Source organism: Lynx rufus, unplaced genomic scaffold (assembly GCF_022079265.1).
Source record: "Lynx rufus isolate CCGP_SWC_20201006 ecotype Redwood Valley unplaced genomic scaffold, mLynRuf1.p SCAF_4, whole genome shotgun sequence".
Classification (NCBI taxonomy): Eukaryota; Metazoa; Chordata; class Mammalia; order Carnivora; family Felidae; genus Lynx; species Lynx rufus.
In genome coordinates this window covers 9,356,798-9,408,583 of record NW_025814856.1, presented here as the reverse complement: position 1 = coordinate 9,408,583, position 51,786 = coordinate 9,356,798, and the positions used below count along the sequence as shown (strand labels likewise).

The 51,786-nt window shown below is 55.4% G+C and overlaps 2 protein-coding genes and 1 long non-coding RNA gene across 6 annotated transcripts; 2 read left to right on the top strand and 1 right to left on the bottom strand.

The window, feature by feature from the left end:
* Positions 1-5,688: 5,688 nt before the first annotated feature.
* On the top strand, positions 5,689-14,948 carry DDX39A (DExD-box helicase 39A). Its single transcript, XM_047095091.1, has 11 exons — positions 5,689-5,827; positions 10,233-10,444; positions 10,577-10,704; positions 12,026-12,118; positions 12,486-12,669; positions 13,355-13,473; positions 13,821-13,952; positions 14,051-14,160; positions 14,270-14,414; positions 14,562-14,709; positions 14,798-14,948. Exons 2-11 carry the CDS (start codon positions 10,237-10,239, stop codon positions 14,812-14,814), a joined length of 1,284 nt encoding a protein of 427 aa, XP_046951047.1. The 5' UTR covers positions 5,689-5,827; positions 10,233-10,236; the 3' UTR covers positions 14,815-14,948.
* An 80-nt stretch (positions 14,949-15,028) lies between these two features.
* On the bottom strand, positions 15,029-29,794 carry ADGRE5 (adhesion G protein-coupled receptor E5). Of its 4 annotated transcripts, XM_047095080.1 has the most exons (20): positions 29,664-29,792; positions 26,468-26,518; positions 26,138-26,257; positions 25,436-25,591; positions 22,199-22,330; positions 21,476-21,622; positions 20,867-21,013; positions 20,732-20,778; positions 20,513-20,590; positions 19,331-19,508; positions 19,153-19,260; positions 18,705-18,928; positions 17,955-18,134; positions 17,049-17,240; positions 16,592-16,818; positions 16,424-16,490; positions 16,209-16,300; positions 15,952-16,120; positions 15,765-15,851; positions 15,029-15,680 (listed from the first exon to the last, which is right to left on the bottom strand). In XM_047095080.1, the coding sequence occupies exons 1-20, from the start codon at positions 29,701-29,703 to the stop codon at positions 15,651-15,653; spliced, it is 2,472 nt and encodes an 823-aa protein (XP_046951036.1). In that variant the 5' UTR covers positions 29,704-29,792; the 3' UTR covers positions 15,029-15,650. The 4 variants fall into 4 exon arrangements, with proteins under 4 accessions (XP_046951036.1, XP_046951037.1, XP_046951038.1 ...); XM_047095081.1 differs by lacking the exon at positions 19,331-19,508 and having other exon boundaries at positions 19,153-19,330; positions 29,664-29,794; XM_047095082.1 differs by lacking the exon at positions 22,199-22,330 and having other exon boundaries at positions 29,664-29,791.
* LOC124523247 (uncharacterized) lies at positions 26,225-30,455 on the top strand. The gene is made up of 2 exons (XR_006964965.1): positions 26,225-26,285; positions 30,248-30,455. It is a non-coding gene; the product is annotated as an uncharacterized LOC124523247 (long non-coding RNA).
* Positions 30,456-51,786: the final 21,331 nt, after the last annotated feature.

The window sequence follows — 51,786 nt, the reverse complement described above, 5'->3', positions numbered from 1 at the left end:
CTCCCCTCATCCCCATCCAACAACGCTGGCTTTCCCTCTGTTCCTCAGATATTCTCACTTTACTTCCAACTGCAGGGCCTTTGCGCTAGCCAGTGTCTGGAGTGCCCTTTCATCATATCTCCCCAAGACGGGCCTCTTCTGATCATTTAGGTCTCTGTTGAAATGCCACCTCCTTGAGAGACCTTTCCAAGCCCTGTTGTATTTATTATAAAATACAGCCCTATTTTATTTAACTGTCACTCCTCTGAAATTGCCTAGCAGTTGGCCTACTCTCAATGAGTCTTTGCCGAATGAGTGAGTGGACAGGGTGTCGGGTGTCAGGAGAAAGGTATCCCAGGACTACTGTGGAAGAGGCAGAAGGGCTGACATTGAGGGACCAATTAGGAAACTGCAAAGTAGATAAAGAGGAAAAGGGTGTCTGATTGAAGGAACAGCAGGGACAAAGCCCTAGAGGTGGGCGAGGGAGAACCTGGCATGTCCTGACTTCTCCCCCCGATCTCCCACTCTGCTCCCCTTGCTCCTGCCCCTCTGGCCATGTGGCCTCCTCACCGCTCCTCAAAAAAAAAACCCCGCCTATTCCAACCTCAGGGCCTTTGTACTTGTTGTCTTCTCTGCCTGCAATGCTTTCCCTTCTCCACATTCTCTCTTCTTCATTTCCATTTTCACTCAAATGTTGCCTTTTTTTTTTTAATTTTTTTAACGTTTATTTATTTTTGAGACAGAGAGAGACAGAGCATGAACAGGGGAGGAGCAGAGAGAGAGGGAGACACAGAATCCGAAACAGGCTCCAGACTCTGAGCTGTCAGCACAAAGCCCGACGCGGGGCTCGAACTCACGGACCGTGAGATCATGACCTGAGCCGAAGTCGGATGCTCAACCGACCGAGCCACCCAGGCGCCCCTCAAATGTTGCCTTCTTAGAGAAATCCTCCCTGATTGCATCTCTGCCTAAAACAGGCCCCACCCCATCTCTACCAAATTCTTATCCTCAAACAGCTCAATTTTTCTTCCTTGCAAATTTTAGTAAATACAACTCTATTTTTTTTTACTTGTCTGCCTCAACCAGGATGTCAGCTCCCCAAGGATCATTGTCTGTCTTGTCCTCTGCTGAGTCCCTGGCTCCTACAACAGTGTCTACCATGTGGAAAGGGCTCAGTAAGTAGCTGCTGGGTGAACAGATGGTTGAACAAACAGAGCATGATGGGGTATGGCTGGAGTTTTTCGCGCTGACGAACCTGAAGTGGGGGGCAGTCTCCAGATGCTGCAGATGGCGGGGATGGAGGGGTTCCAGCACATCTCTGGAGTTCAAGCTTGACCTTGAGGATTGTGGGAGCCACTGACGGATTCTTAGCAGGGGAGGGACTAAGGATCGTTTCTCAAAAGATAAGGCTCTTTGCAAACCAAGTCTCCTCCAGCAGGGGCCAGAAAAAGAGAGGGGAGTAGATTCATCTGGCACCAGAAAGAATAAACGTATCAACAAGGCTAAACTCAAAAACCCATTGGGTTGGAGGGGGAATTAAAAAAAAAAAAAAAAAGCAAGCAGAAAAAAAATGATACAATTTGATAGTGCTTATATCCATTACTGAAGAACAGAAAGTGAAACTATGTATCAAGTTTATAACAAACATAGGGGCTAGTGTCCTGTGGTGTGCCAGGCATCCTGGCTCAGGTGAGTGAGGCTACCTGCGCTCAAATCCTGGCAGTGCCCCAGACCAACAGTAAAATTCTGAGCAAGTGACTTCACTGCCCTGTGCTTCAGTTTCTTCGTCTGTAAAAGGGGATGATAATAGCACGCAGCCTCATAGGGTTACTGGGAAGCTTAAATGAGTCCATTCTTTTGTTTTTTTAGTGTTCACTTATTTTCCAGAGACAGCGATTGGGGGAGGGGCAGAGAGAGAGGGGGACAGAGAATCCAAAGCAGGCTCTGCAGCTGTCAGCGCAGAGCCCAACATGGGGCTGAAACTCACAAACTGAACTGCGAGATCCGTGACCTGAGCGGAAGGAAGTCAGGCGCTTAACTGACGGAGCCACCCTGGTGCCCCAAGTTAATTCTTGTAAAGCACAGAGCAAGGGGTCGGTAATTGTTCAGTATCTTTTTTTTTTTTTTTTTTAATTTTTTTTTTCAACGTTTATTTATTTTTGGGACAGAGAGATACAGAGCATGAACGGGGGAGGGGCAGAGAGAGAGGGAGACACAGAATCGGAAACAGGCTCCAGGCTCCGAGCCATCAGCCCAGAGCCTGACGCGGGGCTCGAACTCACGGACCGCGAGATCGTGACCTGGCTGAAGTCGGACGCTTAACCGACTGCGCCACCCAGGCGCCCCCAGTATCTTTTTTTTTTAGGTTGTTGTTTCTGTAGTGGGGGAGGGGAGTGAACGTGGGAACGTGAACACACGTGACCTCCATTTTAACTATGAGGTATGTCTTTTTATTTAAAAAAATTTTTTAATTAAGTTTATTTATTTATTTTGAGAGAGAGCACGTGCGCAGGAGAGGCAGAGAGAGGGAGAGAGAGAATTCCAAGCAGGCTCCCCACGGTCAGCGTGAGGAACCCCATGTGGGGCTCGAACCCACAAACCCGTGGGATCATGACCTGAGCTGAAATCAAGAGTCAGATGCTTAACCGACTGAGCCACCCAGGTGCCCCTATGTCTTTTTATTTTTCATTGTTAATTATTTTGATGGAGGCACAACTTACATATGGTCAAGTACACAGATCCTTTGGTGTGCAGCTCTGTGAATTTTTTTTAATTTTTTTTCAACGTTTATTTATTTTTGGGACAGAGAGAGACAGAGCATGAACGGGGGAGGGGCAGAGAGAGAGGGAGACACAGAATTGGAAGCAGGCTCCAGGCTCTGAGCCATCAGCCCAGAGCCCGACGCGGGGCTCGAACTCACAGACCTCGAGATCGTGACCTGAGCCGAAGTCAGACGCTCAACCGACTGAGCCACCCAGGCGCCCCGCTCTGTGAATTTTTATATGTGTATACATTCCTGCCTCCGCCAGCCAGTCTGCTCCCCGGCTGCGTGGATTTTACCGTGCCCTTGGCCAGGCAACCTTATGGAAATTCTATCACCATAGATTAATTTTGCCTGTTCTTGAACTTCACAACTCATGGGATCATTTTATAATGTATTTTTTATATATCTGGATTTTTAATGTCTGGATTCTTTCACTCAACATGTTTTTTGTTTTCTATTGAAATAAAAGTCACATACCATACAATTTACCTTTTTTTTTTTTTTTTAACATTTATTTATTTTCAAGAGACAGAGAGAGACAGAGTGCGAGTGGGGAAGGGGCAGAGAGAGAGGGAGACCCAGAATCTGAAGCAGGCCCCAGGCTCTGAGCTGTCAGCACAGAGCCCCATGTGGGGCTCAAACCCACCAACAGTGAGATCATGACCTGAGCTGAGGTCAGATGCCCAACCGACTGAGCCACTCAAGTACCCCTAATTTTTTAAGTAATCTCTACACCCAATGTGCAGCTGGAACTCACAGCCCCAAGATCAAGAGCCCCGTGCTTCAGGGACTGAGCCAGCCGGGCGTCCCTCAAAGAGTGTGGTGGCTTTTCATTGGCTGAGTCGTTGGCTGGGCTGTTGCTGGCTCAGAAGAAAATCTTCCTCCTGCTGGGCAGTAAAGTACCAGCTTCTTCCAGTTGAGAACGGAAAGGGCTGACAAGGAGTCGTATTGTGTGAGAGCTCCCCCTTCTGGCCTCCCAACTCCGTTGTAGTGAGGTTTCCCTTTTCTTTTTTTTTTTTTTTTTTCCTTTTAAAGTTAATTTATTTTTGACAGAGACAGTGCAAGCATGAGCTGGGGAGGGGCAGAGAGAGTGGGAGACACAGAATCCGAAGCAGGCTCCAGGCTCCGAGCTGTCAGCACGGAGCCCGATGCGGGGCTCGAACTCACGAACTGTGAGATCACTACCCGGGCCAAAGTCGGACGCCCAACTGACTGAGCCACCCAGGCGCCCTGAGGCTTCCCTTTTCTCATTTTCACACTTGTCAACAGGACTCAACTGGCTTTGGCTGTCTCCTCCATAACTCACCTCAGATGATTTGATTATGCCAAGCTTGCCTCTAAACTGCTTTCCTGGGGCACCTCCAGGATTTCTCTGGGCTTCTACACCACCTGGCGTGGGCCTCTCCACCTTTGTAGGCGGTGGCCAGGTCTAAGGCAGGGAGATGGCCTGGGCTCGGATCCCTGCCAGCTGTGTGACTTTGGGACTGGGACTAACCCTCTCTGGACCTCAGGTCACCCACATTGTCATCCTGACAATGGATACGCTAATACACGCACTAATCTGCTCCAGGTGGGGGATTCAGTTAGTCGATACACTTAGATTTCTCAGAACAAGCGTGAGCACCAGGGTGGGAGCCAGGGTGAGGGTGCGGCATTGGCTTCAGGGACAACATTCAAGATACACAATGCTTTAATGCAATAATGTTTTTCTTTTTGAGAGAGAGAGAGAGCATGTGTGTGAGCAGGGGAGGGGCAGAGAGGGAGAGACAGAGACACAGAGAGAGAGAGGGAGAGAGGGAGAGACAGAGGGAGAGAATATAAGCATGATCCACACGCAGTGTGGAGCCTGACGTGGGGCTCTATCTCACAGCTGTGAGGTCATGACCTGGGCCGAAATTAAGAGTTGGTTTAACCAACTAAGCCACCCAGGTGCTCCAATTTTGATTTTATTTTATTTATTTATTTATTTATTTATTTATTTATTTATTTATTTATTTAAAAAAAATTTTTTTAAACATTTATTTATTTTTGAGACAGAGACAGAGCATGAACAGGGGAGGAGCAGAGAGAGAGGGAGACACAGAATCTGAAACAGGCTCCAGGCTCTGAGCTGTCAGCACAGAGCCCGATGTGGGGCTCGAAGCCACGGACTGTGAGATCGTGACCTGAGCTGATGACTGTTACAGATTACGGTCAAGAAGTGTTACATCTTCTTCTGGGGGTGACGGAAATGTTCTGTATCTTCACTGGGCAATCGTCAGTCGGCTGTCAATCTTGAAAAATCAGGGGACCTTTTCTTATGAATTTTTCCTCAGTAAAGTACAAGGCAGGGGGAGGGGGGTAAGGTTGGGAAAATGTAGTACAAGGATAAATTAAAATCCAAAACGTCTTATGAGTGAAACATCCTGGTTTGGGTTTTGTGGCCTGAGCCTGCATGGCCACTAGTACGGAGTCTGACCCAGGACAAGACTCTCAGCAAATGGGAAACGTTGATGACGCGCATTTCTCTCTGGGCCCCGAGCGGTCCCTTCCCCACTGCGGGTGCAGCCTGTCCTCTCCACATTGGAGACATTCCGACCTCCCAGTCCTTCTCAGGACCCTTTTACGGGCTCACCCCGGAGAACCAAGAAGTCGCGAGTTGATGCCCACTTCGAAAGCCTTGAATCCCATGCCCAGCGTAAAAACCACGTTAGCAGACAGATGATACACAGCCGACAGACAAATCAAGCCGGCTTCCGCTGCCAGTACTAAATATGTCGACGCCCACCGACGGAAAAACCCAATCACGTGACAGCGCACGGGCTCACGTCGGCCTTAGACCAGGGCGCCTACTTTTAGATTGGCCAATGAAGCCGAAGCGTGAGGCACGCCCCCTTTCCTCTCTCCACCAATAGCTTCCAGACGCCTCCTGCAGCATCTAATCACCGCTTCCGCCTTTCTTGAATGAAAAGCCAGCAGTCCAGTGAGCAGAGCCGCAATCCGACGCAGGAGGCAGGAAGCGTTGTGGCTCGTGTCGGGGCGCGAGACCGGTAGCCAGAGTCGGACGGCACTCCTCACAGCGCGCGGAGGCGAACGGGGAACCAGGTGAGCGAAGCACCCGGAGCGCGGGGCCGCGGTGCGGAGACGTCGGACCTGCGGGCGAGCGGGCGAGGGGAGACCCTGGGAGTTGAGGGGAGGATGAGGAGGAAGGGGCGCGAGACAAGGGGGGGCGGTTGGGGCGTCCGCCGCGCGCGGCAGCGGCCGTTGAACGCCATAGCGCATGCGCAAGGCGTGGGGGGGGGCGGTAGCTGTTGGCGCGCTGGGCTCGTTCCCGCTTCCGGGAGTGGGCTGTCATGGCGGCCCGCGGGTCGAGCCTGACTTGGGGAGAAGGTCTGTCTGTCAGAGGAGACCCCCTAGTCGTTTGGGGAGCGACTCTCGGGGCCGGGCGCCGGGGTCTGGAGTTGCGGTGGGAGAATCCCGACCTTGTAGACGCGTTAGGCTTCTCCGAGTCGAGGGACTTGCCCTCCTCCACCCTGCTGTGCTGTTGCTATGTGTTTAGGGGATTCGGGCTTCCAGAGATTTAGAATAAAACAGATGTCACCGAGGCGAACCCTGAGGTGGAAGTCTTCCCTGGGGCACTTGAATGAATGGGTACCGTGAGCTAGTCTGAATTGTCACTTTCCGGGTGTCCGCTTTCGAGTTGATCTGTTCCGGGGGCCGCAGCCGTCCCGGCCCCCCCGGGTGGGGCAAACGCCCCTCCCCCAGTTCTCTCCCCGTCTCATTTGTTTTGAGTTTTAGAGCCCCTGTAGCCACTTCCTAGAGAATTTTGTGCCTCCAACTCAGGCTGTCCCTGAATCTGTCCCCTGTAAGAACAAAAAGACTTCACTTGACGTTTGTGTTTGTTTTGACTGCACCGTCCCCTCTTGGCCACCCAGGTTTGGAGCTCAGGGTAGGCGGCTCCGAGCGGTTATCTGCCCAGGGATTGCCCGGGAGATGGTCCTGCCCTGTTGAGTGTGCCATTTTGTTGTTCCCTCATACCACCCCCACCCTCGTTAATCCTCTCTCCTGGTGACTGGTTTTCCCCGTGGCTGGTCTCATTCCCCGCTCGTCTTCTCCTTTAGAGCAAGTTGCTCTTGGGCCATTACTCCCCTCAGAAACCTCCTTAGTGATTCCCTGTTGCTTCGCAGATAAAGTATGAGTGCCCTCGATCAGACCGGCTTTCCAAGCTTCCTCCTCTGCCTCTGCTTCAGCCAGTCTTGCTCTCCATTCCCCAAAAGGGCGTGGTGCTTTGGAACCGACCTTTCCTGGCTCCTCCCCTTTTCTCGGCTGCCTGGGAAATAGCCCCTTCCTGTTCAGGTTGCCTTTTTCAGCAATCAGATGAGGGCATATTAGCCCCCAAGTTCTGCCTGAAGGCCTCGATTTTAATTTTATTCATTGGGCCTTTGCGTGTGAGTGCTTATCTGTTTTAGGCTCTGGGCTGGGCCAAAGGGCTGGCAGGCATGACCTGAACAAGGGTGCTTTTTTTAGCTGGGGCCTGCCAGAAATGTCCTTCTGGAGCAAGAGTCCTGAAGGAAGCAGGGGGGACTCACGGCCACTGCCGGCAGTGGGCATGGCAGGTGCGGCGAAGGGGCTGAGGCATGCGTGAGGGGCACAGCAGCAAGGCCGGTGAGTGGGGGTGACGGAGGAGATGAGGTTCGAACGTGGTGTGTGTGGGGGGGGGTCAGTTTGTGTAGGGCCCGGTAGGTCAGGCTGAGGGCCCCTGAGTTTTATTCTGAGCCCAGTAGGAGCCTGTGGGGGATTTTGAGCATTTTCCGACTTCGCTTTTAGTGGGCTCCCACTGGCTTTTGTGGGGAGAGACGATGGAGGGGGGTGGAAAACAGGGAGACTGTGGGCCTCATCCAGGCAAGAGATGATGGCGCCCCCAGAGCCACCAACTGACAACGGACAGAGTGGCGGCCCCGCACAGGGGAGTGTTCCGCCACGAGCAGGAGTGAGGTGCTGATGCCTCCCACAAAGTGGATGAACGTCGAAACGTGCTGAGTGAACGAAGCCGGACAGGACAGATGGTTGCATGTTGTATGTTGATTCCAGGGAGAAACGGCAGAAACAAGCAAACGGAAAGAAAGCAGGTTAACGGTTGCCCAGAGGACTGAGGGGGGAAGGATGAGAGGTAAAGGGTCTGGTCTTTTTCAAGACTGACTGAAATGGGTAACGAATCCAACTGTGGTGGTCGTTGAACTTATCCCGGACTGTATTAAAAATACTAAAAACTGGCTGTCTGACTCTGGATTTCGGCTCAGGTCATGATCTTGCAGTTTGTGAGATGGGGCCCCGAATGGGGCTCTGCTCTGGCAGCGTGGAGCCTGCTTGGGATTCTCTGTCTCCCTCTCTCTCTCTCTCTCTCTGCCCCTCCCCTGCTTGTGCACATGTGCTTTCTTGGTCTCAAAATTAAGAAGTTAAAAAAAATACTAAAAACCAATATATGGGACATTGAAAGTGGTGAACGATATACCATGTGAATATCTCAATAAAGCTGTTCTAATTTTATTTTATTAAAAATAAATTAATTATTAAAATATTTTAACTTATATTTTAATTATTATTACTTTATTATTAATTATTAATATTTTATTAATTATAAAAATATTTTAATTATTAAAGTATATTATGGGGCGCCTGGGTGGCGCAGTCGGTTAAGCGTCCGACTTCAGCCAGGTCACGATCTCACGGTCCGTGAGTTCGAGCCCCGCGTCGGGCTCTGGGCTGATGGCTCAGAGCCTGGAGCCTGTTTCCGATTCTGTGTCTCCCTCTCTCTCTGCCCCTCCCCCGTTCATGCTCTGTCTCTCTCTGTCCCAAAAATAAATAAACGTTGAAAAAAAAATTTTTAAAGTATATTAAAATAATAAATTAAAAATTTTTTAATGTTTTAATTTTATTTATTTTTGATACAGAGAGAGACAGAGCACGAGCAGGGGAGGGGCAGAGAGAGGGAGCCACAGAATCCGAAGCAGGCTCCGGGCTCTGAGCTGTCAGCACAGATCCTGACGCGGGGCTCGAACTCACAAACCGCGAGATCCTGACCTGAGCTCAAGTCGGACGCTTAACCGACTGAGCCACCCAGGCACCCCTAGCTGTTCTAATTCTAAAAAAGAAAGGTGGAGGTAGCTTGGGACGAGTGAGGTAGCAGGGGCAAGCAGTGGCCTAATTGTCCTGTTGGGATTTGTTGGCTGATTGGACAGGGGAGAGAGAGAAAGCCAGTGAGAGAATGAAATTGCCTCTTTTGAGAAGCAGGCCTGCAGGAAGGAACGGAGGGTTTTACTCTTGGGATTTTGAGTTCAGCTTCGAAGGGTCTATGTGGCAGAGGCAGTTGGGTAACGGAGTCTGTTGTTGGGGGAAGCTGTCACCCGATGGAGACACAAGTTTGGGAGGCCTCTGCACAGAGGTGGTCAAAGCCCTGGGGCTGGATGAAGTCACAGAGAGAATGAGTGACAGGAGGGCCAGAAAGTGGGCCCAGAACCCTCCACATCCGGCTCAGGGAGAAGAGGGACTACTTCAGCATCCTCTCCGTCTAGACTGGAGTTTGGATGGAGTTGGGAGGGCAGAAGACCATATTCTCACATTTGGGACCCTTGTAGCTTGCACCCCGTAGGTCCTGTGCCCACACTGGATACGGCAGGAAGGGAGCAAACTGTATTAATTCTCTTTACCATCTCCGCTTCGTTCTTAGCGGCCTGGGCGCGGTGGGAAGGCTGCTGATGACAGTACTTAATTATTCCCCTGTGCAGACCACAAGTAGCGGGAGGAGCTGGGGCAGGGCGCTACTCTGCTCCTACAGACTCAGGTCTCTCCAGCGTTCTGGCAGCCACATCTGGTCCCAGGGGTCCTATCCTGTGCAGGCCCGGTAGACTCTTTGCGGGGTGGTGGGGAGGGGGCCTCCTTTGGCTTAGGTGGCTTGAGGTTTATTAGAGTTTTCCTGGCGGCAGCCGCGTGCGGCAAACGCTTGGGGTAGGGGCTTGATGAGCGAGCGGGCAGACGAGGCCGCGGGTGGTTTGAGAGGGGTCTTGTGGAGCGAGGTGTGCCGGGGACAATGCACAGGGATGCGAGAGCCATGGGGAAGTATGGGGATCTCACTGTGAGAGCAGAGGGAGGCCCTGGAGCCGGGGGTGTGTGTGCATGTGTGAGTGTGACGGAGAGGGGCACGGGGAAAGCTGAGGGGGTGCAGGAGTGAAGGTGTGACCGGGACAAGCTGAGGCTGGGAGGTGCTGCCCGGGAGGAGCGGGTAGGACTTTGTGCAGGAGTCTGTGGGGAGTGTGAGGGAGAGGGGTCAGAGCGCTGGCCCCGTCTTGGCTTCGTCAGCTGTACCAGCTCGGAAGATGGCTCCGGTGCTTTGTCCCTCCTCGACCTGTGTCCGTAGACTGCAGCTGCTGGGAGGTCTTCTCCCTGGAGGGGGGAGTTTTCTTTCTCAAACTCACTTGCTTCCCTCAACCCTTCCTCCCTCCTCTGTTGTCAGCGCCATGGCGGAACAGGATGTGGAAAATGAGCTTCTGGATTACGAGGAAGATGAAGAGCCCCAGGCTCCTCCAGAGAGCACTCCTGCTCCCCCCAAGAAAGACGTCAAGGGTTCCTACGTTTCCATCCACAGCTCTGGCTTCCGGGACTTTTTGCTGAAGCCGGAGCTTCTTAGGGCCATCGTGGACTGTGGCTTTGAGCATCCATCTGAGGGTATGCCTCCTGGGTTCTCCCTTCCAGGAACCTCCTCACCACCCTCTCTGTGGCCTCCTCAGCCGCCTGGCCAGGAGCCTGCACAGAGGGAGCATCTGGTTTCTGGCCGCTCACACGTGCTCTCTCCCTCAGTCCAGCACGAGTGTATTCCTCAAGCCATCCTGGGCATGGACGTCCTGTGCCAGGCCAAGTCTGGGATGGGCAAGACGGCCGTCTTCGTGCTGGCCACCCTGCAGCAGATTGAGCCTGTCAACGGACAGGTAGGTGGTTGCCCTCCCTGCTGGGCCCGAGCTACGTGAGGATCGCTAGCCACGGGTTCCCTTGTTAAAACTTCCTGGTGCTGCGTTCTCTTTGTGGGCTTTTATTTTATTTTTTTTAATTTTCAAAAAAAAATTTTTTTTTTTTTCCAAAGTTTTTTTTATTTATTTTTGGGACAGAGAGAGACAGAGCATGAACAGGGGAGGGGCAGAGAGAGAGGGAGACACAGAATCGGAAACAGGCTCCAGGCTCCGAGCCATCAGCCCGGAGCCTGACGCGGGGCTCGAACTCACGGACCGCAAGATCGTGACCTGGCTGAAGTCGGACGCTTAACCGACTGCGCCACCCAGGCGCCCCTCAAAAAAATTTTTTAATGTTTATTTTTGAGAGAGGGAGAGAGACAGGCAGGGTGCAAGCAGGGGAGGGGCAGAGAGGTAGGGAGACGCAGAATCCAAAGCAGGCTCCAGGCTCTGAGCTGTCAGCACAGACCCCGACAACGGGGCTCGAACCCACAAACAGATCATGACCTGAGCTGAAGTTGGACACTTAACTGACTGAGCCACCCAGGTGCTCCTCTTTGTGGGCTTTTAAAATTAAGTACGGTACTTAGTTGTGACAAAATACTGCCCAAAAATGATAAGCCAAGAGGAGAAACTGAGAAGTGCCCACGATTTTATTCTCCAGATTTTCACAGCTGTTATTTGGTCATGTGCTTTTCTAGAGTGTGCGTATTTACACAGGTGAGATTGTACCTAACGAGGTTTGGTTGCTACTGTTGCCACTGATAGTCGTTTCCTCTTAAGTGAATTTTGTTGGAGGAGAATCAAGGTGCATTCCGGTGTTGTTTTGTCACACAGGGACACACGCCCTCGGGCTGCATATGGGTGCACAAGCCCTTGTCTCCTTAGGGTCGGTGGAGAGGGAGAGGGAGATTCAGTGGGAGGCTGTGGTGGTTGCAGCCCTTGGCGTCATGGGCCTGAAGGCAGGAGCCGCCTTCGGGTGGTCAGGAGCTGACCAGAGAGCAGACTCAGAAAGCTGTTGGTAGGGGCTGCCTCACCAGCTAGATCTCACTGTGGATCCTGGCAGCAGGAGACAAGCCTCACTCACTAGCTGGGGGGACATAGGGAGTGAATGACAGGCGAAGGGTGGGGAGAAGCTAGAGCATCTGGACCGGACCTTCCAGCAGCCGGAGGTTTGGGGAGCAGCGTGGTAGGCACCCTCAAGGGGCCAGAGCCCGGTGGAGCCCAAGGGAGGGCACTAGAGTGGGCTCTGGCTGGGGTAGGACTTGGGACACTGCCTAAAGTGTCTGTCTTCCGCCTGCAGGTGACAGTGCTGGTCATGTGTCATACTCGGGAGCTGGCATTCCAGATTAGCAAGGAATATGAACGCTTCTCCAAGTACATGCCCAGCGTCAAGGTAAGTCCCTCAGGCTGGACGTACTGCGTGGTCTTCTGCAGCGTTGCTGCCCCGGCTGTAGCCCGGCCAGTGTTTACTAAGCTTGGCCGCGGTGGCTGCCTTTGAGGTTTGCGGTGGTTTACATTCCTTAAAAGCCGGATGAATTATGCATGGCCTCCGGAGGCCTGTGCCGGTCCCAGCTGTGGGGCTGCTTTCCACCGGAGTCCTGGCCAGACTCTCAGGCCACTCTGGTCCCCAGGCACTAGGCCCGGGGGTGCTGCTGGAGCCTGAGCTGACGGGGCCACGGGCCGGGTGGCCATCAGTTTGGAGTGAGTGTGAGCCTTCAGCCCTTAGACAGGTGAAAGGAACTTTCTCTCCTCCCACATAGGTGTCTGTGTTCTTCGGGGGCCTTTCCATCAAGAAGGATGAAGAGGTATTGAAGAAGAACTGTCCGCACGTCGTGGTGGGGACACCAGGCCGGATCCTGGCACTCGTACGGAACAGGAGCCTCAACCTGAAGAACGTGAAGCACTTCGTGCTGGACGAGTGCGACAAGATGCTGGAGCAGCTGGGTGAGTGGCCTGCTTGGGTCTAGGAGCTGCTGGAGGCCCACCCCGCCACGCCCCCCACCCCGCCATCCTTACAGCTCCCCTCCCCCCACCCAGACCTCAGAGCCAGGTGGGCCCTGTCAGGGCAGGCCGAAGGTTGCCCCAGGGCAGGGTCACGTGGGTGGCTGGCACACAGGCCTCTGTAGACGACTCCAGGGAGAGTTGTAGCCTCGGCACAGTGACCTGCCTCCGAGCCCGAGCTGAGTGAGTCCGGGCGTGTGTCCGTGCCAGCCCTCGGCATGCTGTGGCCTCGCCGCCCGTTGGGTTAGTTCCGGGCCCCTGCCTGCCCTCCGTGAGCCCCGCAGGGCCAGTGGGAGATGGGGCTTGTGTCCCGGGAGGCAGCTGCAGCTCTCACCCCAGCGGCTGTCTCTGCCTCAGGCTCCCCTCCCTGAAGCGTGGCTCGAGGCGCGCTGGCACGGCTGCTCCGCTCTGGCGGCGTGTAAGTGGATGGCAGCTCCTCCCGCGCCCGCCCCGAGTCCAGCCCCTCAGGCACCTGGGACTCGCCCCTCCCTCCACTCGGCTCACGCCGCCCTCGTCGTGGCGCTAACGACTCCCTGGCACAGGTTGGGAGGAGCTGGGGCTGGTCTCGGGTGGGGGTCGCCGCGCGGCAGGCGCTCACGCCCACCTGTTTCTTGCTCTCCCCACCCAGACATGCGGCGGGACGTGCAGGAGATCTTCCGCCTGACGCCCCACGAGAAGCAGTGCATGATGTTCAGCGCCACCCTGAGCAAGGAGATCAGGCCCGTGTGCAGGAAGTTCATGCAAGACGTGAGTAGGGTGGGACGGCAGCCAGCCACGGCCTCGGCGCGGCACCTCTGGCCCTCCTCGGTTCCGTGTCCTGAGCCGCTGCTGCTCCGGGACGCCCACACTTGCCTCACCGCACAAGAATGCCGGGAGGCCCCGGAGCCTTCCTTCCCTCCTGTGTCTTGTCAGACTAGGAGCTGAGCTTGGTCTATACCTGAGTCAGAGCCGAGCTTAGATCAACGATTGGGAGAGAGGCATTTATCGGGGTACGCAGGCCCTCTGGGAAGCATCGCAACGTGGAGTCCTTCGCCGGAAGGTTCTGGGCAGGCAAGATGCCCAGAAGTAAGCCCCGCCTGCCCCTTCCTGCACAGCCCATGGAGGTGTTTGTAGACGATGAGACCAAGCTCACGCTACACGGACTTCAGCAGTACTACGTCAAGCTCAAGGACAGCGAGAAGAACCGCAAGCTGTTTGATCTCTTGGATGTGCTGGAGTTTAACCAGGTGACACCGTGTGGCTGTGCTGGGGTTCCGGGCCTTGGCGAGACTGGCGCACGGGGGCTCTGGCCCTGACCGCCGCTTCTTGCCTCCCTGCCTCGCAGGTGGTGATCTTCGTGAAGTCGGTGCAGCGCTGCATGGCCCTGGCCCAGCTCCTTGTGGAGCAGAACTTCCCGGCCATCGCTATCCACAGGGGCATGGCGCAGGAGGAGCGGTGAGTGGGTGCCGCCCTCGGGCCCGTAGCAGGCCCCTCAGCCCCTCACGGGGAGTGCCACTTGGGAACCCCATGTCTAATGGCTGCCTCTTGTTCTTCCTGTGCCCAGCCTGTCGCGCTATCAGCAGTTCAAAGACTTCCAGCGGCGGATCCTGGTGGCCACCAATCTATTTGGTCGAGGGATGGACATTGAGCGAGTCAACATCGTCTTCAACTATGACATGCCCGAGGACTCGGACACCTACCTCCACCGAGTGAGTGCCTCCACGGAGCTGTTACCTCCCTCACGGCCCTCTCCCAGGGTGGGGGTGAGTGGGGATGTGGCCCTGCTTGTCCTCAGATCCCCATGTTGTGTCCCTGTGACCTGACCCCCCTGACCCCCTGCTCCTGTCACCCTGCAGGTGGCCCGTGCGGGACGTTTTGGGACCAAAGGTCTGGCCATCACTTTTGTGTCCGATGAGAATGATGCCAAAATCCTCAATGATGTTCAGGACAGGTTTGAAGTGAACGTGGCAGAACTTCCTGAAGAAATTGACATCTCTACATACAGTAAGTGTTGGGGGTGGGGCTGGGGGGCTGGGCCCGGACAGGGACCTTCTTCCCCGTCTCACTGGCCTCCCCTCTGTGTGTCTTACAGTTGAGCAGAGCCGGTAACCACACGCCTGGTGGCCAGAGTCGCCCTGTTTCCTGAGTGCTGCTTCAAGTCCTCTTTCTAGGCACCAGCGGGGCTTCCCTTTTTACTGTTTAAAAGCTGTAGATTTGTGTAAGAGTAAAGTTTTATTACGGAAGTCTGTCTTCCACCCTGCGTGTTGCTCGGCTCTCAGCTTTTCGTGGGTGTGGCAGGCCTGGCCAGGGAGCTCCACAGCAATTTTCTGTATCAGTAGGACGTTTAATTTTATGTGTCGATGTTGAAAAGTTTATACAGATTAAAAACAACAACATACAACATTCACAACTTTCCAAACAAGTGAGAGCCTTCTGCCTCCAGGAGCAGATGGGCTTCTGTACCGTGAGCCTCAGGCAGTGGGGCTGGGAGGGGCCCTGCTTTTCCCCCACCCCTGGCCTCAGTCTTAGCTTAACGGGGAGCTAGAGCCCCAGCACCCTGGCCTCTTGTTCTGTAGCAAAAACAGACGAGGGGAAAGGGCCTGGCTGGGCACAGCGTCCTCAGTCTGACAGGCCTGGGGTAGCCGGGAAAGGCACTGCAGCCCTGGGCCGGACTCCTGCCCTCACCCTGGGTCCTGGCTGGGGTGGGGCAGGGAGGCAGCAGAAGCAGGCCTGGCGGGTCCAACTCTCCACCGGGCTGGGTGTTCTGGGCTTCCTGGGCTTTGGTGCCAGACTACAGCTGCTGCCCCCTGCTTTCTGTGGTGCGCATGTGGGCCGAGGCAGGCTGGCGGAGGGAGCAGAGGGGCGAGACAGGAGGGGACCGTCTTTCAACACGTGCAAAAGCTGCTGAGGCCACAGGACCTCCTGGTCTGGCGGGAGCCGCGCTGTCACATGCCGGACTCCGAAGGCCTGTGGGCCTGGTAAGAAAGGTACGCCGTGAGCACAGAGCCCGGGCTGGGTGCCCTCTGGCCCAGCACCCCTACCCCAGGCTCAGCCCTTACCTGAGTCTGGTTGGATGAGGAGGTGGTGAACTCCGAGTACCTGTTCCCGGTGACCCAGCCGGCCCACTTCCGGTACTCCTCCCTCACCTGTGGGGCCCAGGGAGCCAGGTTAGGGAAGGGGCAGGCCCCAGGCGGGGGGGGCCTGGTGCACCACCCCCCCCCTCCCCACAGCCCGGCCACAGCCCACCTTCTTGTTGAGCAGGCAGTGGAAGATGAAGAGGAAGAAGCCTTGCAGGCAGTTGAGGACGGTGAAGGTGTAGGACAGCACCCAGCTGTGTGGGTTAAAGAGGAACAGGCCGAAGACCCAGGTGCTGCCCAGCAGAAAGAGCTGAGCGACAGCCGTGATGGTCAGCACCCTGCAGAGAGGACAGCGTTGCAGTGGGGGAGGCCCCCCTCGCGCACCCTCTGCTCCCTGCCAGCCCCTTCCCTGCCCTCCACTCTCACCTGGCCTTCTTAAGTTTCTTCATGTCTGGGTTGATCTCAGAAAACTTCTGCGTGAGCTTCCAGACAGTAGTCACGAAGATGACAGCATTGAACTGGGTTGGGGGGAAGGTAGAACTGGCATTAGGGGGAATCCCTGGGACTGTGGGGGCGGGGGGGGGCGGGGAGAGCTGGCCCAGTGTGGCTGCGCTCCTCAGGTGTGGGGTGGGGGCGGCTACCAGAACGATGAAGATCACAGGTCCCAGGAAGCTCCAGAGGAAGCCATCTTCTGGGTCCAACCAGCAACTGGGTGGAAAGGGAGGGTCATGTCAGCTCCGCAGAGGGGTAGGACACTGGCCAGGACCGTGGTCCCCTGCCCTCCCATCGGACCGCTCCGCTGCACTCACTAGAGGGAGCGGCCATAGTGCTCGTGTCTGACGGCCGCCGAGATGGCCACGATGAGCAGGGGCACCCCATAGCCGATCAGGTAGAGCCAGCACTTGCTCAGGCCCTGGCCGTGGAACACGCGCACCACCAGGAAGTAGAGCTCCAGTCCCTCGAGGCTCATCCAGCAGAAAGCGGCCAGGAAGCAGTAGTGCAACAGTCCGGCCACCAGGCGGCAGCGCAGCCCCACCTGCGGGGCGGGGGCGGGGCGACGTCAGTGCGGGGCGGAGCCGCGCCCCGCCAGGGCCCTCGGGGCGGGCGGGGACGAGCGGCCACAGCTCTGTTGTGCCGAGGACCTCGCGCGGGCGGAGCGGGCGGTGGTCACCCGGCCCCGGGAGTGGACGGGGCGCTCCCCCTCCGGGGCCCCGCCGGCCTGGGGTTCTGGTGGAGGTGAGACGTTCCCACCGCCCCGGACCTCACCTGGCCGCCTTCGTTCTCGATGCCCGCCAGGAAGATGGCGGAGCCCACGAAGAGGCAGATGCAGAGATGCAGGTGCACGGTGGTGCGCGAGCCCTGGATGGGCCGCACCAGCAGGAAGGTGAGAATGCAGAGCAGCAGGCAGACTAGCGACAGCGCTAGCCCCACCTTGGTGATCAGGGCCAGCTTCGGGTCCTAGATGCAGGATGGGGTGCGTGGGGCTCGGTCAGCGCCCTGAGCCCTCCCTGCCCTCCTTGCGGGCCCCACCACCCGGACCCATCAGGGGCCTGCCCTCCAGGTCTCTGGAGATCATGCACTCGCCTCCCCCCACATCCCCTGCCTTCAACGCTTGAACAGGCTTGCTTTGTGTCTCTTCCTAAACACCCTCCACCCCGCGCAATGCACACACACAACCACGGATGCACCAGGGATCCCAGTTCCTCCTGATGGGCCTCCCTGCGCTAAGCCTCAAGGCCACATTCTTCTAACAGTAATGGTCCCACCTCTCTGACCGTCCTCGCTCATCTCAAGTTCTACCCCTCCTACACCTGGCCACCTCTATCAACTCGTTGAAACCCGCCTTTTTGTCCTTCCTGAGCTTTTGGCTTGGACCAGAGCCTTCCATACTCTCTGCCTGGCCCATTTCAATTAAACGCGTGGCCCAGCTTCTCTGTGTATCTCTGAAGCCACGTACAGAGCGTTGTACTCCCTTTGGAGCTTTTAGCGATTATTTAACCACCGGTTCCAGATGGACAGTCAGAGGGGCGCTAGCCAGAGCAGTTGCTGGGTCCCAGGGAAGGGGCTGGGGGGCATGGGGTGGGACCACTGGGGCTGTGTGACCATACAGAACCAGCTGTCTGTCTCACCTAAGCCAGGCTTGCCACCTGTGGGCTTTTGAGGGCTGCTCACCTCTATGTCATAGTGGGCCATGAGGACGGCAAAGCTGCTCAGGTGGCTGCACTGGCACGTGGTGCTGTCATTACTGGTGCCCCGGGTCCAGCAGCCCGTGGTGTTCCAGTGCCCTCCGCCCCTGTCGTCACTCTTCCAGAATGCACACACCAGCCCCTGCCGCGGTCCGGGCGTCTTCATCTGCAGGCAGGCCGGAATGGTTGGAGAGGTTAGCCTGGAGCCCACTCTTGGGTCCTGGGCTTGGTTGAGCCCGAGGAGGGCTGTTTTTCATTTGACAGGTATTTACTGAGCGCCTCCTTTGCTGTGTCCCCTGGTCTTGCACACAATGAACAGGGCTGACACAAGTCCCTGCCCTTTTGGGCTCGGCATGCCGGGGCGGGGGGGGGGGGGACCGATGTAAATAATGAACCTGATAAGGAAACTAGATGGTGTGTTAGAAGATAGTAAGAGCTTTTAAAAAGAGAAACAGCATAGGGGAAGGTGGGGCATGATTACAGACTGTAATTTTAAATGAGGAGGTCAAGGAAGACCTAAAAGAAGAGGTGACATTTGAACAAAGACTGGAACCAGGTAAAGGACTGAGTCACGTGGGAGACGGTGTCTCTCACACAGAGGGCACAGTAAATGCAAAGGCCCTGAGGTCCGTTTGAGGAAGAAGCAGAGTAGGGAAATGAAGGCTGCAGAGGAACCCCTGTGACCCTGGCTAAGGAGTGAGCAGTAGGACTGATTCCTCCCCACCAGAGGACTCACAGGGTGAGAGAAGGCAAAGGTGACCGGGGAGTCAAGGTGCTCGGTGTTTGTGTTGCTCAGAAAGACCAAGTTGACGGCTGAGAGGAGCTCGTACTGGGCGCCACGGACAGGACTTTGGTGGAGATCTTTCAGCTTAGCTTTCGTCTCGGGGTCCAACTCCAAGGAGGCCTTGGCCAGCAATTTCTGCATTTTCCAGCTGGAGAGGATGCCCATCACGGTGGGGTCTGGGGGGGTAGACAGGCCGGCTACTACCTTCTGCCCTTCCTCCTCCCACGCCTCATCCTCCCTCCCAGGATGTCTGTTCAGGCCCTCCAGGACGCCATGATGCCTGGGATCCCTGGCAGTAGGCCGGTTTCCAGTTGTTGCATATTTAGAACCTCAACCCTTGCCACATCCCAGCCCCTCCTCCCCTTTCCCACGGGAGTCCCCTCCAGATCCCCGCCGTTACCTGAGTCCCTGGCTGCGGCTGCCACAGCCCAGTCCAGCAGCATCCGTGCATGGCTCTGGCCTATGGTGGTGTATCCGTCCCCTTGCTCCTGGATCATCAGGGACAGCTCTGACAAGAGAGGGGCAGTGATCAGGGGCTCTGGGTGCCGGATGAGGCCCCGGGCAGGGCGAGGTCTCACCTGTGTTCAAAGGGGAACGGTAGGTGAAGGAGGCTCCAGGCATGGCCTTGGCCAAGGTCCTCAGGACTCTTTCAAGCTCAGAGAGGAGGTGGGTGGCCATCTTGTGCCTTTCAGGCAGGGCCAAGGCGTCCAGGTCACTGGGGACTTCCAGCAGCTCATCCACTGACGTGATGAGGTTCTGGGGGGGATGGGTGACAGCTGGTGGGTCACTGCCCTGCAAGGGCTGCCTGACTTCAACCCGCCTCTACCTAGGGGCACACTGCAGAACCACCTGGGGTTGCCTGGGGGACAGGCACGGGCTTCCTGCCAGGCTCTACACCTGCACTGACCAGCAGAATTGCCACAAGCCACACATGGCTATCCAGCACTCGAAATCTGGGTCCACGTTGAAATGGGAATAATTTTGAATCTGCTGGGTTAAATGCAATCTCCACATCAATTTCACTTGTTTACTTTTGTTTATTTTAATGTAGCTACTGGAAATTTTTATTTTTGTTTGCTTTTTTAATCAAAAAAATTTTTGATATATATATTTAATTTTATTTTTTAAATTTACATCCAATTTAGTTAGCATATATAATTTAAAAAATTTTTATAGCCATCTCTACACCCAGCGTGGGGCTTGAACTCACAACCCCAAGACCAAGAGTGGCACGCCCTTCCGACTGAACCAGTCAGGCGCCCCACTACTGGAAAATTTAAAATGACATGGGCTCACATATTTCTCCCCAGCTTAGCACATAGGCTAAACCTTAACACATCATGCTCACTGTGTGCCAGGCACCGTTCTTTCTTTGAGCTTTACTTCTTTTGGTTCACAGAGACCTTCAAACCCAACTGTGTAAAGCAGGCACTATTTTCAGACAAGGAGAATGAGGCCCAGAGAGGGCGACTCACTCGCCTGACGTCACACAGCAGAAAGTGGCAATCGGTGGGGCAGGGTGGGTGGGATGGGGGGAATTTGAGCCCTTGTGGCCTAACTAGGGAGGCGAAATTCTTGACTGCTGCATTCTGTTGGCATTCTGTGCCTCTCCAGTGTGCGTGTGTGCGTTTTAAGGGGTGTATGTATGTTTGTGTTTGTGCTCGTGTAACCCCTGCTTGGGCTGTCTCCACTCACACGGAAGCATCCCTCTGCCACCCCATGCTGTCCACGGGTCCCCCGCCCCCAGCGCTTGCTCTTACCTGGATGGTGTCCTGAGCCAAGGCCGGCTTGAAGTCTCTGCGCAGAACTTGGACTTTTTTAAAGAAGTGGGAGAGTCCCTGGGAAGAGAGGAGAAGGGGCGGGTCAGAGAGCCTCTCGTATGTGTGTTGGGGTGGGGGGGGGAGCTTGGGGAAATTGGGGGAATTAGGCGGGCGGCACAGAGGGATTCCTGCCTCCTGGTCCCTGCTGGGGCCACCCACCTGGCTCTTGATTCCAGGGGGTTCGGTCCAGGCAGGGAAGGACATCTCTGCAGGCGATAAAACAGCCATTTATTAGGTGTGAGAGTGTCTGTGTGTGTGTTGGGATGGCGGCTGGGGTCAGGTCAGACCAGGTACCTTGACAGGTGGTGTTCATTTGCTTATTCTGGAATCCGGGTTTGAGCTCCCAGCCACGGCGGCAGCGGCACCTGTATGAGCCCACGGTGTTGACGCAGACGGTGGAGTTGTGGCACACAGGCGGCCGGAAGCTGCACTCGTCCACATCTGGGGACACAAAGAGGGGACTCGGGCCCTTCTCCTTCTGTGTCCCGCCCCCTTTCCCCATATTAGTACCTCCCACCTTGGCTGGAGGTGACGTCCCCTGCCGACCCCACATCCTGGTGATGCAGGAGTTATGGGAAGTATGGGGAGGCCTGACACATAGCACGTGAGCCCTGTACAGATGTTCAGGTTGTGAACTATTGAAACACCTTTGTCCCAGTTGGTAATTAGCTGCCGCCTGGGGTCTCCAAGGAGCCTGCTCCTCAGTACCCCGGCTCCTTCCCCAGGATCCCTGCCCCCCCCACCCCCAGATCTTTTCCCATCTAGCCTCAAGAGAATTAAGGCTTGGCACAGCAGGGCACCGCCAGCATTCATTCTGCTTGGGTGGTGTGGGTGCCACTGAATACACATGCAATCAACTGTTCTGAGTGTGGGTCTCCAGGACGTGGCATCTGAGCTCTGGACCTTCACAGACGGTGTTGTTTGGGCCATTGGGGGACCCAGGAATGGGCTTCCAGCCAGGGCGGCAGCGGCACTCATAGCTCCCAATGTTGTTGAGGCAGTGGGTGGTGTTGTGGCACGGGTTTTGCCCCGAGGTACATTCATTCACATCTGAGGACAAAGCCAGAGGTCAGGGTCCCCTCCACTGGCTGCACCCACCTCTCGCTGCCTGGCATCAGGGACCCTGCTGTTATTGCACGTGCTGCCCCCTGGTGACCTTCAACCTCAATCTCAGTGCACCTTATGATGGCCTCCCTGCAAGATGAGCGTGGCGGGGACCATGGTCCCCGGTTTACAGGCTGTGAAACCAGGGGGAAAACTGAGTCATGGGGACCGGACTTTCTTTCCAAGGACTCTCAGCTACTCCCTCCCCAGCTCTGGCCCAGGCTCCCTTTCCAGGAACTGGAAGCGACACCCTCCCCCTGCTCCCAAGAGGCAGGTGAGGAAGGGGCGAGACCAGGGGATGCTCACAGAGGCGGGGGGCTCCACAAGGGAACCCCAGGCCCGGAAGGCCCTGCTACCTCCCCGCTCTGTGGTGGGCCTTCTGGGGAGGCAGATCCTTGGGCAGAGCAAAGCCCTAGTGTTTCAGGAACCCAAGGCTCTTCTCCCTGCTCCGTGGGCTGCGGGGTCTGCCTTGGCCCCGCCCCAGCTCCGGCGCAGCCTCACAGCGTCTTCCGGGGCCTCTACCTGAGCACACGTTTGGGTCGCTCAGGTTGAGCTCCAAGCCGGGTGGGCACCTGCAGGTGTAGTTGCCCTGGGTGTTGATGCAGATGCTGCGGCCTTTACAGAGTCTGGGTTTCCGCTGACATTTGTCCACGTCTGCAGGGGGAAGGAGAGGGTGTTGGAGGGCTGCCTGCAGCTGTTTCCTGGGATAGAAGCATCTGGAAGGCCCCGCCGTCTCCTCCTCAGCGAGCGGGGGTGCCTTTTCTAATTCACATGGAGGCGTCCTAGGGGCGAAGCATGGTGGCCCAGATGTTCGGTTGTCCAGATGTAGCAGGAAGCAGCCTGAGTCCTCCCGTCTGCCTCTCTGGGTGGTTCCCAGCTGGGGCAGGGACGCATGACCACCTGTGTCCCAGCCTGAGGACTTGGACAAGTCCAGGGTGGGCCTTCCTGGGAGCCGAGTGCCAGGGAAATGCTGCACACCAGACCAGGACCTGTCAGGGCTCCCAGCCATGGCCTTTACCCTGACTCTGCCAGGGTGGCCGCTTGCTGGCTGAATTCCCCTTGGAATCCCGGTCACCCTCAGGGGACAGACGTCACGCTCCCATCCACGCTAACTCTGAGACTCTAGCTCCACGGAGATGGACAGGTCCCACACCCAAGCCAGGCCTTTAAAAGACGAGGCTTTTGGGCAGGGGCAGGGAGAGTAAGGATGGACGGTGGGCGCCAGGCTGGGGTGGACGGTGTTGCTGATGTCCAGTCGGGCGGCCTTGGGGCAGTGAAGATGCCTTTTTCCCATGAGGGCATTTCCTAGACTGGCAGGAAGCGGTGACGATCCACGTCTGAGGGAGGCCAGCAGCAGGCGAGGACTGGAGAAGGGAGCAGGTGCTGATGGGCGAGGCATGGCAGATGATTGTGTCTTCTCGGCCCTTGGGCTCCCCCCAGGGGGGCAGACACTGGGCCCAGCCGAATGGGGCTCAGCCTCTATCTTCTGTCCCTCAGGAGAGGGCTGGGCCTGGGGCAATGGTCCTGGATGACAGTCTCCCTTGTCATCTGGTCCAGAGGGGGAGCCTCCTGGTTCACCTGACTCTCCAAGTGTGCAATGGTGGGGGGTGGGGGAGGGTTGCTGTCACCTGGCCCACCCCAGACACAACATCCTCCGGGTCCTGGTCAGCCGGGCTGCCCTCAGGCCCCTGAACCAAAGTTACTGGGGAGGGTGGGGACAGAGCCTTATGCGGGGAAATAGAGGAAGGCCCAGTGGTTGAGAAGGGGTGGGGGTGGTCAGGGCATCAGGAGGGGCCTTCTCCGGGCAGGATGCTGGCTAGGGCAGGGCTGGCCAGGGGCTGTGGGCCTGCTCTCAAATCTCCATCCTCCCGCCTTTTCGGATGGAGTCCCTGGGTCCATCATGGCCAAGGGTCTGAGAGGGCTGCTGATATGGCCAAGCCCGTGAGGGCTCTGGTGGGGGCGGGTCTTGGCCGGGCAGTTCCTGATGGTGGCAAAGAGGACGGATCTTGCCCTGGAACGCACCTCCTGTGAAGTATCTCGAATGCCACCTGCCTCTTGTTTTATGCAAATAAGGTGCCAGGGAGGCAGGGAGTACGTTCCAAACATCCAGAGGTGACCCTCTGTGGAGGGGTCTGAGCCGGGGGGTTCAGAGAGGTGCGGGTCGCCAGGTAGGTGACAAGGACATCCTTTGATGCCTGGGGAGGGCGGGGCAAGGGGCCCGCAGAGCAGCCTGGGTCTCCCCTGCCTGTGGCCAGACGCACTGCCACGACATGGGTGATGCGTCCTCGGCTGCGACAGAGGCTGAGCCCTTCACAGAGCTGGGTCTTCAGGTGGCAGGTCCTGGGCCAAACCAGCGGAGACTATCCCTTCCCTGTCACCCAGCTTGAGGTCCGTGGCGGTCCCTCTCCCGTCTCTTGTTATGTGTCTACCCAGCCGCCTGACAGAGTCCCCGTCTCTCAGCCCTGGCCTGTTGTAACACAGCAATGCAGCCCCTCGATAACCACAAGCACCACAACAGTGGGTGGGTGGCATTGCCTGTCCAGGCACACTGGGTGGCATCCATGATCACCATGTGCAGTTGTGCAGGTTGCTCGGTGCACACGGGCATCCGGCCCGGGAGGCAAGTGGGAGTTGAAACCCGGCCCGCTCTCCATTCCCCAAACGTGCTATATTCACCTGGAAATGAGGGACCTTTTTCCATTTCCATTTCCATTTCACGCTCTGTCCTCTGGCGAGGCCACATGTCTGGGCCGCAAGATTGACCCACGGGGGCCCCTCGGGACCAGCATTGCTGGGCTCCACGGAAGTGCAGGTGCCCCCTTCCCTCCCACCAGGGAGGCTCTGCGGCCCTCTGTCTGCATGCAGGGCAGGAAGGGGCTGGGACCCAGGCTGTGGGCTCTTCTCTCCACAGTGGCTGGCAGCGGGGGGGGGGGGTGCCTTGGACCCTCCTTAGAGTCCTCTGGACCCTCAGCTCTGCCCCGTCCTCACCTCACTTCTGCTCTCCTCCTCTCCTCTCTCTGTATTCTACACTAACCCCCTGTGGCCACTGCTGCCCCCCACCCCCAGCCCCCTGAGGATGCCCGAAGCCCCTTCCACTGCCTGCTGTTCTCCCTGGAAGGGGGGCAAAGCCTGGTGATGCGCGGAGGCTGGCTTCTGGGCCTGAACGGTGTCCTCACTGCGCAAGACCACGGCAAGAGATGGGATTACAGTGGGGTCTCAGTGCCCACCCTGGGCACAGGCCCTGGGGACGCCCATCCCGGAGAGGGTGCATCAGATCATAAAACCCAGCAGCCACCACTGTTCTGTGCTTTGCTGCCTCCCTTCCTGGCAATTCCATGAGGTAAGCACCATTGTCACCCCCCCCTTTTTTTTTACAGATGGGTAAACTGAGGCACAGAGAGGCGGGATCACTTGTCCAAGGTCCCCCAGTTAACAAAAGGCAAAGTTGCTTTTGTTTTTATCTGTAAAAACTAGAGATTCTTTTTTTTTTTCTTAACACAAAATCACGATAATATCACATCTTGCGCATTAACGGTGATTTCTGAATAAGTATCCTGGCCAGGGTCACACACACAGCTATCAAATGGAAAAGCCAGGATTCAGGCCCTTGTCCCTCCCGCTACCCTGCCTCTCTGTGCTGGTGGCCCAGGAACAGACATACCTGTCCCGACTCATCCCGTCCCCGGGATGCTTTAGCAATGGCTCTGGTCACCCCAAACCTCGTAGACGGGGAGATGGAAGGTGTGGGGTGGTTCTTACCTTGACACGTGTTCTCACTCTCATTCTTGAACGTTTTTGCCCCAGAAGCAAGCTGGTATCCAGGGCTGCATTCGCAGTGGTAGCTCCCCTCTGTGTTCTGGCAGTCTGCAAATTTTCCACAGGACACTGCCAAGGGTGGCCCACACTCGTTGATGTCTGGAACACAACAGGACAAAGGGTCACCTCCCAAACGCATGAGTTCCTGTGGGGAAGAGATCCCTACCCCCGGCCTGACTCCCCAGCATGGGGCCCCACGCTTCATCAGTGTTTTTTAAGAAATGATTAGACTCTTGAGCTCTACTGCAGAGGCTGGGCTGCAGCTGGAGCAAGCCGTTCCTGAAGACTACGCAATCAGCTCTGCTCTTCTCTGCCCTCTGGCTGGCAGCCCAGATTTGAGCACAGCAGGGAGTGCTGAGATGCGGGGTGGGCGGCATCTCAGCATCTTCCTCCCAGTCCTGGAAGGGCGAAGTGGAGCATAGACTCCAGGGGTCCTGGAGACCCAGCTCCTCTCTCTCCAGTTTGGTCACTTCTTATTTCCCACCTTTATATCCTTTCCCTTCTCTTTTCTGTGCCCTTGATAAGTAAGAGTCCCAAGGCCAAAGGCGGAGACCCCAACCGCCACTCACATCTCCCATGGGCACTGGGCTATGCCTCACCATCTCCATGCCCCACCCCCCACCCCCCCACCCCAGGCCCCTGTACCATCACAATTCTCCAAGAGGTTGGTGAAGATGTCCCCAGATAAAGAAGTGAACCCCGGAGAGCAGCGACAGGCCGTGGCGTTGACACATCTGGAGTTCAGGGGGCACCAGCGAGCACAGTCTGTGGGGATGGTGACCACAGTTGGAAGGTGAGGTCTGAGCCAGGTGCTGGGGAGTGGGGGGGGGGGGGGCAGGATCATCTTCAAAGTTGGGGTTGCTGGGAGGGGCAGCCCTGGCCTTCCCCCTGCATCAGACCTCTCCTGCCTGGGCTGTGGGGGTCCAGGGCCCCCTCCCCAGGCTGTGGCTGTGGCTGACTTTGCCGCAGACTCACCACTGGTTTTCTGGGATTCAGCTTCGAACAGGGTCCACAAGACACACAGCACTGGAACAGAGACAGAGGGTGTGTGTTGTTGGGGGGTTGGGGAGGGGACCCCAGAGCAAGGAAGGAATGATGGGGGCCTGAGGGTGACACATCTGAGGGCAGGGGGCTGCTGAGCGCTCCCAGGCTTGGGCTCTGTCCATCGCCTAATGAGAGAGCGGGCAGCCCTCCCTGGACTCCAGCAACCACGGCCAGAGTGTCTGCGACCTGTCGTCTGGGGATGGGTTTCGGACAGGGTGGGGAAGGGACCCAGCTGCGGCAACAGTTCAGTTGGCGACAGGTGGCCTTGGTTCGAATCCCAGACCTTGTTCCGGTTGCCTCGCTTTTCGGTGCCTCAGTTTCCCCATCTGCAGAATGGGGATGTTAATTGGCAGCGTTTCTTGGAGGCGTGTGAGAATCAGGCTCGTGGATACTGCCTGGTGTGTCCAAGTTTTACCATCGTTATTCCTTCCTGTACCAGTGAAGGGGTTGGACCAGGTGTTCGAATCTCTGATGCTCCAGCCCCCACACCCTGGCTCAGGGACACAGGTGCACGCACACCACACCCACATCTGTCAGCCCAACGAGCGGCTTGGGACCCAGTGGTGACATTTCACCCCAGGCTCCCTGCACACAGGAAGACGCTGTGGGCTCAGTGTGGGGGGTGGTGCTCGTCTCCCGCCGTTCCTGCTGTTCAGGGGGACCCTATTCCCACGGCATGTGTTTGGGGGTCCTCCTCAAGTCAACAGGGGCTCTAGAGACAGGGAGCTCCTTGTTCACCAGTGAGAGAGGCAAGGAGATCGTGATGGAAGAGAAGGAGAGGGGGCGGGGGGAGAGACAGGGAGAAAGGGAACAGGACAGGTGGAGGGAGAGAATCAGGCAGAAGTTAAGGCTGTGCTAGAAAGAGATGGACAGAAATCAGGAACTTACAGAAAGAGAGAGACTGAGATGGCAGAGATTGGACAGAGAGACACAGAAATGGAGAGATTGAGAGCAAGATAGGGAGACGGACACAACTAGAAAGGGGGGTGAATGGAAATGGGAAGGGAGGGAGGGCGGAGGGTGCTTCAGCAGCAGGTGGGGGCCTGGGAAGGGCTGGGGGAGACCTCCACTCCCTGCCAGGCTAGGAATGCTGGCGAAGCTGGGGAGACCCCGATTATCCGGGGAGACCCAAAGTGGGGTGGTGGGTGAGGGGATGGAGACGGGGAGGGAGGGAGGAAGGGAGGGCATGAGTCACTTCCTGGGCCGAGGGGAAGGGATGAGTCACATTGTGTTGCCCCTGGATGGGGCTCCTAGGGGAATTCTGGGGTCCGTCGTTGTGAGCACAGTTGGAAGGGCTGCAGCGGGTGCAGATGGGAAGGTGCCCTGACCCCTCAGTTCCTGTGTCCAGACTTGATACCCCTTAGGCCAAGTGGAGCCAGAGGACCCCCCCCCCCCCGCCTCAGGGCCCTCGAGTCAGAGTAAACTGAGGCTAGAATGCCCTTCCCCTCCCTCTAACGAGGATTCCTTCCTCCCTTCCTCCTCTCTGGCCACAGGGCTTGGCTAATTCCCCCCTCGGCCAGGACCCAGTTCCTCCTTGCAAGACAGACCACAAAATGACCCTCCCTGGCAGTATGGGCCGTGGCTGATCTGTTCCCAGCTCCCAAAGCCCCAAGTAGCCACTGTCATGCTCAGAAATGCCCTGGCAGGTTCCGGTTCCGTCCATTCTATAGATGGACAAACGAGGCTTGGAGCCCAGAAAAAGCTCAGGAAGAATCTGGTGGAAAAAGAGGGGCCAAGGAAGGTGGGATTGAGCTCAAGTTCCCAGACCCTGGCGTGGAGGGGTCCTTTGCACCCCAAAACCTCCACTGGGGCCTGGGCGGGGCTCCTCCCCAACCACCAAGGCTGCTGGGCCAGGCCGGCTCCATCTGGGGCCTTGGAAGTCACCCAAACAGGAGCTGGGAGAGGAGCTGCTGGTCATCCCCTCTCTGTCCCATCTGGTTTGCATTGCAGGCAATGCAATTCGATTCTTGCTTCGGGACCCTGGGGTGGGGCCGGGGCAGTCACTCTCTTGTTCCTCCCGCTAAGGAAACCCCCCAGCCCGTACGTCTGACCCGCCAGTGTCCAACCCAGAAGAAAATATAACAAATTAAAATAAAAAACTAAAGTATTGTTTGCTTAATTCTTAACTGTGAACTCCACTCCCTGCCAGGAATAGTTTGGGCACAAACTCACTCCATCCTTAACTCTGTAAAGTGAAGACCAGACTCACCCCATTTTCCTGATGTGGAAAGTGAGGCTCAGGGGCTCTGTGCGTGGCCCCAGTGACCACCCCCCCCCCATCAGTTGTGTCCCACTCAGACTCCTGTCCCTTGCTCCGGAGGAGAGCAGGGGTAGGGGTGTTGGGGAGGACCTGAGCTCACGCCTGGCACCCTGGGCCAGCACAGGGAACCCCCCTGTCCCTGTGGCCCAGGGAAGCTCTGGTCTGGGCACCCCCAGTGTCATTTCTTCACTCTCTTTGTTGCCTGGTTGCTCAGGCAACGAGCTGCCGATAACCGTTAAAGCCACCATGGGTGGGGCGGGAAGGGAGGCAGGGTGGGGGTGGGAGGACGCTACAGTAAAATCAAGTTCAAACCCCTAGCGGGCAAAATTCCTTCAACTCACAGGGGAGTCCTGGCTGGGACTGGGGGAGCAAGAATGGGGTCTCTGGGGCTCCCCCTGTCACTGAGATAGTGGGGGACATGTTGGGAGTGCCCCCCCCCACATTAGAGGGGTCCTGGCTCCCAGGTCCCCAGCACTGCCCATGCCCTATATTAAAAGCAGTTGCCTACAGGGCCCCAGCACTTACTTTTTGCCCCCTTCCTTTCCCCATGCCTCAGTTTTCCCTCTTAAGGAGCAGCCTCCAAAGTGTCTCTGGGACAGAGCTTAGAGATCCCTCTGAGTGGGAGCGGGGGGTCCTAGAGCACCTTGGGAGTCTCTGCCAGGGCAGGGGGGTGCCTGGGCACTGCCAGCCCCTCTCTCCATGTGCCCGCCTGGCCATGTGGCTTCTTCCTGTGCCGCGGGCCCCCCCGCCCCCGCCCCAAGCTGCCAGCCACACCTTCCCTTTCTCCACGGTGAAGGGAGTGTCAAGGCTCCAAGGGGTGCTTTCCGCAGCCCCCTCGTCCCTCCCGGGGGGTCCCCAAATTCTCACCGTAAAGGAGGAAAAAGACGCTGTGGCCGGTGCCTCCCATGGTCTGGACCCGGGGCCGGGGGAAGCAGAGGATGGGCAGGGCAGGCTGGTGTCCCCAGGCTGGGCAGCTGCGTGGTGTCCCGGGTCTGGCCCAGCCTTTATTAAGGGGGGGGAGGACAGCCGCTGGCCCAGGGCCCTCCCCGGAACTGGCGGGGCAGCTGGAAGCCAACAGGAAAATGCAGTAAAAACACAGATCCAGGGGCGTTGCACGGGCTCTCTCTCTCTCTCTCTCTCTCTCTCTCACACACACACACACACACACACACACACACACACACACAACCTGCCTGCAAATCCTCTGTCTGCTTTTCCACCATTTGAGCGGCTGACAAACTCTGGCCCCGTGTGTGTGCACTGGGCGTATCCAAGGGGAAAGTGGGGACGTGTGGGCAGGAGTGGGGAGGGAGTCTTGCCCAGGGCCCCCTGGCTTTTCAAAATAGCTCGGGGCTCCCGAGTTGGGCATGGCCCTGTGCTCACTGCCTTGCCATGCCCAGGTCCCCAGTGTCGCATCAAAGCCAACCATAACCCCCATCCCTGTTTTCCAGGTGAGGAAACAGGTCCAGAGAGTCCAGAGTCCCACGGGAGCTGGAGAGGCCCGAAGGGGCCCTTCATGGGTGCTAGGCCGGCACCAAGAAGAGAAACGGCAGAGCCTCGGGGCCTCCATGCTTCCAGAGCTGGCCTTTCTGGGCCAGCGCTTACCTTGGTGGGAAACTTGTATTTCAGGGGCTTCTGGGCAGCAACAGAGAATCACAAGATAGAAGAGTTGTTTTCTTTCCTAATAAGTCACATGACTGGCTTGTCCCTTGAGGCGTCTAATAATTTTTTAAAAACGCTATTATTTATAAAGTGCTTCTTCATCTCAGCCAGGCCTGATCCTCCTAGAATTATCTATGCATCTATTTGAGTTCATTCACTTTGCAAAGCACCTGCAAGGCAGGCGGGACTATGATTCCTAATTTACAGAGGGGGAGACTGAGGCACTGGTAGAAAGGGGCTGAGCAGAGACGCATATGCGGGCAGCCCAGTCCCTCCAGTCCCTGCCAGAGCTCCAGAGGTCCAGAAGAAAGTCTCTACTGGGTGCTAATTTGTCTTTAATACCTTGGCGCCCCTGGGGCCCTGGGGTTTGGGGGGGCGGGGGGGGGGAGGGGGCAGTATCCACCTGGAGGCCAACCAAAGGGTTTTGCAACTAGGATGTCAATCTAAAGTTTCCTTTTTAATGTTTCTTTTTTCTTTCCTTTTTTTTTTTTTTTTTTTTTTGTTTCGTTTTGAGAGAGCATGAGAGCAGGGGAGGGGCAGAGAGAGGGGCAGGTCCGGGGGACAGAGGATCCGAAGCAGGCTCTTTGCTGACAGCAGCTAGCCTGATGTGGGGTTCTAACTCACGAACCTGAGCCAAAGTCAGACGCTCAACGGACCCAACCACCCAGGCGCCCCTCAAGTTACCTTTTTAAATGAATGGTTTCAGGGCTGCAAAAGTGTCAAAGATTAAAGAAAATAGGAAGTGTAGGATAGGTCGAAAGGGAAGGATAGTTGGTCATGGAAAAAAAAAAGGTCACCAATGGCAGACAGCAGAGAAGCATTATCCCAGAGATGCTGGAGCACCTCCGCCCCGGGAGTTAACCCCTTCCGGCGCTCTCCCTCCCCTCCCCCACCGTCCCTTTGTCTTGGGTCGGGCCTGGGAAGGCTTCTGCCGCAGGCACCCAAGGGGCTTGGAGGCAGAAGAGGACCTGGCTGGAGGCTGGGAGGGGAGGGGGCCAGACCAGGTCTGGAGTGGATTTGGAGCTTTTTCCCAGAATCTGGAAACCAACCTCAGGGCTGGACATCACCTCCCCAAAGGCCTGCAGGCCAGACAGCTGGGTATCTGGAGAAGCTGGGGTTTGGGGGTTCCTGCCTGGGGGAGGCGGCAGGTATTGTCCCCACACCCATCCTCGTCCTTGGGGACCATCTATTCTTTGGGCTTTTCCTCCCTGGTATGTGTCTTGGGACCTTGGAGCAGGTCTGACCTCCCTGGGACTCAGTTTTTTTTGTCTGGTGAATGGGATTAAAATGCCTGCCAACTGGCCTCACAGAACAGGGTAACAGGAGAAAAGGCTTCAAGATATTGGCTGCAAGCTTGGGGAAGTCATGAAGGAGGACATCCTTACCACCACCGCCACCACAATCTGGCCCGTCAGCAAATCCTGTGGCCCTGCCTTCAGATAGACCCAGAATCTTCCTACCTCTCCTTCTCATTGGCCCCCACCCTCGTCTAGGCCCATCATCTCTGGCCTTGGTGTTCTGGCTCCTGCCTACACTCAGTTCCCCCTCACAGTGGCCCGAAGCTACCTGGGAATGCCCGAGTCAGGTCACATCCCTCCTCTGCTCAAGAACCCTCCGTAGCTCCCACGTCACTGGTAAAACCCCAAGTCCTCCTGCACGATCTGCCCTGTCACCCCTCTACCCTCACCTCCTCCTGCTCTAACCTTGCTCACTTGCTGCAGCCTTCCTTATGGAAAACACGGGGCACCGTCTGACCTCAGGACCTCAGGGCCTTTGCGCGGACTGTTGCCGCAGCCTGGAGCATTCTTACCTTAGATGACCTCAAGGCTCCCTCCCTCCTCCCCTCCATGTTTTTGCTCAATTTCCTGACCCAGCCCTCAAGTCCAAATGTAACCCCTACCGTCCTCAGCACCCCACCTCCTCCCTGTTTTCTCGATTCTCACCAACTCCCATCATGGAATATACCTACTTACCTTAGTGACTGTCTGGGCCCCACTAGACTCTCTGCTCAGGGGTCAGGACTTTGGTCTGTTTGTGTCTCTGCAGTGCTGGCACAGAGCCTGCACCCCATAGACTTAGTAACACCCCACGCAGGCCGCTGTTGCTGCCCCCCACTGACGGAGAACCCCTTTGGGCTTCCTGATCTGACCCCTGCTGGGGCGTCAAGTTGTTTCTCCCCCTTCCCTCTGCCCTGAGGCTCCAGCCCCGCTGACCTATTTGGCAGACCCCCGGACAATCTTGTGACCTCTGTTCCACAACAGGGAGGCAGGGACGTGGGTCCCTATTTGTCAGTTGGGGAACTGGCCCCTGGACAGTTGGGCCACCGGCACGAGATTCCTCAGCTAGGAGGTGGCCGAGCCAGGATTATTCAACCAATAATAATAATAATACTCTTTATATTGTATTGTACCATATCGTGGTCTATATACAGTTTTTATTATTATAGCTACAACAGTAACAAATCATGGTGGTGGAAGATGGCACTCATCCAGCGCCTACTGTATACCTGGCCCACTCCTAAGCGTGCTACAGGGATTGAACTCACTTTTCTTCCCAATAGCCCTAGAAGGCAGGTGCTGTGATTTCCATTTGACAGATAGGGTAACTGAGGCACGGAGCCGTCAACCGACTTGCACAGTCCACAGGGCACCCCCATCTCATATCAGAGGTCCTGGGCAAGCCCGATCTCTTCCTCTTTTGGATCGTGTGGTCTTGGGGAGGTGAGGTCCCTGGGCCTCAGTTTCCTCGTCTGTGAAACGGTCGGAACCTGGCCCAAGCGCAGGTGAGGGTCATAAAAGAGAGGGTCATAATCGCAGGGGCGTAGCTGGGAGTGGGCGCTCCGTGAACAACGGCTGTGGCTGTTAGATGTTCCCCCTTCTCTTCGCTGCGGTGGGGAGGGAGACAAGCGTCCCCAGTGTCCTGCCTCCTGGTTTCTTGTGCTACCTGCCTATGCCCAGCACCCACGCAAGCTCAAGCTCGTGCTGAGGTAGGGGGTCAGATGGGGTCTCTGGGTGGAGGGGGGCTAACAGGAAGCCCCCTGCCTGGGAGACAATGGCAGAGGAAGGGGCCGGGCCAGCCCCCACGCGGATGAGCCCAGCTGCTGGCTCCGGGAGGGCGGCACAGCTATTGTGAGGCCAGACAGCTGTCCCGGAGCCAGGAAGCCAGGGAAGAAAGTGGGAGGCCACTGGCCGACCCTGACCCCCCAGACCAGGGCAGGCCCGACAACGGGCCCTTTGTCTCCTCCTGCAGGCTGGACACCTGGATTCGCCCGGGCCGGGACCCCCAGCATCCACCTGCCGAGGGGCTCCCGGTGCAGAGCCCGGCCCAGCCCAGCCTGGGGAGTTAGGAGGCAGCGCTAAGTTGGGCCATATTTATAGTTCCCTGGCACCGCTGAGCAAACTTCTAAATATAGACGCCAAGCTATTTGGGGCCTCAGCCCTGGGGCGGAGTGGGAGTGAAGGCCACCACTGCACGTGTGCCTCCCTGGCCTGGGCCCCCGAGACTCCCTGGGCCTCTGTCTCCTGGGGCTGAGGCTGTGGGCGGTCTTGGGGGGGCAGTTTGTCCGCTTGGATGGGGGTACGCAGAGAGAGACGCGGTGGAGTTGCCCACGGCCACAGCCCAGGGCGACAAGAGGCTGGGACGCCTGCAAGGGGCGGGCACGCATGCGTTCCAGGCCCAGGAAGAAGGCACGCGTTTGTGCCCGCTGTCCCCAGCGCCCCGTTCTCCCACCTCTTCCACCCCAAGACCCACTGGGGTAAGGCAAGTGGGTGTAGCTGTCACTTCAGTGTTCTTGGCTCTTCTAGGAAACAAAGGCCCCCAGGAAATGGCACGGGCACCCATAAGCCGCAAACAGACTCCAGCTCGTAACCCATTTCCCCTTCCCCATCGGTCTGACTTCACTGGTGGCCTGGGTGGGGGGCCGTGCCGTGGCTGGGGGGGGGGTGGAGCTATAAATAGCCGGTTTATAAGCAGCTGCCGAGCTAGCCAGGCAGGAGGTGGCCCTGGAACCCAGGGAGCTTCTCGGGGGCACAGCTGAACCCCAAAGCGTCCCCAGTTTCACGCCTTCCCAGCAGTCGCCAAGGTTTAGGGAAGTGAGGGGGACGTGAGAGACAAGCTGCTTAAAGCCCGAGACGTCAATGATTCTTTAAAGCAGCACCTTCACACCCCGGCCATTAAGACTTTGATGGAAGCTTAGTGGGTTCAGCAACCGTCTAAAGGGATTGGAGTTTCATACAGCCAGTGAGAGAAGCAAGGGCGGGCCACGAGAGGGGCTGGCTCTTAGCAACACGCCCCTTTCCTTCTTTCTTTTTAAAGCTTGCTTATTTATTTATTTATTTATTATTAAAAATTTTTTTTTTAATTTTTTTTTTTAATTTTTTTTTTCAACGTTTATTTATTTTTGGGACAGAGAGAGACAGAGCATGAACGGGGGAGGGGCAGAGAGAGAGGGAGACACAGAATCGGAAACAGGCTCCAGGCTCTGAGCCATCAGCCCAGAGCCCGACGCAGGGCTCGAACTCACGGACCGTGAGATCGTGACCTGGCTGAAGTCGGACGCTCCACTGACTGCGCCACCCAGGCGCCCCATTAAAATTTTTTTTTTTAATGTTTATTTATTTTTGAGAAAGAGAGCGTGAGGGGGGGAGGGGCAGAGAGAGAGGGAGACACAGAATCCGAAACAGGCTCCAGGCTCAGAGCTGTCAGCACAGAGCCCGAGGCGGGGCTCGAACCCACTGACTGACATCATGACCTGAGCCGAAGTCGGACGCCCAACCGACTGAGCCACCCAGGTGCCCCTATTTATTTTGAGAGAGAGAGAGAGAGAGAGAGAGAGCACATACATGCAAGCAGGGGAAGGGCAGAGAGAAAGGGAGAGACAGAGAATCCCAAGCGGTCTCCTCACTCTCCCTCTCAGTGCGGAGCCTGATGCTGGGCTGAAACTCCCAAACCGTGAGATCATAACCCGAGCTGAAATCAAGAGTTGGTCGTTTAACGGACTCAGCCACCCAGGCGCCCCAACATGCTCCTTTCTTAATTAAAAAAAAAAATTGAGGGGCACCTGGCTGGCTCAGTCGATGGAGAGTATGACTCTCATAGCAGGATTTTTTTCCAGCTCTCCTGCGGTATAACTGACGAATCAAATCAGGATATACTGAAAAGTGCACGATGTGATTGTGGTAGGAGCCTGAGGAAAAAAGCAGTGCCCAAAGCCCCCCCCCCCCCCGTGAAAGCCACCTTCGTCAAAAAGCTCACACACAGGAAATGAAACAAGGTAAGGGCTCGGCATATAAACATACATAAGAACACTTTAAAAGAAAGCAAACGGACTCCACACTAAGTGCAGAGCCTGCTTGGGATTCTCTCTCTCTGCCCCTCCCTGCTCGCTCTCTCGCTCTCAAAATAAATAAAACATTTAAAATAAATAAAAATAAAAAAGCAAATGGGGAGAGAATAAGAAACAGAACTCAGGGTGGTGGAGGGAGGGAGCAGGGTCACGTCCCAGCTCACGGCGGGGGGGCCCCTAGGTGTGCCTTATGGAATTAAAAAAATTAATGCATAAAGTAAATTAAAGTGGGTCTTGAGTAGACTGATGGCCACGACAATGATCTGTCATCGATTCTGGGAACCTGAGGCCTTGTAAATGTTTTTTCTTTGGAAATTTAAAAATCTTTAAAGGCTTTGGGGCGCCTGGCTGGCTCCATCGGTTGAGCCTCGACTTCGGCTCAGGTCATGATCTCGCGGTTTGTAAGTTCGAGACCCGCGTTGGGCTCTGTGCTGACAGCTGGCTCGGAGCCTGGAGCCTGCTTCAAGTTCTGCGTCCCCCTCTCTCTCTCTCTGCCCCTCCCCTGCTTGTGCTCTGTCTCTGTCTCTCAAAACTAAATAAACATTAAAATTTTTTTAAATGTTTAAAGGCTTTCATGAGAAGCAGTTAGAGACGGTGCAGGGGGCTGGGAAGCAGTGCTGAGAGCAGTGGGGCTGGCAGTGGGTGGTGTGGGTAGAAGCTGGAAGCCACCAACAGGAAGCCCTGCAGCGAGAGCTGGGAGCGCTGGGCGACAGTCAGGGGCTTGCCCACCTCTTCCTCCCGGCTCTCAGCTTTTTCCCCATTCCGCAAGGGCTTCGGGGGGTGGGGGGCCGCGGGCTGACCATGCCCAGGGAGGGTGGGTTCCGTCTCCAGGGCGCCAGCCACGGGGGCCCCCCCAGGTGGGGCAGGGCGGGAGAGGAAGAGGGTTCAGGCTGACCGCCCACATCAACGTCTCCCCATGCCTCAGTTTCCCCTGTCAGATTGGGGTCTCCCTTCACCACACTGGAGAACTGTTTGGCCCCTCCTGACGTTAGGCAGAATTGCCCTGACACCCAGCAATTCCGCTCTTAGGTACGTGCCCGAGAGAACCGAAGCCAGGGACTCCAACAAATTGAGGGGGAAACAACCCAAGGGCCCATCGACGGGGGAAGGAATCACCAAAGCGTGGCGCAGCCACATGATGGAATGTTACTCAGTCACAGAAAAGGAAGTTCTGATCGTTGTTACGACGTGGACCCAGGTGGTGGTTGCACAAGATCGTGAATGTGCTCAGCACCATTGGATTCACTCTTCAGTGGTTAATTTTATGTCGTGGCAGCCTTACTTGAACGTAAAAAAAATCCTGAGTGGTCTGGGGCAGTGTCCCCCACCCCCCCCCGGGGAATCTTTCCTGTCGCAGCCTCTCCTTCGTGACTCCCAGCACCCCCCTTCCCCACCGCCTCGGTTCACCTTTCCACTGCCTTGAGAGGAAGCAGTCACGACCCTCCTCCTCTTACAGACCTGACAGTCATACATTCACTCGGGAAACACTGCTTGACAGGCACCAGAGGTGCGGGTGTGAAGAAGTCAGTCCACACCTCTGCCCTGTGGGGCTGACATCCTGTCCCAGAGAAGACTGTCCCAGAGAAGGCTGTGGAGGTCGTTAAGGACGAGAAAATCAAGCAGGCTGACAACGGAGGGTCGTGCTGGGGGTTGCCCAAACTAAATAGGGCAGTTGGGGAAGGCCTCACCAAGAAGGTGACATTTGGGGAAGGACCTGAAGGAAGTGAGGAAGGAGGGGCGGTGAAGCTATCTGAGGAAGAGGGTTCCAGGCAGAGGGGACAGACTGTGCAAAGACCCTGAGGCAGGAGCAGGCCTGGGGTGGAAGGGCAAGGAGGCCGGTGTGGCTGAAGCTAAATGAGTGAGAGGGGAGGGGAGGGGAGGGGCGATAAGGCTGGAGAGGTAATGGGGTGAGATTGTGCACAGCGAGCAATGAAGTCAGAGGTGATATTCAACATACTTAATACCCAGCAAGGCATGGCAGCTGATCAGTTAGAAGAGTGCCGTCAACCCCACATGGCTTCTCTCCTGTTCCCTCGTTTCCAATGGACTCTGCTGAGCCCTTGGGGGACCCGGACCCTCCGCTTGTTTCCACTGTTTACTGTCCCGCCTCCTTCCTGTGCACCTGCTACAGCCAGGGCTGTGTCCCCCGCCCCTTCAACAGCACCTGTTCAGCAACGGTTTCATGGATGAATGTCAAAGTCGTGTTTATTGCGGCTGTATCTTTCACAACTTTATTTTTTTATTTTTTATTTTTTTTATTTTTTTTTCAACGTTTATTTATTTTTGGGACAGAGAGAGACAGAGCATGAACGGGGGAGGGGCAGAGAGAGAGGGAGACACAGAATCGGAAACAGGCTCCAGGCTCTGAGCCATCAGCCCAGAGCCTGACGCGGGGCTCGAACTCACGGACCGCGAGATCGTGACCTGGCTGAAGTCGGACGCTTAACCGACTACGCCACCCAGGCGCCCCATCTTTCACAACTTTAAACATCCCGGTAATCTCTTTCGTTTTCATTTATACGTTTTCCTTTTTGCCATTTTCTCCCTTCTTCCTTTCTCTCTCTCTCTCTCTCTTTCCCCTCCCTCCTTCTTTCTCTCTTTCAACAGAAAGAGCGGTCCCTTTGCTCCACCGCTGAACTAGAGGGCGAGGCCATGGCTCTCAGGTTCCTAGGAGTGCAGGCCTAACCCTGAGAGCCAGCGACCCCCTAACTTTTGCCCCTGGGTGCCTCCCTGTCCCCATCCTAGTCTTAGCCCTGAACCTTCCACAGGCAGCAGCCTTAACCGGATTTACTATCACCCGCCTCCACCCCTACCGATGTAGCTCTTTCTTTCTGCCGCTTTCTACTTCTGGACGTGGCTCGGCTTTCCTTTCGTGGCTAGGGCAGAAAGGTTACTTTCAAAAGAAATTCATTTAAGAATTAAAAGGAAAGGAGAAGCAAGTTGATCGAAGGAACCATCTGCGGCCCACGGAGAGAGGCATGGACGATGTTTCTGAGCTGCCAGGCAGCTCCCTGGTGTAGGAGGAAAGGGTGGCTCGCCTGGGTTCTGTGTGCAGGTGGGAAGCCCCCTGGGCCAAAAGTGTCCTCTGTGCTGCTACTGGGAGCCAGGAAGAGAGGGCCCCTCTGGACAGACAGCATCATTTTCTCCTGAGTGGCCCGAGGAGGGACTTGTCTGAGAACATTTCAGGTTGGCCCCCCGTGTCTGGGGGCAAGGGTGTCACAGGGGATCTCCCTGGCCCCCGGTCTTGTGCCCAGTGACCAAGTTCAGTGGCGCAGTTCAGCGGCACCTGCTTCTCTCCCCCAGCTTCTGCCCAGCCCAAGGAGTCAGTCCTGGGGACGCCGCAGGCTGCTCAGTTGCCCACGGGGCCAGGCAGCCGTGGCATTGGCAAGGAGACTGGCCCCCACGTCATGAGGTTTCTTTGAAACAGAGTCGCTAAAAATCCCCCAATGACCAACAAGCACACCAAAAGATGCTCGACATCCCTACTCACCAGGGAAATGTACATCAAAACCACAGCAACGTACCTCTTGCAGTATTTCAAATGGCTACTATTTTTTTTTTAATTTTTAATGGTTTGGGGGTTTTTTGAGAGAGAGAGAGAGAGACAGAGTGTGAATGGGGGAGGGGCAAAGAGAGAGGGAGACACAGAATCCAAAGCAGGCTCCGGGCTCTGAGCTGTCAGCCCAGATCCCGACGCGGGGCTCGAACTCAAGAACTGCGAGATCGTGACCTGAGCCGAAGTCAGATGCTCAACCGACTGAGCCACCCAGGCGCCCTCCCTTTTTTTTTTTTTTTTTTTTTTTTTTTTAAATTTTAGAGAGAGGGGAGAGGCAGAGGGAGAGGGAGAAAGAATCGTAAGCAGGCTCTGTGCTGAGTGCGGGGGCTCGATCTCAGAACTGTGAGATCGTGACCTGAACTGAAATCAAGAGGTGGACGCTTCGCGCCCCTCAAATGGCTACTATTAAAAAAAATAATAATAAGTCTTGGCCAAGATGTGGAGACGTTGGAACCCTTGTGGACTGTTATTGGGAGTGTGAACTGGTGCAGCCGCTGTGGACAAGAGTCTGGCTAAAAGGTCACACGTAGAATTAGCACATGATCCAGCAATCCCTCTTCTGGGTATGTCTACCCAAAAGACTCGAAAGGAAGAGCAAGTTGCACACCCGTGTTCCTAGCAGCGTTATTCACGATAGCCGAAAAGGAGAAGCAACCAAAGTTTCTATCAACGGACAAATGGATAAATAACACGTAGAGTCATACAACGGAATAGTATTCAGTCTTAAAAAGGAAGGAAATTCTGACACATGCTGTGACATATACGAGCCTTGACGACATCATGCCGAAGGCAAAAAGCCAGTCACTGAAAGACAAATACTGTCTGATTCCACTTATATGAGGTCACGGAAGTATATTCACATTCATAGAAACAGAAAGTAGAATGGTGGCTGTTGGGAGTGGGAGGATGGTGGGGAGAGAGGCGCACGGGGACCTGTTGTTCCGTGGGTAGTGAATTTCAGTTTTGCAAGATGAGAAGGATGAAAACCTTTTTCAAGATGAGGAGGTCGGTTTCACAACAGCGCAGATATGCTTAACCCGACTGAGCAGTACATGTGAAAAGGGTTAAGCTGATGTATTATGGTCTATGTTTTTTAGCACTTGAAAGTTTTTGGGGGGCGCCTGGGTGGCTCAGTGGGTTAAGCGTCCGACTTTGGCTTGGGTCATGATCTCACAGTCCATGAGTTTGAGCCCCGCGTCGGGCTCTGTGCTGACAGCTCAGAGCCTGGAGCCTGCTTCGGATTCTGGGTCTCCCACTCTCTCTGTTCCTCCCCTGCTCATGCTCTGTCTCTCTCTGTCTCAAAAATAAGTAAAAACATTTAAAAAATAATTTTTTTTTGTTTTGGAAGAAAGGAAGAACATTCTAACCCAGGCTACAGCTTAGACGAACATTGAGCACAATATGCTGAGTGAAATGAGCCAGTCACAAAAAACAGATACTATATGATTCTATTTGTATGAGGTCCCTAGAGTGGTCACCTCCACAGAGACAGAAGGAGGACCGGTTGGGGAGTCAGCGTGTAATGGGGACAGAGTTTCAGTTTGGGAAGATGAACAAGTTCTATGGATGGACGGTGGGTTGCACGACAGTGTGAATGTCCTTAATGCCACGGAGCTGGACACTTAAAGATAGTTGGGGGTGGTACAAAAAAAAAAAAAGGTTGGGGTGGTAAATCTTAGACTATGGGTATTTCACCGCATTTAACAAATAAAATCTAGGGGGCGCCTGGTGGCTCAGTCGCTTAAGCGTCCAACTCGTGATACTGGCTCAGGTCATGATCTTATGGGTTCGTGGGTTCAAGCCCCGTGCCAGGCTCTGCACTGGCCGGCGCGGTGCCACCAACTCGAGTTTGCCCCTCCCCAAGTCGCGCATGCGCGCGCTCTCGCTCGAAATAAAGAAATCAGCTGAAAAATAAATCAAGTCCAGGAAGAGAAGGTAAGACAGGGCTGCCGCTGGACCCACCAACCCAATGGGCCTGCCAGGGGTCAGGAATCTGGGACAGGCCCCCCAGTGAGTCAATACCAATTATACTTGGAACCCTTTTACGTTTCGGTCCCTCCCTGGACCTTCCCGCCTAGCCCCGGACACCCAGCTGCCCCCTGGGCCTCACTCGGGGGTGCTACAACGGTCACTGGGGCCAGTCACCACCATTCTCGCTTTCCCACCCCGCACAAGGAAAGAAACCACTGCCCCACCCACTTGTGTGGCCATGTGACTTGCTTTGGCCAATGAAATGTGAGCAGCTGGCTATGCCACGTGTCACTTCCGGGCGGAAGCTTTACAAGCCGGTGCGCCACGCTGATTTCTTTTCCTTCTGCTACAGCAACCTGCAGGGTGCCGTGCGGTGGCCGAGTGGGAAGTAAGATCTGTGATTTGTTTTTTAAAGTGTATTTTTTTTTTTTGTGGGAGAGAGAGATTACACATGCGCGGTGGGGGGAAGAACAGAGAGAGCGGGAGAGAGAATCCCAGGCAGGCTCCGTGCCGTCAGCACAGAGCACGACGTGGGGCTGGATCTCACAACCGTGGGATCATGACTTGAGCCGAAATCAAGAGTCCCACGCTTAACCGACTGAGCCACCCAGGCACCCCCAGATCTCTGATGTTTTAAGCCCCTAGGATCTGGGGCTCGCTTGTTACTGCAATGGAACCGAGCCTGCCCTGATTCTGAGGCAGCAGCCGACATCTGAGTCCCTTCCTGGGTATGCTGATGGGGTTCTTCTGTGAACCCCAGGGCTGGACCTCCGGTAAGAAGTGAAGCACTCACCTCAGAAAGCAAAACTTAAGGGGGTGCCAAAGAACTCAAACAGTCAACATGAAGACTGTTCTGGGGCACCTGGGTGGCTCAGTCGGTTAAGTGTCTGACTTTAGTTCAGGTCATCTTCTCATGGTTAATGGGTTAGGGCCCCGCGTCAGGCTCCGAGCTGACAGCTCAGAGCCTGGAGCCTGCTGCAGATTCTGTGTTTCCCTCTCTCTTTGCCCTTTCCCTGCGCTCGCTCTCTCTCTCTCTCTCTCTCTCTCTCTCCCAAAAATAAAACATTAAAAAAATTTTAAAAGATGAATACCGTTCTAATGCCCTGTTTTAAATAATCAAAATTAATGCAAAATATCCATGATAAAATAAAATAGGAAAATTTCAAGTGAAGATAGGATCAGTCACAGTGATGTGCTGAGACCTACGGGAGCCTGAGGCAAAGGGAAAAATCAATGTATGCCTCACTCACCTTACTCTAGTCTCCCGCTCCCCCCCCCCCCCCCCCCCCCCCCCCGTAAACACCCATGATGTTTTGCTCGAGGGCTTTCTATGGCCGCTGTGGATGCAGGTCGGAACTGGGAGGGAACTGACATCCTGGGACCAAACCTCCACCAGTTTCGGCGGGTCAGTATCCCAGCTCCCTCACCCCTCTTGTGGGATAATGGAGGTGCATGTCCTACACAGTCTCTCAGAGGTCCCTGGAGGGTGGGGTGGGGTGGGGCTGAGTCCCGGTGTCCGCAGAAGTAATGTACACATTCAAGGTCTCTGTATTTGCTGCCTGCCCCTCCCCACCTCACTTCCCAGCTTCTCCACTCATGCTTTCTAGGATCCGCTTCTCATAAAGTACCTGCACTCAGATCCTTGTCTCAGGCTCTGCAATTGAGGGAGGCCCACCCAAGGCAAATGTCTGTTACAATTTTTTTCAACATGGCCCACACTGTAGCTCCTGATTCCCCTCCCGACCTCTGGCCAAACCTGCTGGGCTAGTGATTTACTGCCGTGTAACAAATTTTACTCCAAATGTGGGGGCTTAAAATAACAGCAAACCATAGATGTGCGTCAGGAATGGGGTCAGGATTCTCTGGGTTCTTTGCTTCAGGGTCCCTCACAAGCTGCCATCCAAGACTTCCCAAGGGGGAAGTCTCAGTCTTGTGTGACCTAATCTTGAAAGTGACATCCCATCACCTTTGTCTTACTCTGTTGTTACAAATGAGTCACAAGGTCCTGCCCACAGTGAAGGGGAGGGGATTACACGGGGTGCAGACACCAGGAGACAGGGATCATGGGGTCATCTTGGAGGCTGTCCCTTCTTAGCGTATGGCTCCACCACCAGCTCAGCTGTTCAGGCTGCAACTGGGGGTACCCTCACAAGCTCTTCTCTTTCTGCAGTCCTGTCCACGAGGCCCTCTACCCTGGCTCCAGATGGTCAACTCTGATCTCACCTCCTTCCCTCCCCCTGGGCTGGCCATGTTGGCTTTCTTCCTATTCTTGGAAGCCCAGTCCTACCACAGGCCCTTTGCACTTCTTGTTCCCTCTGCCTGAAATTCTCTGCCCTCAGACATTGGCATGGCTTCTCTTCCAGGGTCTCTCACCAGACTGCCATCCAGGTGGCAGCTAGGGCTGTGGTCTCATCTGAAGGCTCCATCAGGTAAGGATGCCCTTCCTTCTGGCCTTAGTTTCAACATGAAATCCTTAAAGATGCATTCCTGGCCCACCGTAACATTTAGCCCTGCTCACTAGAGTTAACTCTGCGGGTTTGGGGTGCTTGAATCCTGTATGTTCTGTGTGCAGGACTGGCCTTGCTCTGCTCCTGGACGGGCATCTTTCAGCCCCCGGAGTGTCCTGCCTGATAGGAGTGTCTGTATACCTAGGACCTTAGCCATACCAGATGGTCCATGGTCACAATATGATTTATGGTGACGGCCTTGGGCCACCATGCGGCATCAGCTTGACCTCCAGAGTGATTGGAGTGTGAGGTCAGCCATATGAGCGGTCAGCCTGCCTATGTGACCGACTCTCAGAAAAACCCCAGACACCAAGGCGAGCTTCCCCGGTTGTCGGTACTCTGCGTGTGCCGCAGAGAATCAAAGGCTGTCTGCGTGACTCCACGGGGAGGGGACACCTGGGAGCTCGTGCCTGGTCTCTCCTGGATCCTGCCCTGTGCACCTTGATCCCTTGATTTTAAGTGCATCCTTTCCCTGTAATAAACTGTGACTGTATCTGCTTTTCTGAGTTCCGGGAATCCTAGGGAATCGTTCGCCCTGAGGGTGGTCCTGGGGACCCCTGGCCCAAGCCCTCAGGATCTTTATCGCCCTTGTCACTACTAAATGGTATGTTCTTGCTTGTTTGGCATTTCCCGTCTGTCTCCTCTGAGATCGAGGGCTCCAGAAGGCCAGGACCTTGTCGGTCATTCTCATGAGAGGCTAAAGAGCAGGGCGGTCAGGGGTCTGGTCCTGGCTACTTTCTGGCAGTGTGGCCCTGGGTAACCAGTTAACCCTCTCCATGCTCCAGTCTTCTTGTCTGTAAAGAGAGAACAGAAGCACTCATTCCTCCTTGGGAGGTGGGCGGACAGGCTTTATTAATGCCTACAAAGTTCTTGATAAGTAGTAGCTTCTAAGCACTGGTCACTGTGTCTCCCAGTAGCCTGACCGAGGTCGGGCAGGTCAGTGCTCATAAAGGGCAAATGAATTCGGGAGGCCCTTCCGAGGCCTCTGACATAGGGAGGCACGCGGGGACCAGAGACGGCCCAGATGGTGGGGAGGAGGAGGGGCTCAGAGGCCAGAGGATGGGAGAGGTGCCAGGGAGGGTCAGATGCCCACCCTCTAGCTCCGGCCACACGCAGGCCCTGCCTGCCTGGGGGGGGGACTGCCTGGGGAGCCGGACAACCAGGGAGGGGGCCCGTGGGAGTGGCAGGCTGGGTAGGGAGGGAGAGGGTGGGAAAAACCGAATCCCCTGGTCAGGGCTCCTAGGAGGAAGTGTGTGGGAGGTCTGGGGGGGTCAGGGCAGCTGGAACCGGGGCCGTGGGCGGGCGCCGGCTGGGCCCCAAGGGAAGTCTGTGCTGGGCGGCCGCCGGTCTGGCCTGGCTCGGGAGGAGGCCTCCCTGCTGCTGGACACCCTGGAGACGCTGCCAGATGCGGCCCTGGCCCCCCAGGAGGAATGTGCCCCCCTCGCCACCCCCTGCCTCTAGACTCTTCCACATAAGGCTTTCGGGGGGTGCTCATGCCATATGAGTTCAGGACAAAGGAATCAGAAGCACATGGGCTGGATTCCCCAGGGAGGACAAGTTCTGGAAACGAAGACTGAAAGGAAGAGCCAGAGGGGTACTGGGATCGGACTCGGGACGCAGGGGGCGGGGGTGCCTGGCTCGGAGCGGCCTCCGCCCCACGTGGTGCCCCCCTCGCTGGGCTCTCAAGTCACAGCCAAGCCTTCGCCACCACGGGGGCCAGGCGTGCGGCCTGGGTGCCTTCCTCTCTCTGTCTCAGCCTCCCTTTCTTTCCCTGGTGGCCCAGATGTTCAGCTCAAGTTACTGGGAGTTATCCACGTCTCTGTCTCTGTCCCCCTCTCTCTGTCCCTCTCTCCTGCACCAGCAAACCCGGAGGGCTCTACTTTTTATTTTGAGAGAGAGAGAGAGAGAGCAAGCTGGGGAGGGGCAGAGAGAGGGAGACAGAATCCCAAAGTGGGGCTCGAACTCACAAACCGTGGGACTGTGAGATCATGACCTGAGCTGAAGTCAAGAGTCCAGATGCTCAAAAGACTGAGCCACCCAGGCGCCCCCTGAGGGCTCTGCTTTCAAAATCTAGCCAGAATCCACCTGCCTTCCACTGCCTCCAGGGCTGGGCCTGGATCGCCCCATCATCTCCCACTGGGATCAGTGCAGTCACCTCTGCCCTGGTCCTCCCACTCCCACGCTCAGCCCCACAGCTGTTCCCCCAGCAGTGGCCAGAAGGCACCCTGGAACACCTGAGTCGGGTCCCATCCCTTCCCTGGTCAGGAAGCCTCTGTGGCTCCCATCTCACTGAGAGCCAAAGTCAGAGTCCTCCCCATGACCCGAAAGGCTCTGCCCATTACCCTGCCTGCCCTCCCCTCCTCCTCTCCTCCTCACTATTCCCTCTAGCCCAGTGGCTTCCTCGCTGTTCCCACTGTTCCCGGCATGCTCCCACCCCAGGGCCTTTGCACTTGCAGTTTCCCCTGCTTGCTGCCCTCCTTCCCTAGATCTCCACATGGCTCTCTCCTCACTTCCTTCAGGTATTGGCTCAGACATCACCTCTGCAGAGAGCCTCCCCTGACCCCCAACTTAAAACTGCACTCGCCCAGTACCTGAGCCCCCCAGGCACCCTCCTTAGCATAGAATTTGCCCATCGTATGCATACAGTTCAATGATTTCTAGTACATTTTGCTGAGTTGTGCAACCATCACCACAAACCAGTGTCTGAGAACACTTCTGTCACCCCAGAGTCCCCTCGTCCCCCTTGCAATCTCTCTCTACTCTCCTCCCCGGCCTCTCGTCTGCTTTCTCTCCCTATGGCTTTGTCTTTTCTAGAAATGCCACACAAACGGAATCATACACTTTGTAGTATTTTGTGCCTGGCTTTTTGTACGCGGTCTGTTTCTGAGGCTCATCCACGTTGCCGCAGTTATCAAAAGGCCGTTCTTTCTCGTTGATGAGTAATATTCCATTAGACGGACGGACCATACTTTGTTTCTCCATCCCTCTGGTGACGGACATTCAGGTCGTTCCCACCTCTTAGTTGTCGTGAAAAATGCTGCTGTGAACACTCATGTCCGCGTATGCTTTCATTTCTGGATCCTGTGGTCAATGTGTGTTTAACTTTTTTTTTTTTTAATTTTTTTTTTCAACGTTTATTTATTTTTGGGACAGAGAGAGACAGAGCATGAACGGGGGAGGGGCAGAGAGAGAGGGAGACACAGAATCGGAAACAGGCTCCAGGCTCTGAGCCATCAGCCCAGAGCCCGACGCGGGGCTCGAACTCACGGACCGCGAGATCGTGACCTGGCTGAAGTCGGATGCTTCACCGACTGCGCCACCCAGGCGCCCCAATGTGTGTTTAACTTTTTAAGAAACCGTCAGATTGACCCGTATTTGCCATCCAGATGTGCTGCTTGCCAAAGTATCTGCTCAAATCCTTTGCTCATTTTCAAACTGGGACTCGGGCTTCTTTTTCTTTAGCGCAGGCAGGGGAGGGACAGAGAGAGAGAAGAGAGGATCGCAAGCAGGCTCTGAGCTGCCCGCGCCGAGCCCGATGCAGGCCTTGAACCCGGGAACTGTGAGATCGTGACCTGAGCCAAAACCAACAGTCAGACACGTAGAGCCACCCAGGTGCCCCGGGGACTCTGGTTTTCTTACTGAGGTTTAAAACAATTCTTTTTCAACGCTTGTTGCTGGTATAGAGAAATAGAATTTATTTTTGCATACGGACCTTGTGTCCAGGAGCCTTGCTAAATTGACTTAACCCCATTAGTTCATCAGTAGATTTCATTATATCTGCCAGTTACTAACTGCGTCACTCACAAATGGTGAAGATTTTATTTATTACGTTTCGATCTGTACATGTTCTCTGGTCTTTTCTTTCTTTGTTGCCCCGCCTGGGAAGCTCTAGTGTGATGTTGAAAGAAGTGGTGACAACAGCTATTCTTTTCTTGTCCTGATCTCCAGGGGAAATCTTTCACTATTTCACAACCAAGTTTTACATGTGCTGTGGTCTTCCCCCTTTTTCTTTTCTTTTCTTTTCTTTTCTTTTCTTTTTTCTTTTCTTTTCTTTTCTTTTCTTTTCTTTTCTTTCTTTTCTTTTCTTTTCTCTTCTTTTTTCTTTTCTTTTCCCATTTTTTCTCTTTTCTCTTTTCTTCTTTTCTCCTTTTTCTCCTTTTCTTTTCTCTTTTCCTCTTCTTTTTTCTTTTATTCTTTTCTTTTCTTTTTTTTCTTTCTTTTTTCTTTTATTCTCTTCTCTTTTTTCTCTTTTCTTTCCTTTTTCTTTCATTCTTTCTTCTTTCTTTCCTTCCTTCCTTTTTCTTTCTCTTTCTTTCTTTTCCTTCCTTTTCTTTTTCTCACTTTCTTTTCTTTCCTTTTTTTAATTTTTTTTTTTTAATGTCCATCTAGCTTTGAGACAGAGAAAGACAGAGGGCGAGCAGGGGAGGGGAAGAGAGAGAGGGAGGCACAGAATCTGAAGCAGGCTCCAGGCCCCGAGCTGTCAGCACAGAGCCCGGCACAGGGCCTGAACTCATAAGTCGTGAGATCATGACCTGAGCCGAAGTCAGCGGCCCAACTGACTGAGCCACCAAGGCGCCCCTCTTTTCTTTCCTTCCTTTTTTTCTTTCCTTCCTTCCTTTTTTCTTTCTTTCTCTTTCTTTCTTTCTTTCTTTCTTTCTTTCTTTCTTTCTTTCTCCTTTTCTTTCTTTCATTCTTCTCTCCTTCCTTCTTTCCTCTCCCTTTCTTTCCTTCTTTCTTTCTTTTCCTTCTCTCTTTCCTTTTTGTAGGTGCCACATCAAAGTTTAGAAGTTCCTTTCTATTTCTGCCTTGGTTAGAGTCTTAAACACGAATGAACACTAAATCTTAGTGTTGGGTTTGAGAACTCTTTATATACTCTGGATACAAGCCCCTCACCAGAGGTACGATCTGCACATATTTCCCCCTAAGGCTGCGGGTTTTCTTTTCATTTTCCTTAAGTCTTCTGAAGTGCACAAATCTTCATTTTGACGAGTCCAATTTACGAACGTTTTGTTTCACAGAGCGTGCTTTTGGTGATAGAGCAAAGGGATCTTTGCCTAAGCCAAGGTCGCAAAGATTTCTTTGTATGTTTCTCTCCCAGAGGTTTTATCGCCTCGGGTTTTACATTTAGGTCTACAGCCTATTTAGAGTTACTTTTTGTGTAGGACGTGAAGCAGGACCCAGGTCGCTGTTCTGGTTCTCTTCTTGCAAGTGTCTGTCCTATTCTTGATGGGGGTGGGGGGGCTATTCCTGTTTTAACATTGGCTCCCAGCTCCCCTGCCTGTACTTCTCCCACCAGGGCCAGGCCAGGCCGCTGGAGAGAGAGCCACAGCAGTATGCCCAAACAGGATGTTGCCCAACTCTCTCAGGGCTGAAATCCAACCTCTAGGGCCCTTATCAGTACGTCCATCACCAGCTCTGAACCCAGCCCGACCACGGGGCCTGCCACCCCACCCTTGCCCTTTCCAGTAACTTGGGGCTTGTGCAGGAGCCTTGATATCCAAACAGAGCAAGGTGTCAGCGGGGCCAACAGACCCCTGTGCCTTCCTGGAGGGGGCAGCTCCTGTCTCCTCGGCCTTCCCCTCCCAGGTTGGCCTCTGGGTGACCCAGCTTCCTTCCTTTCCCAAACCTCAGGCTGGGTCGTGCCTCCGGTGCCCCCAGCTACACCTGTTGTCCCCAGCATGAAGAGGGCAAAAAGCAAACATGTCTAGCAGCCATGCCGAAGCACGTCCTGGATCGGGGTGTTGTGGGGGTTCCCTGCCTCGTGGGGAGGGGAACTCCCAGGGACCTGTCCTCCTGGGCAGACCTGTGGAGGCCATGCGGAACAGAGACCCAGCCTTTGGTGAAAGACTAGCTCACGATGAGGACAAGGCCAGTCGTTTACACATAAAATCTGTGTGTGTGTGTGTGTGTGTGTGTGTGTGTGTGTGTGTATGAGGGCCACCTTGTTGGGCTGACCATCATTCTTCCTGTGGGCACCTGAGTCAGGTCAGGTCCTGTCCCTCCTCTGCTCAGAATCCTCTGCGACTCCCACCTTCCTCAGGGTAAAACCCCAAATCCTCTCGAGGCCCACAAGGCCCTGCATGCTTGGTCCTGTTGCCTCCCACCCTCCCTCCAGCTGCACAGGCCTCCTTGCTGTTCCCCAAACACATGGGGCATGCTCCTGCCTCAGGATGTCCTCCTGGGCTGTTCCCTCTGTCTGGAACACCCTTTCCCAGATATTTTCACTCCTTCTGCCTCTTGTCTTTGCTAAGATGCCACCTCCTATTAAAGTCTCAGATCCTTTCCCCGCAGCCCCTGTCCTTTTTTTTCTGCTTTAATTTTCCCCGCAGCACACATCCCCTTGGGATGGCGCTGTAATTCACGTATTTACCTGGAGTGTCAGCCTCACAAGGGCAGGGGCTTTTCTGCCTTGTTCACTGCTGTATCCCCAGCACCCAGACCAGGGCCAGGAACACAGCAGGTGATCAGTAAACGTTTGTGGCATCAATGCTTTCCTTCCCCTCTGCCAGTCTGGTGGGGCTGGACCCACCCCCAGCACCAGGAGTGATCACATGTCTGGGGCCTGGCCAATGAGCACATTCCATCCTTTCTGGCCACAGTGATTGGTTTCTGAATGACATGTGACCCAGAGTCTGTCCAATGAGAGGTAGCCACCAGAGTTTTGCTAGCACTCTTGGCCAAGGGGCTTCTCTTTTTCCCCTGGAGTTTTGTGGCTGATCAAATAGAAGCCAGGGATTGCTAGGGCCATTTTATCCCCGTGGGAAATCGTTGCCTGAGAGTAAAGCTCCCCAGAGGAAGGCTTAGTCGACAGGGGGACCTTACTTTGCTTGAGAGCCTGGATCCAGCTATTCCTGAAGCCAACATTCCTTAGACTTTTCAGTTACATGAAGAAATAAATTCTTTTTGTCTTAAGCCAGTTTGGGTTTGGATTTTTCCTGGCAACTGAAATACTCCTGTTCAATTCTTCCCTTCCTTCCTAATTTCCTTCTCTCCTTCCATCCTTCTCTCCCTCTTCTCCCTCTTTCTCTTCCCCTCCCTCCCTGTCTTCCTCTCTCATCCACCCCCCCCTTCCTACACGTCCTCCTTCCCTCCCTTTTGCCACCCTTCTGTCTCTAATTTAATTCTTATTCCGTCCTGGCCTCAACCCCACCCTGACAACACAGCCGAGTCAAAACTCTTCAACTTTCCTCCAAACAGCTCTCCTGCATGGCTCCTTCTCCTTACCTCCCCAGGCTACTCCTCCCCCATCCCATGCGGGGACTCTGCCAAATGGGGCTGCGAGTCCTGGCTCCCCCAGCAGAAGGCTATGTGCCCTTGGTAAGTGCCTTCACCTCTTCCGTGAAACAGTGGCCTAACCGCCTGACCACCGGTCCCAGGTGGGCCTTCTCTCTAGACTGTTCTGACCGACTGGGCCTCGGAGCCTCCCTTGCCTGCTCTGGTCCAGCTCACCAGTCCTCGAGCTTTTCTCAGCATCCCCTGGGTCTATCCTGTGACCTGCAGAAAGTCCTAGTGCGTCTGGGGCCACCACAGTCAGCGGCCAGGACTCTGAGGGGACCACAGATATCAGGCCCATTTTACAGATGAGGAAACTGAGACTCCAAACAGGCCCCCTAGGCCTGGAGCCGTCAGCTCCAGCTTCTCCAGGAACAGCAGAGTTCTGGGTAGGACAGAATCTTAGGAGCCCTGGACCCACGGGGGATCACTTAGGGCCCTTAAGACCAGCCCTCAGCCTCCTCCTCTAGGAAGTCCTCCTGGCTTTTTCTGGTCAGGGCCTTCCCTTCTCTGAATTCAGCTCTTGCCTGTGTCGGGCTTGGCAAGTGGGCTCTTTGAGGGCAGACTGGTGGTTTCTGGTTTTCCCAACTCTGCCCAGCTCACCACACACTTCCATACAGAGAAACTGAGAAGATCCAAAGTGGGGGCTGGAGGGACGAGAGTGGTGGAGGGACTGGG

Coding starts and splice junctions, on each gene's coding strand:
- ADGRE5 (XM_047095080.1), bottom strand. CDS start 29,703: ATGGGAGGCACCGGCCACAGCGTCTTTTTCCTCCTTTACG. Junction 20,591..20,731: donor CCCCTGGAATCAAGAGCCAG/GTGGGTGGCCCC, acceptor CTCTCTTCCCAG/GGACTCTCCCACTTCTTTAA. Junction 16,491..16,591: donor CACTATGGCCGCTCCCTCTA/GTGAGTGCAGCG, acceptor CTTTCCACCCAG/TTGCTGGTTGGACCCAGAAG.
- DDX39A (XM_047095091.1), top strand. CDS start 10,237: ATGGCGGAACAGGATGTGGAAAATGAGCTTCTGGATTACGAGGAAGAT. Junction 10,445..10,576: donor CTTTGAGCATCCATCTGAGG/GTATGCCTCCTG, acceptor TCTCTCCCTCAG/TCCAGCACGAGTGTATTCCT. Junction 13,474..13,820: donor GCAGGAAGTTCATGCAAGAC/GTGAGTAGGGTG, acceptor CTTCCTGCACAG/CCCATGGAGGTGTTTGTAGA.